General features: G+C 67.9%; 4 protein-coding genes across 6 annotated transcripts; 2 read left to right on the forward strand and 2 right to left on the reverse strand.

The window, feature by feature from the left end:
* The first annotated feature begins 2,447 nt into the window (after positions 1-2,447).
* Positions 2,448-12,921, forward strand: PAIP2B (poly(A) binding protein interacting protein 2B). 2 transcript variants are annotated; one of them, XM_050710426.1, is made up of 4 exons: positions 2,448-2,491; positions 8,682-8,836; positions 11,174-11,350; positions 12,119-12,921. In XM_050710426.1, the coding sequence occupies exons 2-4, from the start codon at positions 8,690-8,692 to the stop codon at positions 12,173-12,175; spliced, it is 381 nt and encodes a 126-aa protein (XP_050566383.1). In that variant the 5' UTR covers positions 2,448-2,491; positions 8,682-8,689; the 3' UTR covers positions 12,176-12,921. The 2 variants fall into 2 exon arrangements, with proteins under 2 accessions (XP_050566383.1, XP_035427668.1); XM_035571775.1 differs by lacking the exon at positions 2,448-2,491 and adding an exon at positions 3,738-3,764.
* Positions 12,922-15,462: 2,541 nt separating this feature from the next.
* Positions 15,463-18,320, reverse strand: NAGK (N-acetylglucosamine kinase). 2 transcript variants are annotated; one of them, XM_035571755.2, is made up of 10 exons: positions 18,271-18,320; positions 17,795-17,879; positions 17,563-17,661; positions 17,336-17,477; positions 17,099-17,209; positions 16,906-17,018; positions 16,711-16,798; positions 16,297-16,394; positions 15,952-16,030; positions 15,463-15,763 (listed from the first exon to the last, which is right to left on the reverse strand). In XM_035571755.2, exons 1-10 carry the CDS (start codon positions 18,297-18,299, stop codon positions 15,576-15,578), a joined length of 1,032 nt encoding a protein of 343 aa, XP_035427648.1. In that variant the 5' UTR covers positions 18,300-18,320; the 3' UTR covers positions 15,463-15,575. The 2 variants fall into 2 exon arrangements, with proteins under 2 accessions (XP_035427648.1, XP_050566382.1); XM_050710425.1 differs by lacking the exon at positions 15,952-16,030.
* A 10,110-nt stretch (positions 18,321-28,430) lies between these two features.
* On the forward strand, positions 28,431-33,538 carry TEX261 (testis expressed 261). The gene is made up of 6 exons (XM_035571752.2): positions 28,431-28,617; positions 29,119-29,198; positions 29,509-29,662; positions 31,602-31,669; positions 32,595-32,697; positions 33,069-33,538. Exons 1-6 carry the CDS (start codon positions 28,548-28,550, stop codon positions 33,182-33,184), a joined length of 591 nt encoding a protein of 196 aa, XP_035427645.1. The 5' UTR covers positions 28,431-28,547; the 3' UTR covers positions 33,185-33,538.
* A 12,310-nt stretch (positions 33,539-45,848) lies between these two features.
* ATP6V1B1 (ATPase H+ transporting V1 subunit B1) lies at positions 45,849-63,593 on the reverse strand. The gene is made up of 15 exons (XM_050710593.1): positions 63,559-63,593; positions 62,409-62,524; positions 54,466-54,521; positions 53,123-53,221; positions 51,225-51,318; positions 49,780-49,857; positions 49,426-49,565; positions 48,308-48,409; positions 48,089-48,186; positions 47,836-47,959; positions 47,567-47,717; positions 46,998-47,080; positions 46,733-46,837; positions 46,090-46,219; positions 45,849-46,015 (listed from the first exon to the last, which is right to left on the reverse strand). The coding sequence occupies exons 1-15, from the start codon at positions 63,591-63,593 to the stop codon at positions 45,849-45,851; spliced, it is 1,578 nt and encodes a 525-aa protein (XP_050566550.1).
* Positions 63,594-65,860: the final 2,267 nt, after the last annotated feature.

The following is a 65,860-nucleotide window of genomic DNA, read 5'->3' on the forward strand; positions in this document are numbered from 1 at the left end:
CGCCGGGATTATCGCCCGCCCAGCAGCTCCAAGGGACGCCCAAATTTCCTCCCAGCGATCCCAAACGGCCTCCGCGCCCCCCTCCCCGCGTGCCCCATAGCCCGGCGCCCCCCGGGAGCGGAGCGGCTGGGGCCGAGGGCCTGATCCTGCTCGGCGCAGTCGGGAGAGGCGCAGGGCAACGTTTGGGGACTAAAAGGGGTATTTTGGAAGGGCCAACAGCTCGGGACCCGCTGCGCACCCAGCGCTGAGCGTGGTGGGGTCCCAACCCAACACGGGGCCCAGGCGGACCCCAAAGCGCCGCAAACCCACCCCAAAACCCCAGCGGGACGGGGAGGAGAGAGGAGCGAGGCGCACCCGAAGCCGGAGCCAGCGGCCCCAAGCGGGAACCGGGAGGAGGTGGCAGGCAGGGGACGGGGCGCGGGGGGCTGCCGGCTGCCACCCCCGCGGGACGGGGCCCCCGGTGTCCCCGTGGCGTCCCCGGGGGCTATATTTAAAATTCCTGCGGCTGCAGCTGGGGCCGGGGCGAGCCGTCCCCGTGTCCCCGTGTCCCCGGCGCATTGGTGACATTCCCGGGCCTCGGCCAGGCACCCGCCGGCCTTCAGTGACCTTGGGGGGCTGCCGGTAACCCCGCGGCGCGGGGACGGGCCCCTCCGGCCCCCTGGGCTCACGCCGGCACCGAGGGGGCTGCGGGGAGAAATTGGGGGGGGGGGGGGGCAGGCGGCAGCAAAGCCCCACCGGTGGCACGGGAAGGGGGGGGGGGGGGGGGACGCCCGGTACCCGCGGACCCCCCGGTGTCAGCGTCCCCGGTGCCGCCCCGGTTGGGGCCCCGCGGTTATTTTTTACCGCCCCGCAGCAGCCGCCCGGCCATAGAAGGAGCCCTCGGGCACCCCGGGCCCGGGACTGCCCCCGGTGCCACCTCGGGGGGTGGCACCTCGGCCCCCCCCCCGGGACCACGCTTACCGGGCACCAGGGGATGATACCGGGGGGGCCGGTACCGGGGGCAGGCACAGCACGGGGCAGGGGGGTCCGGTGCTGCGAGCCCCCCGGGGGGGTGACTCCGTCCCCACGGGGGTCCCCCCCACCCCGGGGTCCCCCTCACCCCCCCGGTAAACCCCATGCCCCCGGTACCCGGGCCCCCCCGGGATACCACCGCGGCACCGGGGGACGATACCGGGGACAAGCACAGCACGGGGCTGGGGGTTCCCGGAGCCGGTGCTGTGAACCCCCACGGTGTTGCGACCCCGTTCCTACGGGGGTCCCCAAGCAACCCCACCAACGCCCCCCTCCCGGTAAACCTCACCTCATCTCCCGGTGGCCCCCGGTATAACCACCAGGAACCCCCCGGTAAACCCACGGGACCCCCGGGGACGTGCAGCGGGGACGGAATTTGCCCCCCTCCCCCTCCGCCCCCCGCTTCCCCCCCCGGGGGGTCGTTCCGGTTCCCCTCCCACTCACCGCCGGAACGGATCGAGGGGCAACGGGAGGGGAAACCGCGCGAGGGGGAACCGGAGGGGTCCCGGGGCCCCCTCCCCCCCCCCCCGCGCAGGGGCGCTGGAGCCCTCCGCGCCGCCCGCCGCCGGCATCTCGGAGGGGAGCAACGGGGGCCCGCGGGCGGCGGCGCGGCCGCCGAGAGGGGCTTGGCTCCGCCTGGGGACGGGGGGGTACCGGGGGGTGGTGTGGGGGGGGGTGGGTTGGTGTGGGGGCGGGGTTACCGGGAGGGCACCGGGGGGGGGTACCGGGGAAGGGGGAGGCCCCACCCCCACGGGTGGTCACCCCGCGGGGGGGGGCGGGGCCGCGGGGACCCGGCCCCGCCCCCATCCACCCGAGGGTGTACCCCCCGGGGAGGGCGGGGGGGAGGTGGGGGGGGGGGGGGGGGGGGCAGGCAGCACCCGGTGCCACGCGCCCGCCACGTGACACGCCGCCGCCACCGGCAGCCCCCGCCCCAGCCCCGCCGTTGTTTACCACTTGCATTACCGCCACAACCGGCGGCCTCGCCTAACAGATACGCCCCCGCGGATATTTTGTAACGGCTCCTGCAATTGGGCGCCGCCGCACGCCCAATCAGGGCGGCGGGGTGGGATTTACCTCGTCCCTGGGTCACGCGCCACGTTGCCTCTGGGCCGGAGCCCCACGTGGGGCGCGCGCGTGCAAGGCAGCCAATCGGGCGCCGCGCGCTCGGCCACATCAGCTGCAGCGCTTCGGCCGCCTCTCCCTCCCATAGGCCAGGACGCGAATGCGCGCGGGCCCAATCGCGCGGCGGCACAGGCGGGAGGCGGGGCGGCTGGCGCGGCGAGCAGGAGTCCCTCCGCCGCCCCGCCCCCCCCTCGGAGCCCCCGCTGACCAATCGCATCGAGCGGCGCCTTGACTCCGCCCCTCGCTCCCTAAGCACCCGCACCCCTCTCCTTACTCTCATTGGCCGGGCGGCGCGGGGGCGGACCAATGAGCGCGCGGCGGGGGGCGGCGGCGGCGGACGGCGGCGGCGGCCCCGCAGGTACGGGGGGGGGGGGGGCGGGGGGCGCCGGGTCCGGGGGGGGCGGGGGCCGGCCCGGCCAGGTCCGATCCCGATCCCGATCCCGATCCGATCCCGATCCCGGTCTCCGGTCCCGGTCTCCGGTCCCGGTTCTCGCTTGCTGTCCCGGTCCCGGTCCCAGTCCCCGTCCCGGTTCCCGGTCCCGGTCCCGGTCCCCGTCCCGGTCCCGGTCCCCGGGCCCTCCCGGTGCTACCGGCGCCGGTAACGGGAGGTCTGTCGGTCCGTCCGTCCAAAAATCCCCCAAAAAAGTCCCGCCCCCCCCCCCCCCCCCCCCCGGTGCCCCCCGGTGCCCCCCCGGTGCCGTCACCTCCCGGGAGCCGTCGTCGGAGGCCGTCCCGGGGCCGGGACCGGTGCCCCCGGGGCGGCAGCGCCCGGTGTTGGGCGTCCCCCCGCCCCCCCCCCGTGCCTGCCCGGGGGATCGGCATCGCGGCCGGGGGGGATAAAGGCCCCCCCCCCCCGGTACGGCCGCACTGTGCGGGGTCGGCTCCGTTCGTCCCCCCGGGAGCACCGGGTTTGGGCTTGGGGACACGGGGGGGCAGCGGGGGCTGAGCGGTGTCCCGGGGGTGTTTGGGGGGCTGGGGGGGTTCTGGGACCCTGGCGGCTCCGTAAAGAACCGGTGCAGAACCGCAAGGGCCCCATAAGGAGCAGGGACCCCCAAGGGCCCCATAGGGAGCAGAGAACCCCCAACAGCCCCATAAGGGGCAGAGAAACCCCAAGGGCCCCATAAGGCGCAGGGAACCCTCAGCGGCCCCATAAGGGGCAGAGGACCCCAAGGACCCCATAAGGGGCAGAGGACCCCAAGGACCCCATAAGGGGCAGAGGATCCCAACAGCCCCATAAGGGGCAGAGGACCCCAAGGACCCCATAAGGGGCAGAGGACCCCCTGCGGCCCCATAAGGGGCAGAGAAACCCCAAGGGCCCCATAGGGAGCAGAGGACCCCCAACAGCCCCATAAGGGGCAGAGGACCCCAAGGACCCCATAAGGAGCAGGGAACCCCCAGCGGCCCCATAAGGGGCAGAGGACCCCAAGGGCCCCATAGGGAGCAGAGAACCCCCAACAGCCCCATAAGGGGCAGAGGACCCCAGCGGCCCCATAAGGGGCAGAGGACCCCGACGGCCCCATAAGCAGCGTCTGTGTGGCACTGGGACGCGGTGCCCCCGCTGCGGGGCGTTGCGGTGTTAATCCCGGGGCCGCCGGCTTTGGGGACTCCTTGCCGGGGAGGAAGCCGTGCGGGTGAGGTTGTCCCCGGGTTGGGGACGGAAACGGGACGTGGTCCCTGTGGGGGAACTGCTGTGGGGCCGGAGCGGCGCCGGGCACCGGGAGCAGCGGCTGGGGGGGACGGGAGCCGCGCGGGACCCCGGCGGGTGGCGGCTCCTGGCGGCTCGGCCAGGGCAGGAGGAAACCCAAAGCGCGGGGGGGAGGCACCGGAGGAGCTCGGGGGAGGCCCCGGGGCGCCGGTGGGCTCGCGGCGTGGCCCCGCCACGGGGCTGCCGGGGTGCTCGGTGTGGGGTGCGTCTTGGTGCCGGGCGAGGGGGAAAACGGGGCTTTGGGTTTTGTGGGGTCCCCGGTCCCGCCGTGCCCCCCGGGGGGGGGGGAGGGGGGGGGGCAGTTGTTTCGCCCTGGGTTTGTTCCTGCCCCTGCGGGATGAGGCGAGGACGCGGCGTGACGGCCGCCGGGACGGAGCGGGCACCCCTGCGTGGGGCTGGGCGCCCCGGGAAGAGCTCCGGCGATAACGGCCCCGTGTGCGCCCCGTGCCCCCGGGGACGGCCCCTTCCAGCACGGCCCCAGCTCCCCATCGCCTCCCCCTCTCCTCGCCCCGCTCCGGCCGGGTTTCGGCTCGGGGTGAGGCTCCCCGGGCCGGGCCGTGCCCAGCCAGCCCCAGCCCCGCGCGTCGGCCCCGGAGCCGTGCCCCGTGCCCCGTCCCGGGCAGGAGTTTCCCCCCTCCTTTAACCACCGGTGAGGTTTTTCTTGTTCCGGGGTAGCCGTCCCGCCTTGGTTCCGCCGAGCTCAGCGCCGTGGCCGAGGCGCGTGTAAAATGCCCCAAAAATGAGGGGCTTTGAGCCAAACTTGGGCGGGGGGGCAGAAAAACGGGGGGGATTGATTGAGTTCTGGGGAGCGTTACGGGGCCGGGCCCCGGCCTGGGCTCTCCCGTGCGCTGCCGCCTCCTGCCTGGGCTCTGCTTTGTTATCCTCAAAAGAAAAAAAAAAACAAAAAAAAAAAACCAAAAAGGAAGAAATCCGTCCCCCGTAGGTGCTGCCGGAGCTGGGGCGGCTGCGTTGAGCGCGCCGGGCGGTCTCCCCCATGCCGGGGGCGAAGCTGCCAGCTCGCGGGGCGGCAGGGACGGGCGCGCCGGCACCTGGACGCCTCGGAGAGCAGCCCGGGGGGCTTCGGCACCCCGCTATTCCTCCTCCGACGCCCCCCTCGCCGCTCAGCCCGGGTACCGAGGCGCCGGGCCGCCGCGAGCCAGCAGAGCTCCGGTTTCCCAGCCCGCGTCGTCCGAGCGCCTTTCCCGACAGAGAAGGAGCTCGCCTGGCCTCCGGCCCGGCCCCGGGCCGCGGGGAGATGAAGGGAGGCGAAGCCGAAGCGGGGCAGGGAGGCACCAGGCGAGCACCCGGCCCTGCTGCGCGGCTCCTGGGCTCGGCGCCCCCCGGCCTGGCGCACGGCCACGGCTCTCCGTGGGTGCCCCGGGTGCTCGGGGTGCGCCTCGGGAGCTCTCAGGGCCCGGCCTCGGGGCCGCGTCTGTGAGATCGACTTCATTTTGCCAAGGGGAAAAAGGAAAAAAAAAAAAAAAAAAAACCTATCCAAGAGCGCAGGTTTTTATTTATTTATTTATTTTTCTCTCTCCCCCCGTAATGGAGGAGCGGCAGGGCTGGGAGCAGCGAGCTGGCGGCGCCGCGCATAACTTGGGCGAGCGTCAACAGAGGATGGCCGCGCTCGGGTAAACAGCTCCGCGGCCCAACGCACGCACCGAGCCTGCCTGGAGAAGCGCCCCGGGACGGCGGCAACGGCGCTGGGCACGGCGCTGCTCAGTGGGAGCCCTTGGTCCTGCCGGAGCCCCGCGGGGGGCAGCGGGACCCCCAGGCCGGACCCCCCCCACCCCCCACCCCGGGGCTCTGCGTGGCCGAGCCCGGGAGCAGCACCACCGAAAAGCTTCGTCCCGCTGCTCGCTGAGCGCCCGCAGTACCTCCGACGGGGCTCTTTGGTGCCCCGGGCAGGCCGCGGGGCGCTCGGCCACGGGGCCGGCGAGCAAATCGCCTCTGCTCGCAGCCCGGAGGAGCCCGGCGCGGGGGCTCCAACGCCGAACGCGTCTGCGGGGACGCCGCCGTCTGCCTGCCCCTCTGCGGAGCGAAGCGGAGCACCTCGGCACGGCTCCGTGCCCCTGGGGGGGTCTCCAAAAGTTCCACGGTGAAGCCCGGGGGGGGGCTTCGGGGCTGGTAGAGGGGCTGGAAACGGGGCTTTCGACCGCATTCGGGTGTCGGTGTGCGAAACCTGCCCCGGGGTGGAAGGGGCTGGAGCGCGCCGGCGCCGTGCAGCTCCTCTGCCGTTAAGATCTGTTTATGCTGCGAGCTGTTTGCTTCGCTTCTCCTCGTCCTCCTGAAAAACCTGTCCTGCTGAGGGCAGCTCTGATGAAAGCCCTCGTGTTTCCCTGCGAGCCCGGGAGGGAAATGAAGCCCAGGTCGCCTCTTCGCGTGGCTGCCCAGCCCTCTGCTCCCCGGGCTGCCCCCGCGGGACGTGACGAGAGGCCGCGCTGCTTCAGTCCCAGCCTCTTTGGGCGCCGTGTGGCACCGTCAGAGGGTCCCAAAAGCGCCGCTTTTTGCACTTCTCCGCTGCTCCGGGCTCTGCCAAGCGCCGTGCCCCTGGTGCCGCCGAGGCAGGGAGCAGCCCTCCTGCAGCCCTCCTCCACCCCGCGTGGCGCAGCCGCGAGCCCTGCCCGGGGCCGGGTCCCTTCCTGCGGCCAGAAATTACAGAGGAGCCTGCGCGTGGGGCTGCTGGGGGGGGGCAGAGGAAGCTTTTTCTTTTTCCTTAGGAAAAAAAAGCCCACGAGCAAAAAAAAAAAAAAAAAAAAAAGCAGCTCGGTTTTTTCCATCCAGCCCTCGCCAGGCCTGGCTGCCCGCTGCCTGTGAGCCTCCCTTGACGAGGCACGGCCATCGCGTCGGCCTCGGCATCGTTTTCCTGCTGGATACGGAGCCCTTCTCCCTTCTCTGAGGGTAAAGGTGGCTCCACGGGGATCCCCCGGGGGCTGAGGGCCCCGCTGCGCCTCCCGTCCTGCCAGGAGCCCCCGCCTTAAAGCTGGGCCCCTCCTGGGCACCGAGGGTTGGTTTAGGGCTGGGCTGGCGGCAGGGTTTGCTCTCCGACGGGAGCGGCACGAGGCGGCCGCGGCACCCACGGTGCTTCGCGCCCCTCCTGGCTGCCTTTGGTGGGCGAGGGGGGGTCGCTGCTCCCAGGGGCTGCGGAGCTGTCGGGGTGCAGACGCGATGTCAGCTGCGATGCGGGTTGAAACAAGGGGGCCGTGTAATTTCAAAGGGGATGCGACCGGTCCGGGACGCTGTGCGGGGACCTTAGTGCGGCGCTCAGCAGCAGGTGCTTAGGTGGGGGCGCGCGAACTGGTGGGTTCGAGCTGGGGACAGGAGCTCGGCATCGAACGGGGGCCCTGACCTGGGCTCCTCCTTGCTCTTCTGCCTCTCCGGCCACGCGGGGAGGCTCAGGGAGGTCGCCTGCTTCGCCCCCACAGTCCTGAACCGGGATGAAGCGTGCCCGGAGCACCCGTGGTGCTCGTCAGAAACCGCTCCTGGCTCTCGGGGGGGAGAAGCACGTCTCCCCTGCCAAGTGTTTGTTCCCACCGCCGCTGGTGGTCTCCGTCGCCCCCCTCCAGACCCGATTTCTGCTGGAAAAAAAAAATAAAAAAAAAAACCAAACCCCTCCGTATCCGCGAGGACAAGAGAGCGGATTTCTGCTGCCCGCCCGCCCTGCCGGGAGGGCGCTGGGTGCTCCCTGCCTGTCCGCAGCCCGGCTCCAGGCACGGCCTTCACCGGGGCAGGGGAAAACACAAACCGGGGAGGAATTCCCTGCTGCCGGGGCGCTTCTCAGCACCGTCGCGCCGGCCTTCCGTCTGGGCTCGCCTGCTGCTCCTGCACGCCCTGCTCTCGGTCTCGGTGCCGCGTTGGCACCCTGCAGACCTCCAGAGGACGAGCTCCTCGCTGGCGCCGAGAGCGGGGATTGCCAGAAGGTTCGGGCGCCTGAAACCCGCCCCTGGTTGGTGCGTCTGACGCCGTCTGCCGTAGGGCAAGGCCGGCCTCGCGTCGCCAACTCGCCAGCTTCTGTGAGATGCCCTCCAAAAATAAAAACCTACGGCACAGGCACAGGGACGCAGACCCTGCGCGGGCGTTCTCCCAAATGATTTGGTGCAGGGGGCGATCTGCTTCGTGGCGTTGGGACCCTGGCCGCGATGACGACCTGCTTCTGGTCTTTTGGGGTGCGCCTCAAATAAACAAGCGAGGGTTGGGTGGCTCGACCTGCTTCCTGCGGGCTGGCGAAGAGGTCAGGCCGTCCGTGCCGAATCCCCAGCTACCTGCGGGCTGCTGTCGCGGCGGGAGGGTGCTGGGGTTGCTCCGACAGCGACGGGTTCCTGCGGGTAACGAGGTGCTCACGGGGAGGGAGCGCGCCGGGCGGCCCCGAGCCGGGGCGTGGGGATCCGTCCGCGCAGGGAGAGCAGCCCGAGTCCCGCAGGGTGCTGGCTGCTGCCTCTCGGTGCTGTGCCCCTGAAAGGATGCCCCCGTTACGTGCCCGCAGCCCCCGTTCGGGACCCTCCGGGTGGATGGGACCTTCGCGCAAAGCCGTGTCCGAGTGCGCTCTGGACCGTCAAACCCCTGAGCTGCTCCCAGCGCTTTCCGGGCGAGGCTCTGGGAACAGCGCCGTGCCTCTCCTGGAAAAACGTGGCCTTGGAGCAGGGGGGTTCACCTTGGAGCAGGGGGGTTCACCTTGGAGCAGGGGGGTTCCTGCTGCGCCTGCCCCATTCGCTCTCGGCCGACGTGGCTCGTGGCAAGCGTGCCACCTGCGAGCCGCTCGGGGCGCGGGACCCGGTGGCAGCGGCGCGCTCACCACCACCACCACCACCACCACCACCACCCCCCCCGGTGCCTTTCCTCCCAGAGGCAGGAATGATGAATGGCTCCGACGTTGCCAGCACCACGACGCCCAGCCCCAAATCCAAGGAGGAGCAGGTCGTGAACGGCCACGGTGAGAAGGAGAACAACCCCTTCGCCGAGTACATGTGGATGGAGAACGAGGAGGACTTCAACAGGCAGGTGAGAGCGGGGGGGCGGCGCCGGCCCCGCGTTTGTGGGGGTGAAGGGGGGGCGAGGGCAGAGCAGAGGAGAAGCTCTCCCCCCAGCTCTCCCCCCAGCTCTCCCCCTTGCTTGGTGTCGGGCAGGGGTCCAGCTGCAGGGCAGAAAACCCCATGACGCCGCCGGCCCCGTTGGCCGTGTCTCGGGGCTGGCAATAGCACCGTGCGCTCCTTTTGTACCTCGCTGTTCACCTTCCACGTGCTCAGAGAGAACCGGTGTTAAAACCGGGGCTCTGAACCTGCAAGCGCTCGTGGCTTTGCTCCCTCGGCACCGAGCTCTTGCAGCCAGTAATGTCACTGCAGGAGGAGCCTCCGTCTCGGTGCGATGGTCCCGATGCTCTGGGGGCGGGCAGCTGGCAGGAGAGCTGCCCACCGGGTGCTTCGGGCAAGCTGGGCAGGCTCTGGGTGCTCTGGTCCGTGGGGGGGGGTCTGACAAGGAGCCACGCTGCGGGCAGAAAGCCTGACCTGGCCCGGAAGCAGAGCCCTCGTCCCCTCCCTGAAGCGTCCCCCCCTTGAAACGTCCCCTCCCTGAAGCGTCCCCCCCCAAAACGTCCCCTCGAGCTCTGGCTGCAGACCCCCGGGTGCGGGGAGGGAAGCCGGAGCCTTGGGGAAACGCAGGCAGGGAGGGAGGGAGGCCCCATCTCGTGGCCCCGCCACACCCCTGGTGACCGAGGCAGGATTTCATCAGCTCTGCCAGCGCTCTCAGCAGAAAATCTCCGCATGGCGAGGCTCCGGCTGCTCCCGCGGCTCTGCCCCGTGCCGGGCTGTGACTCAGGGCCCGGCGTTTGGTGCCGGCCCCCGCCAGCAGCGGCGCTGGTGGAAACGTGCGAGATGCCTTAGTTCGTGTTTGGAAGGCGCTGCCGTGATTGAAAAGTGCTGGAATTAGAAGGCCCAGCGCACCGCTGTCCTCCTGCGGCCCGCGGGACGGCAGGTCCTGGGGGAGCGCAGGGCAGGGGGGTGTGGGCAGGCACCGTGGAGGGGCTGGGGCTGGGGGGGCTTCCTGAGCCGGCACAGGGCTGCAGGCAGCCCCCAGGGCATCGCAAAGAGGGGCAGGGGGGTCACATCGCCAGGCGCTTGCCTCTGCTTCCCCCAGAGCGCCCGGAGGTGCCTCAGAAACGCAGCCCCCGGTGGGAGCAGGGGACGCAGCAGGCACGGTGCTTGCAGCAGCAGAGAGGGGACGTGTACCTGCCGGGGCCACCCGGGGCTGGAGCTGCCTGTCCCCAGAGCCGCCTGTCCCCAGAGCCACTTTCTCATCACCTCACAGCTCTCCACGCTTCGTCCTCGCCTCCTCCGCACGGCTTTCCTCGGGTCAGGCGCTGGGGAAGCGGAGCAGGCAGGTGGCTGCCAAACCCAGGGGCTTCCTGGCACAGCCCTCCCCTATTTACGCTCCCGAGGTTCCCCGTCCCGTGGAGCCGGCGGAGCCCGGAGGGCGAAAAAGGGAGCGGTGGGCTCACGCTGCGAGGAGCGGCTGTGCCGGCAGCGGGCCGCTGCAGCCCAACCCGCAGCAGGAGGCGACAGAGCCGTGGGGTTCGGGGGTTCTCTCTGCTCTGTGAGCTCGTGCCACACCGCGTTCTCCAGGACGGCCGCTGGAAACCCAGCTGCGGGTAGTTATGGGGTGGCTTGGTGGGGGTGTGGGAGGGCGTTCCTGGCCAGAACTGGCTCCTGAGGCTGGTGCGGGGAGGCTCTCCAGTAGTTCGGGCTGGAGGCAGCTTTCGGGGCTTCCCCGCTTGCTCGCGAGAGATTTAACACCTCCCGTGGGGAAATCTGTCCCAGCTCCGAGTGAAGAGTTGAAGAGGTGACTCCACGGCACCGAAATCTGCTCCTGCCCCGGGCTCGGGCTGCGTTCGGTGCGCTCTGTGCGCAGCCCCTGCCCTGCCTCGCTCCGTGTCCGTACCGGGTGTAATTTAAATAATAAAAAGCGCCGGGCCGGGCGCGTCCCGGTCCTGGAGGGCAGAGCTGGGTGGTTTGCTGGGGTTGCCTTCCCAGCCATCCCATAGGGGCAGGCTCTGGCAGGGGCTGGTGGCACGGGCCGGGGCTGCTCCCCATCGTGGCAGGGACGGAGCTCGCCTCTCCCTGCAGGACCTCGGTCGTGGCTTCTGCTGCCTTGGCGCTACGCCGAGAGCTTTCAGCTTTTCGGAGCGTTTTGTCCCCTCGGGACTCGCCTGCTCTGGCTGCCCCCGGGGCACCGCCGGGTCCCCAGGCAGGGGAACACGTCCCGATGCAGTCGGCTTTTGCCAGGTGGGGCTGGCACAGGGGAAATGCCAGGCCCAGTAGTTTGCTGACGGCTCTCTTTGGGCAGGTGGAGGAGGAGCTGCAGGAGCAGGAGTTCCTGGACCGCTGCTTCCAGGAGATGCTGGACGAAGAAGACCAGGACTGGTTCATTCCCTCGCGAGACCTGCCCCAGGGCATGGGGCAGCTGCAGCAGCAGCTGAACGGGCTCTCCGTCGGCGACGGCCACGCTTCGGAGGACATTCTGGTAAGAGGACCTCAGAGGGCTTGCTGCGAGGCCTGGCGACGAGCAGAGCCCTGTCCTGGGCAGGGGACGGACAGGGGGATTTCCTTTGGGGTTTTCCCCACGGGGTGTCTGTGCAGGGGCTGGTGGCGATGTGCTGGCGGCGGTGCTTTTTGGAGCTTACTGCACGGGCACCTGTTTCGGGGCATATCCTGAAGGTACAGACATCCCAGCTCCTCATCCCTTAGCGGTGGGAATGGGGCTGCGGCTTCACACCCGCGGGGTGTTCCCCGGTCCCCGGGCACGCTGGGTCCGTCCCTGCCTTTTGGCCGGAGCTGGGCTCTTTGGGGCGCCCAGAGGGAGCCCAGGCACCGAGCACCCGATGCGTGTACCCGTATTTATGGAACATAAAGCTGCCGTGCAGCTGCTGATGGAGCTGCTTTGCCTCCCTCTGCTGCCGGCGGCGCTCAGTGCAGCTGCTGGCACCTCGCAGCCTGCGCCGGCAGCTCCGTGCTGAGGCTGGAGCAGGGGGTCCCCTGCATCTCCCCCCCCGCAAACCCCGCCTGGGAGCGGACCCGTCGGAGCTGGCGCCCCTTAAACAGCACCTCAAGGGGCGAGGGTGGGCTGGGGAGAACCCGCGGGGTGCTCTGCACCCCTGGAGGCTTCGTCTGCGTGGAAACCCGTGGCAGAGCCCCTGCAAACGGGGTCGGGTCTGCGGGGGGACACAACGCTCGCCAGGGGGGTGCCGCTGTTTGTGGCCGTGGGCGGACCCCCGTCCTGCTTCTCTTGCAGAGCAAAAGCAACTTGAATCCAGACGCCAAGGAGTTCGTGCCCGGTGTGAAGTACTGACGGGGGGCTGCCTTCGGACAGACTGGGTCCCCGTGTCCCCGGCTCCGGTGGGGACAGCGCTGGGGGCCGGGAGGGACGGGGCGCGACCGCGCTCTGCGGCGCCGCGGAGCCGCTGCCCCGTGGCGGGATCTCGCTCCACGCTTCCAGTTCCTTCTTTTCCCTTTTTTTTTTTTTTTTAACTCTTCCTAGCACTTTTTTTGGCGGTTTTTGCTTTCTAGGACTTGCGGCCCTTAGGTCTGTCCTGGAGCCCAGCACCCCTCCTGCTCCAGAGGCCAACTGTGCCGCGTGCTGCGGCCCCGCCGGCGGGGAGCCCGGCCCCTCGCTGGGTACAATTTGGGGGTCCCTGCCCGCCCGAGGCCAGGAGCCACGCGGGCTCCTCGTGTTTCCGTTCGACAGGATTTCTTTAGCTAAAGGACGGGTGAAGCGTTACAAGACCGCACGCCCCAAATCCCTGCGAGCAGCAGGCTGCCCCAGCTCTCGGAGAGGTGCTGAGCGCTCCTTGGTGCGCTGCTGTGCCGAGGTGGCAGCATCCTGCCTGCTTGGAGGGTCCTGGGCGCCCCTGCGGGGGGCAACCTGGTGCCCCGGCCCCCGCCCGCCTTGGGGGGGAAGTGCTTCTGCCATACAACACGTTCTCCTTAACGAATGTTCCCCCCGACCCTTGAGCTTACCCGGCATTACAGGCTGCGGCTCTGAAGCGTCTCTACCTTCGTTTCTCGTTGAAATAAATCCAAAAAGAACTGAACGCAGCCCGTTCTCAGGCGTGTGGCAGAGCGGGCCGGCACTGAGCTGGTCTCAAGCAGCCTCCCTGGGAAAGGGGAGGACCCCCCCTGTAAAGGGGAGGACCCCCTGTAAAGGAGAGGACCCCCCTGTAGAGGAGGACCCCTCCATCACCTGCAGGCTCTGCGGGTGCCAGCCACGGGCTTTTATCTCCCAGGAGCCTTCTTCCTCCCCCCCGCTGCCCCTCGGAGAGCAGATCGCCTCCTCCAGGGGTCAGTTTTGGGGTCGAGGGAGGGCTGAGCCTGCTTTTGGGGCTGGAGGCGAGGACACAGCTCCAGGCAGGGCAGGCCGGGGGTGAGGGCAGCATCCCCCTGCTGTCCGCGGTGCCCGGAGGCTGGCATTCGAGGCAAACGCACCGCGGGGGGCTTGCTCCAGCCCGGCTATCCCAGGTGCAGCTACTTCCAGTATTCCCTTTAATTAAACAGACCGGTTAATTGGTGGGGGGGGGGGGGGTTGGAGCGATTACCGATCCCTCGGGGGCTGCAGAGATGGAAGCTAATGGCCTTAGCTGCAGCGGGCGGCTGGTCCCTCCGGGCAGCTCAGCACCGCTCAGCACACAGCTGGACGGCGGGCGCAGCTCGGGGTGCTCGGCCCCGCCGTCCCCACGCCGGTACGGAGCTGAGCCCCGCTGCCTGGAGCTGAGCCCCGCTGCCTGGAGCTGAGCCCCGCTGCCTGGAGCTGAGCCCCGCTGCAGGAGGCATTGCCCCACTCGCTGCCTTCTGGTGTCTGCAGCGCTGCAGGGCCGGAGCCGCTTGTGGGGGGGGGGGGAGGGGGGTGTCGGAAGGGCGTGCGTGCGCAGCCTCCTGTTGTAGCCGTGGCTCGGTGTTTGCCCCCTACCTTTTTTCTGGTTTCTGTTTGATTTCTTAAAAAAAAAAAAAAAAAAAACGACCTTCCGAGGACGTGCTGTAAATTTCGGACAATGCATCATTAAAAATAAACCGTTTCTGAATCGAGCAGTGCAGAAATCTTCCCTGGAGGCTGGGTAAGCTCGCCGCTCAGCGCCAGCTCCATCACACGCCTCGGCTCAGCGCCGCCTGTCCCCACGAGGATTTGCTTCTCGCCGTGAGCAGATACGAGACCTGCAGCAGCGGTGGATGAGCTCGCCACTTGCAAAGTGCCGCTGGAGCCGGGCTGGAGCCACGCACCCGTGATTACTTTGCTTGCATGGAGCAGCGAGGCGGCTCGACATGCTCAGAGGGTTTTTCTCCTCTCGCTCCTGGCCGCTGCTTCCCCCTCCGCCGGCCCCGCGGCGTTAAATTCCCTCCCCTGGATCCGCTCCGCAGCGCTGGCTTCAGCATCCTCTGCTGGAGGCGGCTCAGGAGCGGAGCAGGACCCGGCTCCAGGCTGCGCCCGGCCAGGAACTGGCACCGGGGGAAACCCAAACCAAACCCAAACCAAACCCAAACCAGGAACCCAGCTGGGGAAGGCAGGGGAGACGATTCCCAGCGTGGAAGCGGGCAGAGGGCAGCCCCCTTGGGCTGTGCCTTCCTCCAGGACTTCTTGCCCGGGGCTCGTCCTGCTGCTGGATGGGGACGTCTGTGCACGGAGCAACCCGACGGGACGGCTGCCGGAGCAGGACGAGCCCCACGGAGAGCGCCTGCACCTCCCGACCAGCCTGGAGGGGCCGATTCCTCCCCGGCCCGTCCGAAATCCACAGCACCCGAGGCACGGACACTGCAGGGCAGCAGCGCCGGGAGGCCTGGGGATTTGTTTCTCCCCTCTTCACCTCGTTTAAGAGCCGGAGAAGTGCTGATCGCAGCTGTTTGTCCTGGAAGGCAGCGGCAGCCTGGTCTGGTGCTGTAAGTTCAGGCACGACCCCGTGCTGCTTACTTCAAACACAAAGAAGCAAAATGGGCAGCCTTTTTTTTTTCTTCTTCCTCCTTTTTTTTTCCCCTCTTTTCTTCCCCCTTTGTCCTCTTTTCTTGCTTCCCCCTTTTCCTCTTATCCCTCTTTTCCCCTTTGCTCTCTCTCCCCCTTTTCTTTCATTTCCTTTAACTTTCATTTGTCCCCTTTATTTTCATTTCCTCCCCTTTTCTCCTTCCTCCCCTCTCTCTCCCCCCTTTTTCTTCTCTCCTTCCTCCTTCAGCCCAAGCCCAGCCCTTACCCCTGCCCCAGCGGACGCCACGTGCCCGGCCACAACCTCCCCGTGCCTGCAGCTCCCTGGGGCCAGGAGCGAGCCCGGGGCTTGTGGGCACCACGGCCGGGTGGCCCCATAGCCCCGTGTCCCCCCCCCCCCCGTACCGAAGGATGGCATCAGACCCTGCCCTGGGGTCTGATGTGGTCCCTTCCTCGCGGGAGCTGACCGCGACCATCCCCATGCACCTGCTGCAGGGCGCTGGGACCAGGACCACGGTGACGAGGGGACCACCCCAGCTCGGAGCTGGTGGCCACCGATGGCACCTTGCGGCCGGAGCACGTTGTGGCCATCGGGAGCCTTCCTCCTCCTCCTCCCCCTCCTCCTTCCTCCTCCCCCTTGGCCCCAGCACCCGAAGCACCGTGCAGCCAGCGGCTCTGCCCCTTCCTTCCTTTTATTGCGGCGCTCCGGAGCGCACTCGTACAAAACCCCGGCTCCTCCGTGCGCAGCAGGCACCGGGCCCCAGCGCGGCGGCGGCGGCTCCCCCGGCTAGAAGCGGTGGCTGTAGAAGACGTCCACGTTGCTGGCGTAGTCCAGGGGCAGCGCCTGGCCGATGCTCTTCGCCCCCAGGCTGGCCGCCCCCAGCGCCGACGAGTGCCTCAGCTTCAGGAGGCTGAAGTGGGTGAAGGGGCCCCCGGGACGCTCCCCCCGGGCCTGTGCCAGCACCCGGACAAATCCTGCGTGGGGGGACGGAGGTGTGGGGGCGGCGGGAGCCACCGGCACCCCCGGGAGGTGAGCAGCGAGATGAGCGTCCCATGGGGAGGGGGCCCATCCCGCCCCACTGTCACCAGGGGGCTCGGGGGGAGCGCAGGAGGACACGCGGAGCTCCCACAGGGCGTGGGGCACCCCCCGTCCCCCCGCTCACCTTCCCTCATCATCTCCCAGCTGTTCCAGACCGAGCCCACGCAGACGATGGGGAGCCCCAGCTCCCCCTGGAACAGGCTCTGCGCGGGGAGCAGGCGGCGGCTGAGCCCCCACCGTGGTGGGAAGCGGGGCCAGGAGACCCCCGGGGCCCAAAAACCCCCAGGGCCAGGAGATCCCAGGACCTAGAGACCCCCCCAGGACCAGGAGACCCCTGCTCCGAGCAGCTTCCTCGGCACCATCCCAGCGGCGCATCGGGAGCAGGGGGTCCCACACCCCTGGGTCAGGACAGCCCCACCAAGGACCCCAGGGACAGGAGCAGGGGACGTCCCCGTCCCCCACCTCTCACCTCATGGATTTTGGGCAGCACGGCGACCACGTGGCGAGCCAGCACCTCCCCGGCCTTGTCGAAGATGTGGCAGCACAGCGGGTCCCCAGCCTGGGCACCTGGTTCCGAGAGGGGCAGCGGGATGGGGACGGGGACGGGGACTGCTCGCGGCGTCCCCGTGCTCACGGGTGCCCGTCCCCACCCCGACGGCCGCTCCCCATCGCTCGAGGGGGCAGAGGGCGTTCGGGTCGAAGGGCGGCGAGAGGAGGGGGAGTTGGGGTGCTGGGGGCTGAGAGGGGCAAAGCGGCCAGAAGCGAGAGACGCGGGGAGGTCCCCGGCGGGCACCCAGCGTGGCAGCCCCGAACGCCCCCCCCCCCCCCCAGGACCGCCACCACCTGCTTCGGGTCCCAACCCCAAACGTGCACGGTGCCCTACCCGCTGCCAGCTTCTGGCAAAACCCCGCAAACTTGGCCTTCTCGAAGGTGCGGTAGAGATGGGTCAGGAGCCCCATCCTGTCCGAGACCTGCGAGAGGGCCCCACGGTGAGCCCTGCGTGATGCTGGGCACCCCCGCCATGAGCCCTGAGCGATGCTGGGCCCCCCCCGAACCCCCCCCCCGCCCCGTTTGGCACCTGGAAGTACTCGAACATGGCCTGCTTGACGTGCCCCACGTCGTGCGGCGGCGCCTCCAGGTTGTCCATGCAGTCGAAGACCACCTTCACCGCCTGGTGCGCGATCCAGTAGGCTGCAGGGCGCAGAACCAACGTGGGACACCCCCCCCCCCCCCCATAACCAAAACCCCTTCCCCACCCTCCTCATCCTCACCGGAGCCTTCGTCGCCCATCATGTGCCCCCACCCGCCGCAGCCCGTCTCCGAGCCGTCGGGGTTGACGAGCTTGCAGTTGGAGCCGGTGCCCGAGATCAGCACGATGCCACCTGCGGGGCGACAGCGTTCGGGGACACCACCGGCAACCCCCACCCCACACAACAACCCCCCCCCCCCTGCCCCGGGTGAACCCCCCGGGGACCTTCCTCGCCCCCCCTCCGGGGCCGTCCCCGTACCGCGGTCGGTGGCGGTGGCCATGGCCCCGACGGCGTCGGAGGTGACGCGGTAACTCTCGCTCAGGCGCGGGAAGCGGCGCCGCAGCTCCTCCAGCAGCAGGGCGACGGCATCCTCCTGGTCCCCCCCGCTCAGGGACAGCCCCTGCCACCGCGGGGGGGACGTCACCCGGGGCGGGGTGGGGGGGGGGGGGCGACGCGCGGGTTGGGGGGCGAGGACGGGGGCTCACCAGCGAGCGAAGGGGCACAGCCGGGTCCGCGCCGGCCTCGCGCTTGGCCTCGCTCACCAGCTCCTGGATCCTCTCCACGCACGTGGCGGCGCCGACCAGCTGGGGCACCCCGGGGAGCGGTGCTGAGCCCCCGCCAGCACCGGCGGTGTCACCTCGGGGTTTGGGGACACCCCCCCCCCCGTGTCCCCAACCCGTGTCCCCGTCCCCCCCCCCCCACCCCCCCGGTGCTTACCCAGTGGTTGGTGCAGGGCCCCTCCGCCTCGGCCAGGATCCGGCCATCCCCGGCCACCAGCACCACCCGGGAGCGGGTGCCCCCCCTGCGGGGACGGGGACGGGGACGGGGGGGGGGGTCACTGCCGGGCCCTGCGCTGCCGGGCCCCCCCCGGACCCCCCCAGGTGCCCCCCCCGGTGGGGATCCCTCGGGTGGGGGCTATGGACCCTGCTTTTACCCCCCACCCCCCGGGACTCTGCACCACGATCCCCCCCCCCCACAAAGGGGCACCGGGGGGTGGGGGGGGACACGGGGGCGCACGGGGGGGTGCAAGCAGCGGGGGGGGAGGCAAACAGCGGGGGGGAGGTCAGGAGAGGTCTGGGGGCGCGGATGCGGCCCCCCCCCGGGCTGGGGGTGCCGGGGGGGGGGGGGCTGCAGGCGCTCCCCCCCCCCGTGTGCTGGGTTCCGCCCCCCCCCCCCCCGGCGCGGCCCCTCACCCCTCCACGCCGCCGAACAGCGCGGCCATGGCGGCGGCCCCCCCCGCCCCCCCCCGCGCCCCGCCCCGGTCCGCCCCGGTCCGCCCCCCCCGCGGGAAGCCGCGCCCGGGAGGCGGGGGGGGGGCGGTGCTGGGACACGGGGACAGGAGGGACGCGGCCCCACGGCCCCCCCCCGCCCCCCCCTCCCCCCGGCAGGGACAGGGGCAGGGGCAGGGGCAGGGGCAGGGGCAGGAGCAGGGACAGGGACAGGGGCAGGGGCAGGGGCAGGGGCAGGGACAGGGACAGGAGCAGGGACAGGGACAGGAGCAGGAGCAGGGACAGGGGCAGGGGCAGGGGCAGGGGCAGGGGCAGGGACAGGGGCAGGGGCAGGGACAGGGGCAGGGGCAGGGGCAGGGACAGGGGCAGGGACAGGGGCAGGGACAGGGACAGGAGCAGGGACAGGGGCAGGGGCAGGGGCAGGGGCAGGGACAGGGACAGGGGCAGGGGCAGGGGCAGGGGCAAGGAACAGGGACAGGAACAGGGACAGGGGCAGGGGCAGGGGCAGGGACAGGGGCAGGGACAGGGGCAGGGGCAGGGGCAGGGGCAGGGGCAAGGAACAGGGACAGGAACAGGGACAGGGGCAGGGGCAGGGGCAGGGGCAGGGGCAAGGAACAGGGACAGGAACAGGGACAGGGGCAGGAGCAGGGGCAGGGGCAGGGGCAGGGGCAGGGACAGGAGCAGGGGCAGGGGCAGGGGCAGGGGCAGGGACAGGAACAGGGGCAGGGGCAGGGGCAGGGGCAGGGGCAGGGACAGGGGCAGGGACAGGGGCAGGGGCAGGGGCAGGGGCAGGGACAGGAGCAGGGGCAGGGGCAGGGAAAGGGGCAGGGAAAGGGACAGGGACAGGGGCAGGGGGCAGGGGCAGGGGGCAGGGGCAGGGGCAGGGGCAGGGCAGGGACAGGGACAGGGACAGGGGCAGGGGCAGGGGCAGGGGCAGGGGCAGGGGCAGGGGCAGGGGCAGGGGCAGGGACAGGGACAGGGACAGGGGCAGGGGCAGGGGCAGGGGCAGGGACAGGGGCAGGGGCAGGGGCAGGGGCAGGGGCAGGGGCAGGGGCAGCCCCCCCCCAGCACCCGGCCCAGCCGTGGGGATGCTGTGGCCACTGCTGGGATGGGGGTGTTGGGATGGAGGGAGGGAGGGAGGGATAACGGGACGCGTGGATGGACGGACGGACAGACGGATGGATGGAGGGAGGGGTGGATGGAGGGAGGGATGGAGGGATGGACATATGGACGGGTGGACGGATGGATGGGGGGGCACATCAGAATGGAAAGAGGATGTGCAAGGAAATGGGGCAGGGAGGAGGAGGTGGAGAAGGCGGCGACTGGCGCACGGGGGCAGTGGCCCAGCGTGGGGAGGGGGCTTGTTGGCTGGAGACCCTCTGCACCTCGCACATGGCCCAGCGGTGCTGCAGCTGGGGGGGGGCCTACGGACACGGGGGGCACCGAGCGGAGCACCCAGCCCAGCACCGGGGCCGGCCGGGCAGTGCCTGGGGTCCCCCCCACCTGGGGGTTCACCTGCAGCACCCGTGGGGCACGCACAGGGGGCGGGAGGCGTCGGGGACCTGGGGGGGGCTCCCAGCGAGGGCGAGCTCCTTCTGGGGGGGCTGGGATGTGCTGCGCCCCCAGCACGGTGCCGTGGGACCGGTGGGATGGGGGCCACGGCCACCCTGCTCTGCACGGGGCTGGAGATGCTGGGGGGGGGCATAGATATTTGGGGGGGTGGAGATGTTTGGGGGGCACTTTGTTAGTCTGGAGTCCCTGCCTGGCTCCTTCCCAAGCACTTTTCCAGGGAGGGGGGACCCGGAGGGGGGACCTGCAGCCAGACCCCCCCAGTACCTGGTGTGGGGAGCTGTGGAGGCGCAGGGGACCCCCCCCCCCCAAACCCTCCCAGCTGCCCCCAAGGAGGGGACAGGTTAAGCAGCAGGGGAAGGGTTAAGCAGCAGTCCCACCAAGGGGGGGTGAGTGCGGGCGAGCGTGCAGCCCCCCGGCCCACCGCCCTCGTGCCCTCATTAAGCCCTGGTGGCACCAGGCTGTCTGCCCTGGCGGGGGCCGGGACGGGGACGGGGACGGGGCTGGGGACAGGGCTGGGGACAGGGCTGGGGACCGCTGCCTTTGTCTGAACTTGTGGCAAAGTTGGAGCCGAGCCGACGGCCGCTGCCGGGGGTCCGGGAGCTGCGGGTGAGTCCGTGGGTGCCCCCCGGGCCCATGGGGACGGAGGGCGCTGGCCCCGCGCGGGCTGGGGGCTGCCCTGGGTGCTGGGAAGGGGATCGGGGCGCCGGGCACGGGCAGCGGGGACGGCAGGAGCAGGGATGGGGATGGCTGGAGCTGTCCCCACGCAGCGCAGCGCGGCCAGGACCTCAAGCCCTGTCCCCAACCCCGTCCCCAACCCCGTCCCCAACCCCAGTTCCCATCCCCGTGCCTTCAGCTCGCCCCGTCTCACACCAGAGCCGGGGGACCGAAGCCTGGGCGCGTGGACGCACATGGCCCCGAATGGCTCGGGGTGAGACGTGGCGGCCTTGGGGTGTCAGCAACCCCCCCGTGCACCCCGTCACCTCCCGGCCCCAAAGCCCTGCGGGTCACCTCGCCAGGCGGGCATGGGGTGGGTGTGGGCACCCAGATGGAGAGGGGACACCTCGCCGAGCACGGGGACCCATCGGTAGCCCGCACCGAGCCCTCGCTTCGTTATTTTTTGGGCACCCACGGGTGCCGGGCTCACCCTCGCCTCCAGGAGAGCCCCCCAGGACCACGCGGGATGCGGCACCGATGCGGAGGGAGGCCTGGCGGCTTCGTTGCACAGGGAAGTGCTGCTCCTGGAGGGGCCGGGGGTCCGGGGGGGGTCGGTGCGCGGGGGCGGCCGCTTCGCCCGCGTGCTTGGAGGGGGCTGGAGCCAGAAGCGGGTCCCGGCTGGGGAAGCCCCGCACGGAGGAGGAGGAGGAGGAGGAGGAGGAAGATTAGCAGAGAAGTGATCCTGCCCCGGCCTTGGGAAGGGCTCGGTGGACCCCAGCTCCTCCGTGTGGGGCACCGGTGGGGCCCCGAAGCGGGGCGCAGAGGGGCCGGATTTGGGCACACGCGTCCGGGGAGCGCCCACCCCGCCGCGGAGCCGATCCCAGCACGGCGGGCAGGGGAGCGGCGGGATGAGGCAGCGGCGGGCCGAGCTCCCCGCAGAGCCACGGGAACGCAGGTGAGCTGGGCCCTGTCTGTCCGTCCGTCCGTCCGTCCGCCCTTCCTTCCGTCCACCAGCAGCCGTCCCCCGCCTGCCCGGCCTCTCTCCGCTCCCAGAGGTCGCGCCTGTGCTGCAGGCACCGCTCCGCTCCCGCTGTGGCACCCACCCAGCCCTCCAGGCTCCCCTCCGTGCACCTGTCCTCCATCCTGCTGCCCCTCCGACACACATCCCTTCATCAGCCACCCCTCCAACACCCGTCTCTCTGTCACCCACCCCTCCATCACCCACCCCTCCATCACCCACCCGTCTATCACCCACCCCTCCATCCCTCCCTCCCTCCCTCCATCCACCCACCCATCCTTCCATCTGTCCTTCTGCCCACCCATCCCTCCCTCCCTCCATCCACCAATCCACCCATCCACCCCCCCTCCATTCCTCCAGCCATGCATTTACCCACCCCCCCGTACCCCCCCCCACCTTTTCCACCCACCCCCCCCTTTTCCCACCCCTCTTTGTCCACGAGCTCGGGCTCAGCGCGGGGCCACCAGGCAGCACAGCACCCCCCAGCCTGGGCTTCCCCTGCCCCGGGCCGGTGACACGGGCTGGTGACACCGGGGGTGCCGACGGGCCCGAGCGGGTATTTGGGGCGGCAGGGGGGTCCCCGGCTTTTTGGGACCCGCCGGAGGGACCTTGGGAGCTTGGGGTGACCGCACGGCCCCGGCACGGTCACGGCACCGCCGGCGGGTGCGGTGGCGTTTGTGCTGGAGACCTGCCCGCCACCGAGACATTTGAGAAGGGGACACGGAGGTGAACGCTGAAAGGGCCCGGGGAGGGGGGGGATATGGGGGGGGGGGACATGGGGAGGTGATGGGGGGCGTGGGGAGGTGATGGGGGGCATGGGGAGGTAGGAGGGTATGGAGAGGTGGGGGACATGGGGAGGTGACAGGGGACATGGGGAGGTAAGGGGGCATGGGGAGGTGTGAGGGGGGGACACAGGGAGGTGGGAGGGGGGCGCAGGGAGGTGTCATGGGGGGGCCAGGCTCACGCAGCTGCTCTGCCTGGGCCGGGCGCTGCTGCCCAAGGCCCCCCGGCTGCGCCCCCGAGCCGTGCGCTCCCCCCCAGCCCAGCCCCAGCCGGCTTCCAGGTGAGGATTTGGCTAAAAAACCCGCCGCCTTCACCCAAACTGGAGAGGAAAACCCCTTCCCAGCCCCGAGCTTTGCCCCGGGCAGTTCCACCCCCCCCCGGCCCTATTGCACCCCGCAGCTGCACGGGGTTCGGCTCGGGGCCGTGCCTCAGTTTCCCCACCTGTGGGAAGGGCACGGGCACACGTGTGTGTGTGTGTGTGTGTGTGTGCGCGCGCGCGTGCACGGAGGGGTGCAGGGAGGTGTGCATGGGGGGGGGGGTACACACGGGGAGGGGGTGCTGGGGCCGGGCAGGGCAGGGGGCAGGGCGCCCACCGTGCCGCATCAGCGCAGCACGCCCGACCTATTTAGCGCCGGCGTCCGCCCGGCTGCCGGGGGCCAGGCTGGAAAGTGAGTTAATGAAGTGGGCAGGGGCTGAGGGGCCGCTTTCCGGCGCACGGGAGGGGATTTCGAGCCGCGCTGGCGTCGCCCGTGGCTGCCCCCCGGCCTCCCCGGTACTTCTGGATGCTCCCCAAAGGCTCCTGGTGGCCGCAGACCCCGCGCCGTACCCGGGGAGCCACCCTGCAGCCGGGGACCCCGACACCCGGCACGGGGAGGGTTTGGGGTCAGCCTGAGCTCTGCTGCTTGTCCCCGTATGTCCCCGCGTCCCCCCCACACCCTGGGGGACCCTGGGACGGCTGCGGTGGCGTCAGGGGCCGCAAAGCCTTGGCAGGCGCCTGGCCGGCGCTAAGAGGATCCAGCACCGCTAATCCCCCGCTGACGCAGCCCCAGCCCATGGCCCCCCAGCCCCCCCCCCCCCCCCCCCCCCCCCCCCGGGTCCCCGGCCACTGCCATGCTGGCACCTGAGGGCTGGGGACACCTGCGGGGATGTGGGGTCGCTGCCGGACCCCTGGGTGGGTGCTGGGTGGGTGCAGCGGGTGCCGTGCGGGTGCCAAGGGGCTCCCAGGGCACCCAGGTCCCCGCCACCCACTGCACCCGGTGCTTCCCCAGGGCTGGGTGCCGGGGGCTCCCCAAGCTCAGGGTGACCCCCAGCCCCCAGGTGCAGCGGGGCAGCGCGGGGATCCCCTCCCCAGCGGGGTCTCTGGGGGGAGCTGGTGGGGCCGGTGCCCCTGCGCCGTGCCCGGGAGCCACAGCGGGCTCGGGGAAGCTGCTCGCACCCTGTGCACGGCATCACGGGGCCGGGGGGGGGGGGGGGTCCTGGGGAAATCCTCCTGCAGCGCTCCCGCTGTGCGCCTGGGTGCGCAGGAGAACCAGGGGGCACTCCAGGCTTGGGAGACAAAGGCCGGGGGGAGCCACGGCTCCGCAACCGGGCTGAGGAGGGGACCCCAGAGACCCCCGGCTGAGGGGGGGTGGCAGGGACCCCCCCCCCCCCATGAGCAGCAGGGAGAGGGGCAGGGGACGGAGCAGAGGGAGGGGGCTGGGGGGCTGGGGAGCGCCCCAGGGGTGGGTGGGCGAGCACCCCAAGATCATTGGGGACACGCTGGGGGGGTGATGGGTGGTGCTGGGACCGGGGGGCAGGTTCCCACATGGGGCGGGGGTACATCGCACCGGTGCCTACATCCCCCACACGTCCCCGTGCGTCCCCCTGCCCGCTGGGGCTGCTGGCCCCGGCACGTGGCGGTTTCGGGGAGCGGGACCGGGGTGCCCCCACCCCGGGGTGCCCCCGCGCTGCCCGGCGAGCGGAGCCGACAGGCTCACGTGTCGCGGTCCCAAACTGCGTTGCATTCACAGTTCGGGGAGCACGTCAAGGCTAAGGGGAGCTGACAGGAAAACCTTTACTGGAACAAACGGGAATATAGTATCAGGCAAGGCTGACCGGAGCGTGAACCGCAGCCCAACACAGAGCAAATTATCGTCAACCAAAATAGCACGCCGCTCGGATCGCTTGTGCGCCGGGCACCGGGCGCAGCCGGGCTGTCAGGCTGCATCAGGGCACGGATGCATAAGGGATGGAGCGGGGGCACGCGTGGGGTGGGGGCGGCACCGCCGGGTGGGGCGCGTGGGGCTGGGTGGCACCATGGCGCGGGTGGGGGCACGGGGCTGGGGGGCAAAATCCCTTCCGTGGGGATGCGCGGGGCTGGGGGGCACAGAAACCCCTCCGTGGGGATGCACGGGGGCTTTGGGGCGGGGGGGGGAGCAAAAATATCCTGCTGGGGGGGACATGCAGGGGGGTGACAAGCCCCGGTCCATGGGGTTCAAGGGGTGGGGAGGAGAAACCCAAATACGTGGGGGTGCACAGGTACATCAGGGGGTGGCAGCCCCCTCTCCATGGGGACAACGAGGCCCAGGGGAGCCAGAATTGGGGCAGCGTTTGGGATGCTGAACCCCCAGCCCCGTAACTCCCCCGCAGCCCCACGCCAGGGGTGCCCAGTGCCGTGGCAGGTGGTGAGCGGGGAGGCGGGGGGGGAGAAGCAGCAAAAAGCTCTGTCAAACACATAAAGAGCTGGCAAAGCGGAGGGGGGAAGCCGGTGGGGCCTCCTCCTCCCCGGGTGAACTTGCACATTACTTTTGCTTGGCTTCCCCGGCAGCGAGAGCGCTGCAAGCCAACTCCCCAGCGAGCGCAGAGGCAGCTTCGCAGCCATTTTGTTGTTGGCTTGAACTGGAAAAAGGGGAGAAAAAAAAAAAAGAGGAGAAAAAAAATAAAAAATAAAAAAACACGAGGAAAAAAACAACCCAGCCCAGCCCCGCAGCCGGTGGAAACACGCTATGGGAACGGAGAGCTTCGTGCCCGCACGCTGCCCCAGCACCTCGCCGAGAGCAGCCGGCACCGGGTGGCTGCGACGTGGGATCTGTCCTGGGCTGGGGAACGCCCTGCTCGGGTGCTTGGGGTGCTCGGGGTGTTTGGGGTGCTTGGGGTGCCTGAGATGCTTGGGGTGCTTGAGGTGCCAGCGGTGCCCAGGACGCACCGGGTGCCCGAGGTGCGGCACGCAGCGGTTGGCGAGCGGTGCTGATGCGCCCGGATGTCGCACAGCCGGGTGCAGTGCCAGCCCCCCCGCAGCCCCCCCGGTGCAGCCCAGTTTGCATCGGCACGGCTGGGGTCGGTGCTCGCCGCCGCGTCCGGCCCCAAACGGCCGCTTTGCGCACCGGGAGCTGCGCAGCGAGGGAGCGAACCCTGCGGCATCGCCCTCCCGGGGGAGAGAAATGGGGGGGGGGGGTGAGGGGGGATTCACGGGGAAAATCCAAACCCTCTGGGAGAGAAAAGGTGGAGAAGGAAAACGGGCTGGTCTGTGCCCAGCTCGTGCCGCTGGGATGTCCATCCGTCCATCCGTCTGTCCGTCTGCCCCCACGGGCTGACCCCGCCGCTTGCTGGGAGCCGCGGCCCCGCGGGACCATGTGCGTTTTTGGTGGAAACACGGAAAAAAAAAAAAGCAACAACAACAGGCTGCTGCTTCTGGATCGCTGGCACAACCCTGCGGTGCCGGGTGGGGTAACCCTACAGAAACAGCTGAGATACACGAGCCTGTGCTTGTGCGGCCCCACACAAACAGCTCGGGGCACACAACCCCCTTACAGCAGAGCGGGTAAATACCCCGCTGCCCACACAGCCCACGACAGCGGCTGGGGCACGGTGCTTGTGCAGCCCCGCGGTGCCCACATGCCACAGGCAGAAGCAGGGGAACTTCCCCCTATGGCCCCCTTCGCCCAGTCTGCCCCCAGCCCCGCTGGGCTCCTGCCTGCCCTGTGCTGGTGCCCCCATGTCCCTGTGTCCCCCTGTCCCCCTGGTCCCATATCCCTGCATCCCCCTGTCTCTGTGTCCCCCTGTCCCTATGTCCCCCTGTCCATATGTCCCCCCGTCCCTGTGTCCCCGTATTTCCCTGTCCCCGGGTCCCCATGTCTCTGTGTCCCCATGTCCCCCTGTCCCTGTGTCCCCATATTCCCCTGTCCCCGTGTCCCTCTGTCCCCATGTCCCTCTGTCCCCATGTCTCTGTGTCCCTATGGCCCCACATCTCTGTGTCCCTTTTTCCCCCTGTCCCGGTGTCCCCATATCCCCCTGTCCCCGTGTCCCTCTGTCCCCATGTCCCTCTGTCCCCATGTCCCTCTGTCCCCATGTCTCTGTGTCCCTATGTCCCCATATCTCTGTGTCCCCTTTTCCCCCTGTCCCAGTGTCCCCATATCCCCCTGTCCCCATGTCCCTCTGTCCCCATGTCCCCATGTTCCTCTGTCCCTGTGTCCCCATGTCCCCCTGTCCCCCTGCCCTTTCGGGTGCTGAGCACCGGGCACTGCTCCCTGCTGGGACACAAAGGGCACCCCCAAGGGGTCCCAGCACCCTGCTCTGGAGGGGGAACCTGTGGGAGGTGGAGAGGGACTCGGTCATGGGGTGTTCCCCACCCTCACCCCAGCTGAGTTGGGGGTACAGGAGGAGTGTAAGAGGCATGGGGGGGATGCAGGGGGACGCGGGGAGTGTGGGGTGAGCACAGCGTGCACTGCTTCACGCACGCGTATGGGGGTGTGTGATGGCCGTCATCGCATCCCAACTGCCCCCTGCCGCTGGCACCAGGCAAGGAGCAGCTGGGGACCCCACGGTGAGGACCCGAGCACCCCACAGCGAAGACTTCCACCTGGGCACCCCACAAACCACCCTGTGGGGCTGCATGGAGCTCCCTGTGCCGGGGGGGGTGAGGTTACCCTGTCTGTCCGTGGGGAAACTGAGGCACGGCCAGGAGGCGGTGCTGGGGGTACCGTGCGACCCCATCCCGTGTGCCCGGTGTAGGGGAAGGAGGGGACGGCTCCAGCCAGAGCCAGGATCTCAACACACCGCCCAGTGCAGACCAGTGCAAACCAGTGACACCCAGTGCAGACCAGTGACACCCAGTGCGGCTGCAAGGGCGGAACGGGGCTGAGGACCCCCCCTCCATGTCCCCAAGCTGTGGGGAGGCCCTGTGCACACCACGGGGCAGGATTCGGCCCAGGAGCTGGGGTGGGTCCCTGCTTTGGGGCTGTGGAATCTGGGGGCTCAGCCTGGGACCACCCCAACCCCACAGTCCCCTCTTTGGGGTCTCTCCCTGGAGTCCACACCTTGGAAGAGGGGTCCCAGCCCAGGGGTGCCGGTTTGGGGTGCAGGGGGTGCCCAGCCTGAGCCCCCATGTGGGTGTCAGGGTCCTATAGGGGCGCTAAGGGTCCCCGTATGGATACAGAGGATTCCCATATAGGCAGAGGGGGCCCTATAGGGGAGATGTAGGCAGACATAGGGGTCCCTGTATGGATGCAGGGGGTCCCTATAGGGGCGCAGGGTTTCTATATGGACACAGGGGCATCTATGTGTTGCCGGCTTGGGGTCCCTATCGGGGTTCTGGGACCCTATATGGGTGCAGGGTTTCCTGCAGAGGAGAAGGGGGCCCCTACAGGGGTGCTGGGGTCCCTGTGTGAGTGTAGGGGTTCCCTATAATGAGTGTAGGGGGTCCCTATATGGGTGCTGGGGGGCTCTTCAGTGACTCCCTGCACAGGTTCAGGGGGTGCCCCTGTGTGGTTTGGGGGAGCCCCGACACCCTTTCGGGGGCTCCCCGTGCCCCCGGGGGCTCCCCATGCCGCCCCGGGGTCCCTGTGTGCTCCCGGTGCCCCCTCTGCGGTTTGGGGTCCCCGTAAATTCCGGGGGACCCCCGCACAATTTGGGGACCCCCGCACGGTTCGGGCTCCCCGCAGGCCTCAGGGGAGCCCCGTAACACTCCGGGGGGCTGTCAGGACCCCCGTGCGGACCGGGGGAGGGGGAGGGGGGCACACCGGGACCCCTGGGGGGCTGCAGGCCCCGCACCCGGTGCCGACCCCCCCCGGGTGAGGCCCTCCGGGCCTGCAGAGGGCGCGGCGGCGGGGCCGGGCCGGGCCGGGCCGCTCGCTGGTTCCGGCGCCGCGTGGGCAGCAGCGGGGCCCGGCCCCGCTCCCGGCCCGGTGCGGTCCCGTTCGGAGCGGCGGGGCCCGGCCCGGTTCGGCTCGGCCCGGCCATGTGGTTCCTGTACGCGCTGAGCTGGCTGTCCCTGCTGCTGCAGGTCGCCTTCGTCACCCTGGCCATCGGTGAGGCTCCGGGACCCGCGGGGAGCGGGGCTGGGGGCGGCCGGGGGGGGGCTGGGGGGCTGCGGTGCCCCGGGGTGGGGGTCCCCGGTTGTCCCCCGGTCCCCTTTTTGTCCCTGGGTGCCGCTGGGTTGGGGTCCCCCGGGGGTCCCCTCGGTGCCCCAGGGGGCGGGGGCCCCCAGGGGGTGGGGGGTCCCCAGGGGGTGGGGGTCCCCATGGGGGTGGGGGTGCCAAGGGGATGGGGGTGCCCGGGGGATTGGGGTCCCCACGGGGTGGGGGTCCCCAGGGTCCCGAGGCCACCCGGTGCCACACAAGCCGGGCACCACCAAAGTCACCAGGGTGCCCCCGAGGTCCTGAGGGTGCCCCAGGGTTGGGGTCCCGCTGGGTGCCCCCGTTTGCGCCGCTCCTGCAGCCTCCCGGGACCCCCCCCCCCCCCCCCCCCCCCCCCGGTGCCCCCATCCTGCCCCCACGGCGGCGGGGCTGAGCCGAGCGTTCCTCCCGCAGCCGCCGGCCTCTACTACCTGGCGGAGCTGATCGAGGAGTACACGGTTGTCACCAGGAGGATCATCAAGTACATGATCTGGGTGAGTGCCGAAATGCCACCGCATCCTGCCTGGGGATGGTGCGGGACGTCATCCTGTCCCCTCCTCGGGGCGCTGGGGACACTGATGCTCCCTGCGAGGGGTGGTCCTGGTGACAGCAGGGTCCCTGCTGTGGCCACAGCTGGGTTTTGCCTCCGTAGCTGAATAAAAGCAGCTCAAGAGCTGTATTTCCTCTGCACACACTGCAGTCCTTCTGTGCAGGAGCCAGGGGAGGCTCAGCCCTGCCTGGTTCCCCCCCAGGATCCCCGTGTCACCCTAGGCAGGGCTGTGACACCCCGCTCCTCTCTTCCAGTTCTCCACGGCGGTGCTCGTCGGCCTCTACCTCTTCGAGCACTTCCCCGGCTTCATGGTGGGCGTGGGGCTCTTCACCAACCTGGTCTACTTCGGTTTGCTGCAGACCTTCCCCTTCATCGTGCTGACCTCCTCCAACTTCATCCTGTCCTGCGGTGAGCACGGGGCGGCATGGGGTGGCACGGGGCGGCATGGGGTGGCGCAGGGCAGCAGGAGCCTGAGCCTGGCTGGGTGTTGGTGAGGGTTTGGGCGTTGCACTGCAGCTGCCAGGGCATTAGGGAGGCCCCAGGACTTCGAGCTTTGTACCGTGCGCCTTAATCTTGCTTTATGGTGTGCATGGGACAGCTGCAGCCTCTGTGCTTGTTTGTCCTGGGCCGCCGGGAGCCGGTGTGAAGTGTGGCAGGGCTGGGTTCCTGTCCTGGGTTCCTGCCCCGGGTTTCTGAGCCAGGTTCCTGCCCCAGGTTGTGTGGAGGCTGCCACCAGCGTTCGTTGTGTCTTGGTACAGAGCAGGGAGGGATCTGAAGTGAGCTACAAAACCCCACGTGGATAATTGCAGCCTGATGTGGCGTTGCGCTGCGAGAGGCACTGCGTGTGTATCGTTATGAGGAGCTGCTTAGAGAAAGGAAAGCTTTAAAATAAACGTCTGTGGTTATCCATAGATGGAAATCCATCATGGTTACCGCAAAAAGTGCAGGTGGAAAAGAGCTTTGATGCTTTTAGACGGGGGATTTTGTTTCCCATGCTGACCCCTTTCCTGCGGTGCTCCCAAGCCCCATCGCTGTGGCCGTCTCGGTTCCATCCCCGGCGCCTGCAGGCTCCCGGCCTCCTGGGCCAAGTCCTGGCAGGACGGTGGCACCGAGACGCTCCTGTCCTGCCGAGGGGCTGCCGTGGGCTCGTGCTGCAGGCAAGCAGAGGTTTCTGCCCCAAACAGCGGCCTCTCACGGCCTCCAGACACTGCCAGCAGTGCCTGCATGGGGCGCCGCGAGACCGCGGTGCCCGTGGGGCAGCGCTGGGCCAGCTGGTGCAGGTGCCTCCCCAGCTGTGTGGGTGTCCTTCCGTCCTGTCTGTCTGTCCTGCTCAGGTGGTGGATGTACAGGGGAGCACGGCAGGGACGAGGCACGCCATGGGCGGTGGGCTGGGAGCGCCGTCAGGATGGCTCGTGGTAGCTCGGAGTCGGTGGAACGGCTTTATTTCGGTTCTTGCTCTGAGTCTCCTGCGTGCTGAAGCGTCCTGTGCGTGGATGTGACTTCAGGTCTCTGCTCTGAGTGATTCGGAGTGACACCTTAAGTACTGAGCGGGCAGAACTTCTCTGGCGTGGAGTTCTGGAGTTGTTATGCGTATTTTCTGGAGTTGCTGTGCATATTTTAGGGTGCTCGCCGCGTGTGACTGATGTACCTTCGCTCCTCAACGGATTCCAGTAGGCAGGATTTCGTCTGCTGCCTGAAAATGAGTGCAGCTCTCCTGTGGCGTGTAGGTCAGGGGCTGTGTTTTCTGGCAGAGCGGGCTCTCATCTTGCAGAGTTCCGTGGGTTTTGGTGGCGTTCTTCAGCTGGCGGAGCTGAGGGGCAGCGCAGGACGAAGCACTTCGCCTCGGGGCTGCCGCGTGCCCACGGCTGTGCTGACCCCGAGCTGGGCTGGAGGAGCTGTCCTAGCGCCTCGGATAAAAGGCACCAGCGAGCTCCCTGGGGGCCGAGTGGTGTTTTTCTCTGCTGAGGGCAGCGTTAGCCCGTTTCAGCTTGAGTCGCTCTACGTCTGGCCGCAGAGCCCCTCGGCAGCTGCTGTGCGCGCGGGGTTTTTCACATCCCCTCGGGGCTGTGCTGCGCTCACAGGCTGGGCTGCGGGCGCCCTCTGGCACGGGACGAGAAGGGGCTCGGGCTCCTCGGAGGCTGCGCGGGGAGACAAACGGGGCTGGGATCTGGGGACCCAGACAGTTTCTCACCGGGTTCACGCACGATCCGAAATTCCTTGGGCGACAGCGAGGCTGCAGGTGGGGACGGGCTGCGGGGACGGGCGGTCGGAGGGGGGTTTGTCCTGGGGGGAGCCGTGGTGCTGTCCTCAGGCTGGTGGCTGACCCTGCTGTGTGTTCCCTCGGCAGTGCTGGTCGTCCTGAACCACTACCTGGCCTTCCAGTACTTCGCGGAGGAGTACTACCTCTTCTCCGAGGTGAGGGGCCGCGGGGGCACGGCGGGAGGGGGCAGAGGGCAGCGCTCCTCGGGCCCCTGGGGGACCTGCTCAGTCCCCGAAGGCACCAGGAAAGCCCCAGCTTCCCTTCCAGACCCCTCCGGCACGGCCTTGGGGCTTTCTTAGGCAGTGAAGGGCAGGAAGAAATGCTGTATCCTCAGCGCAGATGGTGGATTTTTTTTTCTTCAGTGCTAAAAACTGGGAAAAGTAGAAAAAATACTACTTCTTAATTTTTTTTTTGCAAGCTAAACACAAACCACCTCCTTCTTGGAATAGTTGCTCCTTGTTTTATGCCTCAGACATGCTGATTCTTCTGTCCTGCCGCCCTCACAACTGCTGGGGAGGTGGAGGCCCAGATTCACAACGGTGGCTCCTTAAACCCCGCAGAAAACTTATTGCGAAACTGAAAAACCAAGCAAACAAAGAAACTTGGTGAAATGTAACACTCCTGCAGTGCTGCGGAGCTGGTCAGCACTGCAGCCCGCGGGGTGGGGGCACCCCTGGGGGCTCTGGCTCCAAGCCTCAGGGCAGGAGCAGCAAACCCTGGCGTGCCGGTTCCTCTTCGTCCCTGCAAGGTACCGGGAGGATTTAGTTAGTCGCAGCAGCATGGCCGATTTCCTGGTTGGTTAATCGTGCCCTTTAAAATTCTGGGAGCAGCGAAGGTTTTCAGGAGTAAGGGCGTCCTCTGCCCTGCCCTTCTCTGGAGGTAGCTGGGGGATTCCTCGTCCCCGTGTTGGCTTTGCAGTCTCAGCATCTGAGGGTAATGAGTTGCAGGATCTCTCCTCTCAGTGCCCTTTCCCTCAGGGGGTTCAGACAGAAACCCAGCGCCACGCTGGAGCGAGGAGGGGCCGTTGTGTTGCAGAGGACGTGCCCTGACCCGGCTCTCACCGCTTTGCTCTGCCCGCAGGTTCTCGCCTACTTCACCTTCTGCCTGTGGTTGATCCCCTTTGCTTTTTTCGTCTCCTTGTCGGCTGGAGAGAACGTCCTGCCGTCCACCGTGCAGCCTGGAGGTGAGCGCTCCTCGTTCCCTCTTGTGGGGGGGAAATCCTTCCCAAATCCTTCCCAAATCCTCCCAAAGCCAGGGCGGAAGGGAACGATCCAGCAACGCCTGCCGTGGCGAGGAGCAGAGCGAGGCTGCTCTGGCCTTGTGTCAGGTCCTGGGCTCATGGGGCTGCTTCGCTCCTGTCCTGGCACCCTGGAGCTCTCGGTGGGCTCTCCCCTCATGCTTCAGCCCCAGAATCAGAGGATCTGGGCTGCCTGTAGGACGGGAACAGCCCAGATGTGAGCAAACCAGGAAATGTCCTGCTTGTGTGCTGCCCTGAAATCAGAGGATCTGTCCCAGCAATCGCTGATTTTGATTCTTCTTCCCTTCTCTGCGCAGATGACGTCGTCTCCAACTACTTCACCAAGGGAAAGAGGGGCAAGCGCTCTGGCATCCTCCTCATCTTCTCCTTCATCAAGGAGGCCATCCTGCCCAGCCGGCAGAAGATTTACTGAGCCCCGCAGGCAGCCGGTGCCGGGCAGACCCAAACTGTGCCGAGGGCTGCGGGGCAGCGCGGTCGCCACGCCTCGCTGGAGCCCTCCTCGATGTCTGCGGCCGGGATCCTGCTGGGAACGTGTGGATACGTGGGGGCTGGACAGGCTCCGCTGACGTCCTGGGACTGTCTGCGAGGAGGAGGAGGGTGAGGAGGGTCCGGCCGCAGCCGCGCGCTCCACGCAGAGACCTGCCGGGCACCGTCACCCGCTCTCGTTGGAAGTCTGGAGTTCGTGTGATGTAGTTTGGCTGCGGACACGCGTTCCCTCGGCGTAGCAGCAGACCGTTGACGTCTAACTGAGGTTTATGCAGAGCCATTAATTAAAAAAAAAAAAAAAAAGCAACCAACCTCTTGATGAGCCCCGTGTCCCCGCCTGCTGGCGCTGGAGGATGCTGGCGTCGCGGCGCGCATCGGCACGGGGAGCACCCCGAGACAGCAGGGGGTGGCCCGGAAGGAGCGCGTTTATTTTTGTTTGATTTAATGTTGGAGATCACTTTTCTCTGGTTTTGCTGGAAGCCTCCCTGAGGGGCCTGGAAGCTCCTGGCCGTGGGAGCGAGGCCCCGGGAGCCGCGTTTGCTCCGTGCCGGGCAGCAGGGGTCTGGGCGAGGTGCTCAGCCTCCGCGGGTCTCTGCTCGGCATCTTCTGTGCTACTAAACCCGCCAGGCCTCCCTAATTTCCAATTTAAAAAAAAAACAACCTGTAGATGATCCTGCTGAGAAGGAGGTGCGAACCCTTTGTTCCTTCCTACGATCATTAAAAAAATCTTTTTTTCCCTTTTGTGCTTTGTTCTTGGTCAGCTTCGGCCCGCGGCAGAGCTGAGTTTCCCCAGGCTCACCAGGAACGCAGGGTCTTGCAGTTCTGGGATGCTTTTTGAGGAGTTTCTGAGAAAACGGCTCATTGTGTCTCGTGGCCGGTTCTGGCTGAAGCCCTGTCACTCACAGCCTTGGTCTGCGTCGAGCTGCTCGTCCCTGGGGCTGCTCGGTCCCACTAACACTGCTGTGCTTTTACACCGAGTGGAGCAGAAGCGTGGTTTCTGTTCAAGAGCTGCTCGTCAGCTCAACAGCGGTGACGTTTGCCTCATTACCTGAGAAGTTGGGTGCAGCGGTGCCCCTGCAGCCCCCATCTCGGATGGCATCCCCTGAGGACATCGCCTGTGCGTGCTGATTGTTGGTTTTTATTTCTAGAGAAGCAGCGGGGAGAAGAAGGGGCACGTCCCCGGGCGACCTGGCGCTGCTGAGCCCGGCAGCCCGCGCGCTGCGAGGGCGCGGTGAGGAAGGCAGGTTCGGTCAGGGAGGCTCTGGGGGATGCCCTGGGCCTTTTCTGGGGCACGAGGGGTGGAAGTGAAAGCACCAAGAGCAAAGCAGAGCGGTCGGCAGCGAAAAGCACGCCGGGTGATGGCACGGGGGTGTGTGGCGAGGAGGGGGGATGGGACGGGAGGCGAGCGGTTGCTGCCCGTGCTGCGGGAAGCTCCTGGGGGTGCTCTCAGGATCCTGCTGTGGTTTCGTCCCAAGGCTGCGGCGTACGGGCCCGTGCAGGCGTCAGGACGGGCTGGGCAGCGATGGGTGCCCGCGGTGCACCCTTTGTGCGGTTACAGCACCACCGGCGCTCGGTTCCAGTGACCGGAGCCCAGCGGGGCTCCAAATCCCTCGCTGCAGCTCCGGGTGCTCCTCCTCGAGGCAGGGGGTGAGGCTCGCTGAGATTCGTGCTGAAAACAAGATTTTCTGCAGGAGGCGGGAGAGCCTCGTGGCAGGAGGAGGGAGGGGAAGCCGGCTGCTGCGGTGGTGGCACCTCGGGGACAGGGACAGCGGGAGGGGACACGCGGGGGGACGGCTCCTTCCAGCCACGTCTTCACAGCTCTGCTCCGAAGTGTCTCTAACAGTTTCCACCGCCTCAGGCACCGTCAGATGGGCTGGAGCGGGCGCTGCGTGGTGGCAGCAGGGACGGGGACAGGGACAGGGACAGGCGAGGCCCTCGGGTTGAGGCTGGGCACAGCAGGGCAGCTCGGCACCCTCAGGTTCAGATTTTTAATTCAAATTCCTCTGACCGTGCTGCGGGGGAAGGAGGAGTCGGCCAGGAGCCCTTTGGGGGCCATCGCTGCTGTGACAGGGACCGACAGGAAAGGTCGGTGGCTTTTATACCCCTTCCAGGGCGCCTTTTGGATGCCCCTTGTCCTGTCGCCGAGCCAGGGCAGGGTGCTGTGCCTTCTCAGGATGCTTTCCCCAGCTCCTCGTGATGCTTCCCGGGTATTTAGGATGTTCACGACCCGTTGGGCTGAGCCGAGGCGGATTCCGAGGAGTCACACAGCGGGATGATAGCGAGCACAGCCCTGTCAATGTTTCAAAGGCGAGCGTCAGACAAAGCCACGCGGGCGGCTGTGGAGGCGGAAACGCTGCAGGGCTGCGAGCGCACGGTGCTGCACGTGCAGGGCGAGCGCGGCACCGGGCCCTGCGTGGGCTCCCAGCTCCTGCCGTGGGCAGGGAGAAAACCAGTGTACCCGGGGGGCTGCAGCTGGAAAATGCTGTGCTCGCTCGGTGCTGCCCCGGCCAGCCCCCTGGTGAGGAAGGCAGCGCGCCCTCATCCTCCCCGGCCGAGCAGCGACATGCCAGAGTCCTCCCGCAGAGCTTCTGCCTGCCCACGTCAAACCCAGGAGCGAATTACTGCTTTGGGTAAGGATTTAAGGGTCGTGCGTGCACACGCAGCCGAGTGCCCAAGCATCTCTGCTCTCGCTGCCACAGCCTGGCCGGCCGGCCGGCGCCGCGGCGCGCGGGGGCTCTCCCGTCCCCCGGGAGCAGAGCCGGGAAGCGGGCATCGATTTTCATGGGTGGTTGGAGGGTGCGCTCAGGGGAGAGGAATCGGCTCGCCGGAGCGCGGCGGCGGGCGGAAAGGGCAGGCTGCTGAGTCACCCGCGGGGCTGGGATGTCCCCGGGGGCCGGGGTCCCTGTGGCTGTCACCTCCTGCCCCAGAGGAGCTGCTCAGCTCCCCAAGCTGCCGTCCTGCCCCTCGGGCTGAGCTCCTGCGTCCCACGGGCAGCGCGGCCCTGCCTGGTTTCCGCATGGCGCCCTCCAGGTGCCTGAGAGCCGAAGGAGCGGGACAAGAAGCGCCCGGTAATCAGAAAAGTGAGCTGCTCGCCTAAATATTTACTTAAATCTGTCTCTGTCTTCCACGATGTGAAAGAAAATGCACAGAGGTGGGGCAGTGCTGGAAGTGGTGCTGGCTGTCCCCAGGCCCCATGTCCCCTCGCTGTGCCACCACCCGCACCGCGTGGCACGGCCGCGTCCCCGCGGGCCCCTCGCCCTGCTGCCAGCCGGCTCCCTAATTAGCACAACGAGGCATCATCAGATTCGCTGGCAGTCAAGGGGAAGCTACATCAATCCGGACTATGAAAAAGGCGTAAATTTTTAACGGGGAGAATAATTAACTCCCGCACTGAGGCGCGTGGCTCCCCGCCAGCTGGAGAGGGAAGCTCGGGCGCAGCGACAGCCCTGCCCTGCCCGTCCCATGGCTCTGACACGCAGTTTTCCCTCCTTTGCCTTCACCAGCAGAGCTGTTTGGAAAAGGAGACGTGCACAAGGAGCCACCCTGGGGGTTGAGCAGCCCCCGACATGATGCTCCCAGCCCTAGTTAAGCGTTTTTTTTTTTTCCCTGCAGGCGTAGAAGCAAGCCTGGGGTGGGTTTGCAGCATTGGGGCTGGACAGCCCTGGCTGGCCCAGCTGGGGACCCTGCCCCTTTTCTGTCACTCAGAGTCTGCTGGGGGAGCTCTGGCCCCAAAACTTCGCAGCTGATGCCCCGGGTGCAGCACAGCTGGTGCTCCGAGCGGCTGGAGAGCGCTGCCGTCCTCCGGCTGTTCGGGGGGAACAGCAGTGGCTGATGGAGACCGAAGTCCCCCCCGTGCTGTGCCCATCCCTGGCCACCTCCAGCTTCTCCGGCAGCCAGAACTGAGCCCCTACGTCCCTGCCCCGTGCTGCTTGGATGCGCTGGAGCATCCGGGGGGGGCCGCAGCCCCTGCGCTGTGCCATGGCCAAGGGCGAGCCCCCACGGTGCCGCCGTGCTGGGGACTTCGCTCTGCACCCGAGCCCCCAGCAGGAGAGGGTCTGCAAAGGAGCCTGGGGGAACCCGGTGCCACCTCGCCTTTAATTAAAGCACAGGAGGATACAGGCTGCTAGGAAATGAGCACAAAGCTAGCGATGAATGGCCTTGTCCGCCGGGTCTGTGTCTGTCACTTCTCGCCCGGAGTGGTCCTGCAGTGACCTTGGACCCTGCCCCTTCTCATCCCCCCCCCAGCATCGCCCCCAGCCCAGCGGTGTTTCCCCAGTTTGGGGCAGACTTCTGCTCCCGTGCTGCCATGCCCCAGCCAGCAGCTGCGCGCTGGTGGCCCTGGGGACACGGTCGGTGGCTGGCTCTTCCCCCTAAGCGGGACGGACGGATGACTGGACAGACGGACAGCTCTGCTCCCCTCCGGCCACCCCGCTCTGGGCAGGGCTGAGCTGGGTTTCAGGCTGCCCCCTCTCCGCCGTCTCTCCCCCTCCGGCCAGCCAGGCGCAGGGCCGGCTCCGGGAGATGCCTCCCACCGCCCGCGGTCGGAACTGGACCGGGTCCCCGTCCCCGTGCCAGCGGCCGGGGGAGGCAGCCCTGCCAGCGTCCTCGTGCCCTGGGGAGAGAGACAGACAGACAGACGGGCAGAGGGGGTCATCAGAGTCACAACGGGATGCTGCGGGCACGGGGACAGCGAGAGCAGGCCCTGTATGACGGACCTGTGCCACCATGCAGGCGGCACAGCCCAACCCGAGCCCCTAAACCAAGCCCCGCAGCCCCTCTGCGCCCGGCCCCAGCCCCTACCAGGCTCCGTCCTGCCCCCAGCCCCGGGGCCGGTGCTGTCCAGCTGCGGGGGGGGCGCGGGGGCATCGATCGCCCGGCGGCGCCGCTGCAGGATGGCCTCCAGCTGGCTGTCCTGGCCCCGCACGCTGCTCCTGCGCCCGCTCGCCCTCCTGCTCGCCCTGCGCATGGCGCCCTAGGAGAGAGCGCGCCGAGCCGGGGAGCTATGGGAACAGCCCCGGGGGGGGGGACCCACGGGGTGCTCCCCAGCTCCAGCTGGGTCACCCCATGCTGCCACCTCCCTGCACCCCGGGAAGGGGCACCCCCCCCCGCTGGGGACAGAGCTGCTCACCAGGATGCTCCGCAGCTCCAGCGCCGCGCTCCTCCGCTTGCTGGCTGACTGCGGGAGGACGGGAGGAGATGTGGCCACGTCCCACTGTCCCCTCGGCCCCGCAGCCCCCCCCGTGCCCATGGTCCCCAGGGTGACGCAGGCACTGGGGCTGGGGAGCCCAGGGTTTCTCGGGAAGGGACAGGCCGGGACAGGCAGGTGTCCTCGGGGTAAGGCTCCAGCTCCCCTGCCTGTCCCCATCAGTGCCGCCCTGGCTCGGGAGCAGCGGTCCTACAGACCTGGCACAGGGGGCCCTGGCCCCCTTTCACGTTCCCTTTTGTGTGCACCCAGCAGAGGTGCGCAGGAGCTGGTGCTCCCCAAAGGCACCCCGAGTCCCAGCCCCGGGGCCATTCCCCCATGGGACAGGGTCTGGAGGCGACCAGCCCCACCTCTCCTACCTGGCCCAGGGGCACCCGCTCCTTCGCGGGCCTCAGCACCACCCCGTTCTTTATCCTCTCCATCATCTCCTGCACGGCTTGGGCTTTGGCATCACTGGCTCCTGGCTTGCCTGCGTGGGGAGCACCCTGCTGGGACCTCACGCACTGCGGCAGCGGGGAGCTGCCCCCTCCAGCCCCGCCACAGGATGTCCTGTGCCTGGCTGAGGGGTGCTCGCCCCCCACGCAGGGCAGGCACTCCATCCGCATCTGGAGCATCGCCGGCACTCCCCTGGGAACTCGGGGGGTGCCACGGTGCCCCCGCACAGGGGGAGGTGCAGGAGGGGAGGGCAGGAGTTTGGGGCCACGCTCTCGGACTTACGGTGCTGCGGCTTTGCCTGCCCCTTCCTCTGCCTGAGCGCCAAGAGGGGGCTGCAGGGGGGGGGGGGAGCAGGGCTGAGAGCCTGCCGGAGCTGCTCCCCGCTCCTCGCTCCCTGCTGCGAACACAGCAAAAAGCAGCAAGCAGCCAAACACACAGCCCGGCCTGCCCGCGTCCCCTGCTCCACCCACGGCACTGGTAAGGACCCGGCCAGACCCCCCCCCCAAGTCCCTGCTCAGATCCGTCCCCACCTCACCCACCCCAGTGCCCAGCCAGAGCCCCCCCGGCACCGTGCCCCGTCTGCTCCCTGCCCTCCTGGCACCCACAGCGCCCCGGGGACAGCCCGGGGACAAGGCACAGCCCCACGGGACAAGCAGCCTGTGTGGGGTGGAGAAGGGTTCGTGTCCCCACGGCCCAGACGGGCCTGAAGCCCCCTGGTGCCGCGCCACTTACTCCACGGGGACAGTGGGCGCAGGCGGTGGCAGCGGCGGCGGCGGCGGCGGCGGCGCGGGCTCGCTCCGTGCCAGGTCCCCGTCCCGCTTCTCCTGCTGCGGCCGCGCTGCGGTGGGGCCACATTTAGGGCTCGGGGGGGGGCCGTGCTGGGGCTGGTTCCCCCCAGTGAGCCGAAGCCCCCAGCCCGGGGGTCGGGGCGAAGCACCCACCGGCCGCCTCCAGCTCCGCCAGCCGCCCGCGCGCCTCCTGCAGCTGCGCCCTCAGCTCCTGCCTCCCCTCCTCGGCCGCAGCCAGCGCAGCCCGGGCCAGGTCCAGCTCCTCCTGCCGCAGCCTCGCGCCCAGCTGCTCCTCCAGCTCCTTCACCTGCGGGCAGACACGCATGGGGCAGGGCGGGGGGGGGTCCTTCCCAGCCACCACCACCCCCCCCCAGCCCCGTGCCAGCCCGCAGCGGGGGTCCCACCAAGCGCCAGCCCAGCCCTGGGAGCCCTCCCCGGGCTTTCACAGCGTGGCGGTGGAAATCCACGGAGGGAAACCCTCTCCGGGCGATGGCAGGCAGTGCGTGGTGAGGGATGCAGAGGTCTGGTGCCACCCAGTGCCGTACCCCGCGGTGCCCCCCCCCCCCCCCCCAGGGCCGGGGCCGGCTCTCACCTGCTGCTGGTGCTGCTGCCGCGCCTCCTCCAGCGCCCGGGTGAGGCTCCCCACCTCCTGCAGCGCCCGCAGCAGCTGGGCGCTGGGCCCCGCGCTCTGCAGCAGGATGCTGCTCTGCCTGCTCGCCTCCTTCTTTGCCACCAGCATCTGCCCGAGGGGCCGGGGTCGGAGAGGGACGGAGGCTGGCGCTCAGCCCCTCGCCGTGCCGCGGCCGAAAGCCCCAAAAACCAAACCGTGCCCTGCGGGGCAGCATCCCCGGGCGCTGCGATGGGCACCCGGGAGCCTCCGCTTCCCCTTGGGATTTGGGGCGAAGCCAGCAGTGCACCAGGTGTCTGCACTGAGGGGCGCTGACGCGCTTGCCCTCCAATGTCCCGTAGGGCACCTGCCCCCCCCCCCCCCCAGCACCCCGGGGTGCCCCCCCCAGCCCGCCCGCACCTTGTGGGCGAAGGCCTCGGCGTGCAGGCGCAGGTCCTGCTCCAGCTCCAGCTTCTGCAGCGCCTCGCAGTAGTCCTGGGTGACGACCTGGGACACTGCCACGGCGGGGGCTCAGCTCGGGGGTGGGCACAAACCCCTCGGGATGCCCAAATCCCCGCGCTGGGGCTGCGGCATCGCCTCTGGTTTCCACTGGCTCCCCTCAGCTGGGTCACCGGGCTGGTGGCGCTGGGGGCACTGGTGGCACTGGGGAGCCATCCGGCACCTCCCTGGTGGGGTGCAGCGGGGCCGGGAGCGGTGCCGGGGGGACCCAGCACCCCCCTCACCTCTCTTGAAGGATTTGAGCGTCCGCTGGGATGAATCCAGGGCCGCCCGCAGGCTCTGCCTCTCCATCTTCTCCTTCTCCAGCTGCAGCAGGACGAGCCCCTCGTTGGCACCCCGGGCTTGGGTCCTGCTGCCCCCAGCCCTGCCCCCCCTGCCAGCATCAGGGAGAGGGGCTGCACATGGAGGGGTCCTTCACCCCCCCCCCCCAAAGCCCATCCCAGCTCAGCAAGGGGCTGCAAGGACAAGCAGGAGCTGGGGAAGGAGGGGAAAAGGGAAGGTGCTGAGGGGGCTCTGAGCACATCGGGGGGGCAGAGGGGCTCCTGGGGAGGGGGCACGGCCGGGTGGGAGGGGGGCTGCCCCCGTACCTGCTCCTGCAGGTCCCGGTTCTGCCTCTGCAGCTCCTGGACCCGGATGCTGAGCTCCTTCTTCTCCACCAGCAGCCAGGAGAGCTTCTCCTGCAGACCTGGAGCAAAAAGGGGGGGGGCACGGGGTGGCCAAGGGGACAGCAGCCCCCTCCCCAGGTGGCACCCGTCCTGGCTGCGTCACCAACGACCCCGCTGGAGGCTGGAGCGCAGCACCCCTGAGCACAGCATCCCCGCCCCCCCCCCCCCCCCCAGCACAGGCAGGCGAAACAAGCTCCAGGCCACAAACACAACCGAAATCTCGAGCATGGGAAAACAGAACAGAGGAGGAGGAAGCGGGGCTGCAGCGTTTTCGTTTTGCCTCTTTCACTTGTCCCAGCAGCACTCCCTTGTTGTTTCCCGGAATGAGGCACGAGGGAGAGCCGCAGGACAAACGCTGTGTGGGTGGCACCGAGGGACGCAGCCGGGCAGGGGACAGGGACCCGTGGGCTCAGCACCAATTAATGCGAATTTGGGGTATGACGTGCTTGCCACTAATTAGCTAATTTTGAGAACACCACTACGGGAACGGCCGGGGTCTGTGGCTCGCACCAGGAGCGAGCGCAGCCGGGGCAAAATTCACCCTTGGGTGCCGTGGGAGCCATGCGGGGAGAGGCAAAAATAGAGGGGCCCGGCTCACCCTTGAGCTCCTGCCCGTGGCGCTGGGCAGGGTCGGGGCTGGCGTCCCCCTCCTCGGGCAGGTCCCCGTCCCCTGCGCCCACACCGGGCGGCAGGGCCAGGCTGAGCCGCTTCAGCTTCGTGTTCTCCTTCTGCACCTGGGGAGAGGCCGGGGCCGGGGCTGGGGGTCGCTGCTGGAGCCCTGCCCGGGGCTGCTCCGTGGGTCCCCAGGGCAGGCAGGGTGCCAGCAGGGTCCTGTCCCCGCTGGTAAATCCTGACCCCCCCGCCAGGTGCAGCCGGCCGGGGGCACAGAGCAGAGAGGGCTCCTCCCGTTGCAGGAAACATCATTGGAAACGGTGGAAATTTGCCCCGTTTTCCTATTCGCTTCCATGCACAGCAAAAATGCCAACTCCAGCCCCATTCGGGGGGGGGGGGGGGCCAGAAATTGAAGTCTTTCTGCACGGAACTGCTGCTGACGTCCCCGGGGGGCACGGCAGCCCTGTCCCTGCTCCTGCTGTGACCCGTGTCCCCTCTGCTGCCACCCCTCCGTGACGCCACCTCGCAGCGCCTGGCTTTGGGCAGTGGCAGGGGACACAGCCCGGGAGGGAGCTGTGCCCACAGCGCTGCCCGTTTCCCTGAAACCAGCCCACAAATGAAGCCAGAGGGATGGCAGAGGGGTGCACAGCACCGCCCCGCTCCCGCGGGCGCGGGGTCCCTACCTGTGCTGCGTACACCTCGGCTTGCTGGCGACACGTCCTCTCGATCTCACACTCCGCCTCCAGCGCTGAGAGCTCGGCCAGCAGCGCCTGCGAGGCTGCCGGGACAGGGAGCGGGGCTCAGCACCAGCATGGCCACATCTGCCCGCGGTCCCTGCCCTCCTCCTGGCACCCTGCGCCCACCCCAGTGCTCGGGGCGCTGCGGAGAAAGCTGGGCCAGGGTCCGCACCGGGACATGCCTTTGGGCTGCCCTTCCCGGGCCGATCCCACCTCCTCCATCCCCATCGAGGTGCTTGGAGACGGAGGCGAGCAGCCCCCGGCCCCCAGCCCCAGCGCGGGGTGATGTCGCGGTACCAGTGATGCTCGGCAGGATGCGGCCACCGCACTCACCCTGCTGGAAGTCGTCCAGCCACGCTCTCGCTTCGTCTTCCTCGGCGAGGGTCTGGGGGCGAGGCAGCGCTCAGCGCCGTGCTCGCCCCGCGTGAGCCCCAAGCCCCCAATTCCATGGGGTCACTGGGACGGGAACAGCCCGGCGGCAGCGTCCCGGGGTCCCCGGGGCACAGCAGGGCCAGCGGGCAGGGGACCCGGCTGGAGGGGTGGGTACAGAGGTCCTCTCTTGTCCCCTCTGGATTGAATGGGGAAGATGGAAATAAAGCAGAGAATGAGCCCATGAGTGATACCTGGACCATGGCTGCCTCTTCTTCCTCCTCGTCTTCGTCCTCCTCTTCCTCCTCTTCCTCCTCCTCCTCTTTCTCCTCCTCCTCCTCATTGCTGTCTGACTCCACGATGGCTGCAGGGGAAGCGAAACAGGGCCGGAGGTTACCAGCGCCGGTGGGAAAGTGTTTGCACTGCCACTCCTGTGGCTCGGTGCTCAGCAGCCCCCCCAGGCACCAGGAGCAGGGCTGCGGGTGCTCAGCCCCGGGGGACCGGGGTGGTCGGGCTGGGGACAGGGACCCGCAGCAGGGCCGGCGGCGGAGCCAAATTTTGCTGCTGAAAATCAGTGAAGGAGCCGGCACCCCGCGCTCACCCGTCCTGATTTCAGCATGGCCGGTTTCCCACTGGTCCCCAGTTTCCTCCCTGCTCACCAAACCTCGCACAGGGGCAGCCCGGGGACCCCCTGAGAAACGCGCTGCCCTCCCTGCCCCATAAAACAATGGGATACGGGTGGACCACGGCTGCCAGGTGCTGCTGCAGCATGCTGCCTCATGACGAAGGCAGTGAGGTGACAAAAAAAGGACCGAGGAACAGGTTGCAAAAGCCAGAGCCAACAACAGCAAGTTTCTTAGGGGAGGCAGCTCGGCCACGGGACCAGAGAGACCCTGGAGCAAAGGGGGTGCTCGGGGAGGGGTCCCCGGGGAAAGCAGGAGCACGGCAGGAGGCCGACACCGACCGCAGCTCCAGGGACGGAGCCGCTGCCGTCCCCGGCTGGCTGGGCACTGTGGGGGTCCTGGGGGGGACCCCTCGAGGCAGCAAGTGGCAGGGGGGCGAGCTGGGCTCCTGGGGAACCCAGGACCCCCGTGCACCCCCATTCTCCTGCATCAGCCCCTCCCCGGAGCAGCTCCCAAAGCAGGCAGGGGCCGCGGTGCATCACGGGCTGCGGGGCAGGAATCCGGCACCTGCCTCTGACCCTTTTCATAACAGCCCTAATCTGGTGGGGAATGCGCTCCGGAATCCAAATCCCCCCTTTCTAATCCAGCCTCCGCCACCAGGACCCGCAGCCACCTGCAGGGGCCGGTGGTCCCACAGGACCCGCGCCAGCTGTGCTTGCAAGCCACCCCGCTGCACCTCATCGCTCCCGGTTTTGTTCTTTGGCCCACCCCACGCCGTCGGAACATAAAGATTTGGGCAGATTTTGAGGTGTGCCTCCCACGGCCCGGACGGACGGACGGACGGACAGAGAGACAAGCGGACAGACACACAGACACCCCCCATCTCTGGGGTCTGGCGGACGCATCTAAAGGCAGCCCCACATCATCCCTCCCTCCCCTACACAGGGCTGTGCTGCACAGGACCCCCCCCCCCCCCCCCCGCATCCACAGGGGCTGGCTCTGCCCTGCAGAGAACCTCGGGGAGCCCAGGGCACCCAGAAACCACGGGGACGGCCACGGGCACGGCCCCACCACCCTTCCCTCGGGACGTGCCGGCACTCCCGGCTACCCCTGAGCCTCCGGGAAGGGAAGGGACCGGGACCCCAGACCCCCCCCCGAGCCTCACCTGCCAGCTGCCCGGCGCCTTCCCCAGCCCAGTCCATGGTTGCAGCGGTGCCGGTGCCCCCCGGTCCCCCGGGTGCTGGGGCCGCCTGCTCCCAACGCCCCGGCGCTCGCCCGCCCGCCGCAGGGAAGTGAAACCCCGGTGCAGGCTCAGCGGCTGCCCCTCGGTGTGCAGCGGCAGCAGCTCGGGGCCGAGCACCCGCATCCCGGCAGGGATTTTCCTGCTGCAGCCAGCCCTGGGGGTGCTGGTTCGGGGGGGACGTGGCGGGGAGCACGGCGGGACCCCCGGCAGCAGGGCTTTTTGCAGCGGGAACGTGCCGGGGAGACGCGCTGCTGCAAAAAGGCAGTGGGAACTGAAACTCGCTCTGCCCCAGCTGCAAGTCCCATTTCCCTCACGGTTGCGCCTTTTCTGTGCAGATTTGCAACAAAGACACCTTCTCGGGGGCTTTAAGCCTCCTGGGTCCTCTCAAAAAAGAAAAGGAGCTGTAGTTTAACGAGACGCCAGCTGTGCGCAGCCCGGGCAGCTTTCCGCAGCCGAGCATGGAGCACAGAGCCGGGCTGGGCTGGCTGCTGGGGCCCGTGGGGCTGGATGCGGGGCAGCTGCAGCATGGGGCAGGGCCTGGCCCACGTTCCCGGGGGGGGGACAAGGTGGGACAGCGGCGCCAGGCTGCCACGGGGCAGTGCCGTGGGGAGGCACGGGGCAGGAGGAGCTCAGAGCCGGGGTGGGAAGCACGAGCGCACAGCCCGGGTTTAGAGATCGCAGTGCTTTATTGAGCGAGGGTCGGAGGTTTCTTGCACTTTCCTTTTCATTTGGGTTGGAAGCGGAGGTTTCTGGGCAGCAGCAGCCCGGCGCCGACCCCCCCTGGGGTGCTCACAGTGCCGTGCTGGCTGTCTGCTGGCCCGCAGCCTTGGCCTCGCGCGGGTAGTACTCGGCCAGGATGGTCTCGGGGATGCGCTTCAGCAGCTGCTTGGGGAAGATGCGCAGCAGCTGCCAGCCGATGTCCAGCGACTCGAAGATGCTCCGGTTCTCGTAGGGCCCTGGGGGAGATGCAGGCGAGGGCAGTGCAGGGGCTGGGTGGCGCCGGGCTCTGCCCCGTCCCACGCAGCCCTACCCTGGGTGATGAACTGCTTCTCGAACTTCTGCAGGAACTCCAGGTACAGCAGGTCGTCGGCCGACAGCGCCTCCTCCCCGACCACCGCCTTCATCGCCTGCACGTCCTTGCCGATGGCGTAGCAGGCGTACTGCGGGGCAGGGGGTGCCCTCAGGACAGACGGACCCTCCGTGCAGCCCCGGCAGGAGCAGCGCAGCTGGCGGCTGCCTGGCTCGGGAAAACGCCAGCCTGGGCTTGGCTGCTTGCCCCCTGCTCGTGGCACGCCTGGGGACACCCCGAGCAGGGTCTGTGCACCTGCGTTGGGGCTGGGCAGCTGGACTTTGTGGGCATTTTTTGACCCTCCACACCCTGCAGCACCAACAACCACCAATTTGTGCTGTGTGACCAACACCCCCTTGGCTGCATCTCACTCCTGCAGCAGGACAAGCCACAGCCGTGCATCCCCTGTGCCCCGGTGGGACTTTGCGCCCTTGGGACTTCCAGCTTCCCAGGCCAGACACCCCAGCTCCTCCTCACCTCCAGGAGAGGCTGGGTGCTGAAACTAAGGGCTCCAGCCCATGATGAGCAAGATCTCAGCCCACAGACAGGGGAGGAGGGGGCTGCAGCGACAAACGGTGCCGCTTCCCTCCCGCCCAGCCCTTACCAGCTGGTTGGAGACATCGCCGTGGTCCTTCCTGGTCATGCCCTCCCCGATGGCCGACTTCATCAGGCGGGAGAGGGAGGGCAGCACGTTGATGGGGGGGTAGATCTGCGGGGAGACAGGCACGGTCCCACACTGCCAGCCCCAGTGACTGCCCTTGGCCCCCCCCAGTTCCCCCCCACGAGCCCCGGTGCACTCGGCATCGCTGCGCTCCCCAGCCCACGGGCATGGATCCGGATCCATCCCCGTCGCGGTGCCGGGAACAAACCTGCCGGTTGTGGAGCTGCCGGTCCACGTAGATCTGCCCCTCGGTGATGAAGCCCGTCAGGTCGGGGATGGGGTGGGTGATGTCTGGGGAAAGCAGGCGGCGTGAGCACGGCTGCTCCGTGGGCACGGGCACAGCACCGGCCACCAGCCCAGGGCAGATGGAGCGGTGCCACTGGAGGATGCAGCTGGGAGCGAGAGCGGGTCCCGCACCACGGGGCAAGCAAGCACCAGGTGTAGACCTATGTGTGTGCGCACACCCCTGGGGGGTGCCTGTGTGCCCCCCATGCACACCTGCACCCCAGTCCCGTGCCCACCCCAACCACGCTCTGGCCGGAGTGTAACGCCGTGCGCCTCCGTACTGCTCCGCCTGGGGAGGCGCAGGGGGACACCGTGGGGAAAAAAGGAGAACGAAATTGAAACCGAGGAAGTTTTGCTACAAAGCGCCTTGAACAAAGCCATGGCAGATCCTACAAGCTCCCCCACACCCGTTTGAATAAAAGAGTTTGGCGTTCCCCAGCCCTGTGGTTTTCCGTGCCCTGGTGTCCCCGCGCACCCCAGGGCGACGCTCACCGTCGTTGGGCATGGTGAGGATGGGGATCTGCGTGATGGAGCCGTTCCTGCCTTCCACGCGCCCGGCGCGCTCGTAGATGGTGGCCAGGTCGGTGTACATGTAGCCGGGGAAGCCGCGGCGCCCGGGCACCTCCTCCCTGGCTGCCGACACCTGCGGGACAGGGGGGCTGCAGTCGGTGCTGGAGGGGGCAGCGGAGAGAGCAAAGGGGGCCTGGGGACGTGGGGGCATGGGGATGGGGAGCTGGGTGGGGGCTGCGGGCGGCACCGACCTCCCGCAGGGCCTCGGCATAGGAGCTCATGTCCGTCAGGATGACCAGCACGTGCTTCTCGCACTGGTACGCCAGGAACTCGGCCGTGGTCAGTGCCAGGCGCGGGGTGATGATGCGCTCGATCCTGCGGGGAGAGGGGCTGGCGCTGCCGGGGGGCTGCAGCGTGAAGCGCCCAGCGCCTGCAGAGCCTCCCAGGAGGAGGAGGAGGAGGAGGAGAATAAGAGCTGTGTGCCGGAGCCCCCGGCTGACTCACGTGGGGTCGTTGGCCAGGTTGAGGAAGAGGCAGACGTTCTCCATGGAGCCGTTCTCCTCGAAGTCCGACTTGAAGAAGCGAGCGGTCTCCATGTTCACCTGCGGGGTGAGGCCGCTCAGCGGGCACGTGGCGGCTCCGTGCACAGGGAGGCAGAGGCAGGAGAGTGGCGTGCCCCATGCAATTTGGCTTTGCCGAGGTCCCCTCCCGGGCCCGACTCACCCCCATGGCCGCAAAGACAATGGCGAAGTTGTCCTCGTGGTAGTCCATCACGTCCTTGGACTTCTTCACCAGGCCGGCCTGCCGGCAGATCTGCGCGGCGATCTGCAGCGGGACGGGGCAGGCGTGCAATGCGGGGCCGTGCCGAAGGGGCCACAACCATGCCGGGACCGCACCACGGCCCCACGGCACGGCCAGACCCCAGCGAGGGGCAGGGGGTGCCTCCAGGGCACAGACAGCGAAGGAGGAAGCATCCCCAGGCACCAGCATCCCCAGCCGCCCACCTCGCGGCCGTCCCTGCTGTCCCCAGGTGCCCCGCAGGGGTTGGGACCCGAGGGGCTGGGGGGGGACAGGCAGCTGTGCCCCACGGCCGTGCCACCGTGCCCTTCGCACTGAGCCCCGGCTCGGCCGTGTGAACTCTCCCCTGTCACTCCCGATCCATCAGGGACGTTTTTCTGTCCCACTGCATCACCGTCTGGCGCTGCGCCGTGCCGCTGCTGCCGGGGGAGCGAGGGGCTGCGCTCCCCGACCCTGTCCCCGTCCCTGTCCCCATCCCTGTCCCCAGCCACCCGAGCTTGGTGGTTTTGGTGCAGCGCCCATGACTCAGGGGATGCTGGGGGGGCACTGCAGCCCCCACCCCATGCTCGGGGCACCCCACATTTGGGGCACCCCTCATCGGAAAACCCCACATCTCATCTTATAGAGAATCATAGAATATCCCGAGTTGGAAGGGACCCACAAGGCTCATCGAGTCCAACTCCTGGCACCACACAGGTCAACCCAAAAATTCAGACCATGTGACTACGTGCACAGTCCAAACGCCTCTTAAACTCCAAAATCTCTGCCCCCAGTTCGGCTCTTGGCATAATGGGGTAGCAGAGGGGGAACTGCAGATGGGGAAACTGAGGCACGAGGGAACGCCTTCCCCGCGTGCACCCCAGCGGTGCGCCTGGTACCCACCCTGCACGGCGTGGATGTGGCAGAGCCCAGCACCACGCAGAGCCGGAGCAGGGGGTGAGGAGCAGACGCTGGTGGGAGCCAGGATCCTAAACCACCCCCCCGGTGTCCTCGTGCCGGGAGCTCGTGGCCCCGCTCTGCCCCATGGGGACAAAGGCACCCACCTCGTTGTGGGGGAGGCCGGCGGCGGAGAAGATGGGGATCTTCTGGCCGCGGGCGATGCTGTTCATCACGTCGATGGGCGAGATGCCGGTCTGGATCATCTCCTCGGGGTAGATGCGCCCGTGGGGGTTGATGGGCTGGCCTGGAGGAGGAAAGGCCGAGGGGGCACCCCGAAGTGGTGGGGATGGCCCGGATGACACAAAACACATTAACAGAATAATAACCATAATAATTAATATAGTACAGAATAACTAATAAGTAGCCTTCTTCGGACCCGTGCAGCCACCCAGCCCCACAGTGGGTGGGGGGCCTGGGCTCAGCAGCCCCACCCCGGCCCTGGTGCCCGCGCCCGTTACCGTTGATGTCCAGAAAGTCCTCGGCCATCACCGGGGGGCCGCTGTCGATGGGCTTGGCGGAGCCGTTGAAGACACGACCTGCAAGGAGAGGGCTGCTGGTGCCCACGGGCAGCTGCACGGCCCCGGGGACAGGAGGGGACGGGTCTGGCTGCGCCCCCCGGCAGCGCTGCCGGGTGCATTTGGGCACTGGGGTGAGAGGCGGCTGAGGCCGAGCTGTGTTCATGGAAAAGCAGCGCTTTGGGTGCCCAGAGGGTGCACCCAGCCCCAACCCCTGCTGGGCCATTCCCAGCGTGAAGCATTGAAACGTCTGCCCCAGGCAGCAGCTGAAGGGTCTGCGACGCTGCTGGGCGTGGAAATGGAAATGGGGAGCACCCAAGGGTGCCACGGGGCGTGGGCAGGGAGCAAGGCACGCGGGGGCTGGGTGACATGCACAACCCCACGGCACCCCGGCAGCAAGACTGCCAGGACACGAGGCCAGGTCCCCGCAGCCCTCCTGACGCCACCCACGCCACCTTCTCCATGGGGTCCCCGGGCTGGGGTGACACCCAGCACCCCACGTCCCCAGACTGGCTCCGGGGGGTGCCAGAGAGCTCCCGAACAGCTCCTGCACTGCAGCTCATGCTCAGTGTCTCCTCATCGAGCGGCTCCGCTGGGGATCGATAGATCCAAAGCCAGCGTGTCTCCGGTCCCCCCCACCTGCCTGCCCCTATAGGACTATAGGGGTCGGGGCAGCATTGCGGGTGTCAGAGCACATAAAGATCACGGTGGGGATGGGAACGGGGCGAGGGAGCGCGGAGCATGAAAGGTCAGCAGCCTTGGTGCTGGCTGGGCACGCAGGCAGCGGTGGCACGGGGCCGTCTGATTCATTGCTGGAGCACGAGCAGAGGCGGGGGAGCTTTGCTTTATTGACCATTTTTCCCTTTGCTTTGCTTTATTGACCGGTTTTCCCTTTGTTTTGCTTTATTGACCATTTCCCTCACCGCCGCCGGTCCCGGTGGCACCAAGGTCAATAAAGCAAAGCACCTGAAGAGCACCACGGCGGGGGACAGACCCTGCACCCCCCCTGCCCACACCCTGCAGGGGATGGGGAGACCCCGGCCGGGACCCGTGCGGCCAGCACCGCACGCAGCCGTGGCGCTCAGCACCGCGCCCCCTGCCCTTTACCGCTGCCCTTTGCAGGCAGGGCGCTGGCCCCGCTCCCCGCGAGCTGGGAAGGAGATAGCAGGAGACAGGCAGCCACGAGCGGGGAGCGGTGCCCTGCGTCCAGCAGCCCCCTTCACCCCGTGCAACCCTGGTTGGGGTCAGGAGATTGTGCTGACAACAATAGGACCTGGGGCTGGAGCTGGGCTGTCCTGGTGGGAAAACCCTTCTGGTCCGTGCCAAGCTCCGTGTCCTGGGCCAGCCGGGCACCGAGACGAGCCAGGGCTCGGCCGAGCCGGGCTTACCGAGCATGTCCTCAGACACCGGTGTCCGCAGGATGTCCCCGGTAAACTCGCAGGAGGTTTTCTTGGCATCGATGCCCGATGTTCCTTCAAACACCTGCAGGGAGCGGGGCAAGAGTCCAGCTAGCGGCAATTAGCGGGCAGAGAGGGGCAGGGGGGCTCAAGCGCACCGTGGGGCTGGGTTTCATCAGCAAGGTTACTCGATTTGCCCTCATGGGAAAAATGCACCAGGGAGAGGTGATAAAAGAGAGGGAGAAATCCCGGGGTTAAGAGGTCTGCCCTGAGAGGCGCTGGCTCAGAGCGCAGCAGCGGCGATGCTCCGGGTCATCGCTCCCGCTGGCAGCCCCAGCTGCGCCTTCCCTCGGGGAGCACGGGCTCGGGACACACGAGGTGCCCTTAAAGGCATCCCTGGGGACGCAGGGAGGTGCAGGAGGGGTGCTGGCACCCAGCACTGGCTCTGGGCATCCCCTGGGTCACACTGCATGGAAGCCGTCCCTAAGCTGGCACGCATGAAGGCGTGCACGGCTGCACTCACGTTGGTGCGCCTGGGTAAATATTTCCCAACCTGTAAAGCATCGCTGCAACAAATTCCCAAACTGGTGGCACCAGCTCCTGCTCACACGCAATAAATAAGTGCTAGGGGCCTGCAGAGGCACCCTGTGCTTTCAGGCCCCCAGGTGGCTGCCGAAGCACCCCCGGGGCGGACGAGGTGCTCGTTACGGCAGGGAGCGCAGCAGCCCCGCAGCGAGACCCCATCGCGGCGCTGCCCCTAGCAGGGAAGGGAAACCCAAGGCACTTTCATCCGTATAATATTTGACACCATTCGTATTAATTAACCTCCAGGCCGCTCCTTTAATTAGAGCCGGAGGGCCCCCCGGAGAAGGGCTGCCTTGGGAAAGCCGGGGCACGCAGCCGGGTGACGGCGCAGTGCCTGCGGGTGCGTGCCCGCGGGTCTGCCTGCCAAAGCACTGAGCTGCTCCTGCCAAAGGAGCCTTTTTTTTTCTTTTTTCCATTTTTTTTCTTTTTTTTTTTCCCTTTTGAGGCTGACTCCCTAATAGGATTAAGAGGGCGCTGCAAAGGTCTGGGCAGCATTAGAGGGGCGAAGTTCGGCAGCTCGCCAGCGAGGTCCCGCACAGGTCGCCCCCGCAGCCGCCTCGGTTCACCAAACCAAGCCACAGACTGCGCTGGCTTGGTGACGATGATGATGGTGGTGGCGGTGAGCAAGGACTGGGGCCACCTGGGCAGGATGGTCCCTTTGCCTACAGAGGGCCCCCATGCTCATGGAGAACCCCCCCCACCGGCTCTTGGGAGCCCCCAGTCCCAACCACCTGCCCGTGGGGTGGATCAGGGCAGAGGGCTGGTGGCCGTGGGGTGACAGCGGGGGGGTCACAACGTTCCTGCCAGGATGCGCAGGAAGGCAGAGCAGGGAGGGAACAGGAGGACATGGGGACAAGGGACAGGGGTCCTGAGGTGGCTGTGGCATCACTCGGCCAGCTTGCCCCAGCGGGGACAGCGGGTGACGGCTGGGAGAGGGGACAGGGGGACACACGAGGACCAGAGGCCAATTGTGGGGCTGTGCCCACGTCTGCCCCCTGCATCCTACTGAACTTCTGCAGATTTTGCTGTTTGGAATTTGGCACCCAGACGCTGCTGCTGTGAGCCAGCTGGGTGCCGGCCCCGTCCCCACACGTGCCACAACGCGACCCCACGCTCGAGCTGCTGGGCCGAGGGCCAGCACCGCAGCTGCTGCGTGTCCCGGGACACGGAGCGGGGGCCACCAGCGCCCTGTGGGCTGGGACAGCCACCACTGGAGGGGAACAGAGCCCCAGGACAGAGCCCCGGGCCATGCCTTGCGGTGCCGTGCGGTGCCGTGCAGCCCCTGCCCGCCGCGCCGCGCTCACCTGGACGATGGCTTTGGAGCCCACCACCTCCAGCACCTGCCCGCTGCGGCTGGTGCCGTTGGGCAGCGTGAAGTTCACGATCTCGGCATACTGGGCAAACTGGGGGGGACAAGCAGAGGTGGGAGGTCAGGGTGGGACGGCAGGGAACGCAGCCCCCCACTGCCTCCCCACGCAGCCCCCTCCTGCCCAGGGGCCCAGGGAGGAGGAGGAGGAGGAGGAGGAAGAGCGAGGGGAAGGTGCTGCCTCGCCAGCCCCATCCTAGAGCGTGCCCAGGTGCAGCACAGCCCTCTGCTTCTCCAGGCTGTGCCGCATCCCCCGTGCCCCCCGGGAGGGGAAGCCAAGCCATGTCCTGCTCTGGGGACAACGTCCGAGGGGGTTCACTCCACGAGAGCCTGCCCAGCCCCGCTCTCTCCTCTCCCCTTTTTCCTCCTCCTCTTCCTCCTCCTCCTCCTCCTCCCCATGAGTCCCCAGCTCGCGCTCAGCCGCCGGGGCTGGCTCCGCCGCTGCGAACTTTGGACTTTAATTCTCCTGCAAAGACCTTTGCATAAAGGACAACAAAGCGAAGGAAACACTCGCCGCAGCCTAGCTCCTTAATTGAGCTTATTAACTTTCCGTCCTGCCGGGATCGGCGTGAAAGGGGCCATAGAAAGGAGCCAACAAAGCCCCGACCGTGCATCGCGGCCCCACAGGACCCTCGCGGGCTCCCAGCTGGGGGACGCTGCGACACCCGGCTGCGCCCACCCAAACCCAGCCACAGGAGCAGGGACACCACCGGGGTGCCCCCGGCCCGGTGCTGGGGACGGGGTGCGTGGTGCCGTCGGGGCAGGCGGCTGGTGCAGGACTTGGGGCGCCTGCAGAGAGCACGTGCTGCGCGCACACACTCATACGTGTGCACACACACTCACACGTGTGCACGCTCACACACCCAGCCACGGCTGCTCGCCGGGCTCTGCTGCTGGCTGCGTCCAGAGGAGGGAGCTCAGGGACGGCTCACAGACCCCCAGAGTAGGGGACAGCCCCGGGGACAGGGGGCAGCCCAGGGGACGGGGGTCGCACTGCCCCATTGCCCACTCCCTGCCCCAAGAGGGGGCTGGCAGCCAGGCCCATGCAGGGACAGCACGGTGGTCCCCCCCAGCCCCAAGTGACACGGCCGAGGGGGTCCCCCCTTGGCAAAGGAGGCTCTCTCCCACCACTGGCACGGCCAGCACGTGAGCTGGTGGCCAAAGGCGTGCCGGGGCCGTGTGTCCCCATGAAAGGTGACACCTCTGGTGGGGACATCCATGCCACGGTGGGACGATGCTGTCCCCCTTCCAGCCCCGTGGGACCGAGGAGGGGGCTCTTACCTTCACGTTGTCCAGCACCACGAGGGGCCCGTTGACGCCGCACACCGTGCGGTAGGCTGTGGGACAAGGACATGGTCAGTACCCGGGGACCACGGGGATGTTCCCAGCCCGCTCCCCACATCGCCACCCCCAGCCCACGGGAGGGGGTGCCAGAGAGGGGTCCCGGGACACAGACACGGCCCTGCCGTGCCCTGGGTGCCAGCTTTGACCTCGGCTGCTGGAAACAGCCCATAGGAAACATCCCTTTTCACCCAATGAGTTCCATCTCAGTTCGCATTAAAATATTTAAATAAAATACAATTTGCAGAAGGAGAGGAAATCGGCAGCCTCCAAATACGCTGCGTGTGCAGCCAAACAAACGCCGAAGCTGTCCCTGGAGCACTTCTGCAGCAGGCTGCTCGCGGTGCGCCTCGGCACGCAGCAGAGAATGGAAACAAAACGACATTTAGAGCCCGAAGTGAGTCAGTGCCGACAGCCTGCCCCGACCCGGCCGGGAGCTTTCGCTCCAGCACCTCTTGCCAGAAAACGGAAAGCTTTTGTGCGAGTCGATGTTTTCCAAGGGCAGGTTTGCATTACACCGAGTCCGGGGTTTGAGAGAAGGCAATACGGAACCTGCTAGCGGAAATAAACACAGAAACAAGTCACAGGAGCTCCTTGGACCAGGGAAGGGTGATGCGGGCAGGATGGGGCCCATGCCCCCCAAGGGATGGCGGTGGCTCCGCGGTGGCTTCACTGCCATCACGCACGGTGACAGCCCCACCACCCCGAGGTGCCCCCGCACCCCAGCATCGCGGGGTCCTGCAATGGGGGGGCCCTGAGGCAAGCCCGAGTCCCCAGCTCCATTTGGGGACGCAGCCCCCTCCAAGCACGCAGCTCTGAGCCCGTTTTTGGGCCTTGCTGCAGGCGGGACCCCGGCGGGACCTGGCTCCCAGCGGGTCCTCTGCTGCCCGAGCCCCTGCCACAACCCGGGGGTCACAGCTTGCCCCAGCAAATCCCCCGGGATGGGCAGCGGGAGCTGGACCCCACCAAGCACGGGACCTGGCTCCGGGGGCCACCGGAGGTGCCAGCACCCTGTGGGGCTGGGGCTCTGCACCCCTTGGCTCCAGGAGGTGCAGGGTGAGGAGAGGACCCGGGGCACGGCCAGCACGGGGTGGCTCGGGACGAGGCAGGGCTCCCAGGGGACGGGACCTCTCCAAAGTGACCCAAAGGCAGGGAGCACCCGTGGGGCTGAGCGCAGGGACCCCAGTGGGTACACACGGGGTTCACAAACCCCGCAAGAGGGGGACGGTGCCCGGGGAAGGGGCAGCGGGGCTGGGAGCGGCTCCCAGGCGGGTGCAGGTGCTGGGGAACTGATCCGGCTCTAAGCTGCTCCTTGATCATTTCCCCAATGTGTCAAACGCCGGAACGCCTGCCATGGCGGGGCCTGGCTTTGCTGACCCCGCAGGGCCCTTTCAGCCCCCTGCCCTCTCCTCTCACACCGGGCTCTCTGATTTACTCATGATCCTAATAGGATTGGAGAGGCCGGGCCAGCTGGCGAGCTCGCGGCCCCCTCCCTCCAGCTGCGGGGATGGGTGGTCTGCCGGGGACGGGGGACCCTCGCCGCAGCGTCCCTGCAGCCAGGGCTGCCCGGTGCCGGCGTCACCGCGGCACGTGCATGGGCAGGATCCGGCCCCAGAGCCGAGCGGGACACGGGGAGCTACCCCGTCCCTCCTGGGCCCTCTCCGTGCGCCCACCCTCGCGCCCCGGTGTTAATCCCGGCCACTTTTGCAATTAGCCGTCTCCTCGTTACCCAATTACGCCCCGCTCCTGCCCAGCAGCCCCGCCGCCCATTCAGCAGCCTGGGGGGCTGGTGCGCCAGGGGGACCCAGCCGCCAATCTCCCCGCTTTTGTCTCCTTTATTCCCAAAGTGACCATTCTGCCTTTTATTTCCCCTTCCAGCCCCTTCACAAATACCCGCCCGCTTCCCTTCCCTTGGGAGGCTTTGTTGGGCTCTTTTCTTCTCTCCCACTTCCCTCCGCCACCGGAGCCACCCACGTGGGGCACCCCACGGGCTCGGCCTTCTCCCCACCCCACGGTGGTCTGCGGGCACCCCCCTGCCCACCGGCCCACTCCAGGACATCCTCGCCCACCGAGGGCATCAGAGCCGCCGGCTGCACCACTCGGTCCCCCCTTACCCGCCAAGCTCCCCGCCTGCCCGCCACCTTTACACAACCCAAATATCTCCATGCCCTCCGGAGGGCGCAGGCAGGAGGCTGATGGAGGTGTTCCCGAGGGACACGGGGCAGATGGAGACATCCATCCCCAGGGCTCGGCCACACAGAGCCCCACAGCATCACCCCGGGCTCGCTCTCACCATCACGGCACCACCGATGCGGGCAGGGACCGCTGGGGCCACCAGGTCACCTGGAGCTGGGGTGGGGAGCCCATGGGGAGCCTCCCCGGGCAGCTTCTGCAGTGCCCAGGAGGAGATCGGGGGGACTGGGCCCCCAGAGATGGGTGGGCAGGAGGACGGATGGACAGAAGACCCAACCTTGGGTCTGGAGAAAGGCGCAGGGGTGCTTCGTGCGGGTGAAGGCCTCGCTCACGCATCGCTGCTCTTCACCGGTTCCGCTGAAAAGCCCGGCACAAAACCCTCCCAGGGAGCTCGCCTCGTCCTGGGGGGGTTTCTGGGGGTTCACCCGGCCTGCCCCTGGTGGGGCCGACGTTACCGAAACCTTAATCACACGCGAGGGATTCTCCTGCAAAATTTCTCATTTCCTACGACGCGAGGAGTGAATGACAGCGGGAACGCTCCTGGGAGCGCAGCTCAGCTTGCTGCAAGCCAAGAGGCACCCGAGAGTCACCACGCGGTGACGTTCCCCCCAGAATTCAGGGACACCCCCAGCTGGGGCACCTGCCCCTACATATGTCACACCAGGGGACGGGGGCAGCTCCCACCTGGTGCTCTCTGGGCCCTACCTCGACGTAAGAGCATATCGCGACATATCGCGACAGCACCGACGGCCGCTCGGCAGGCGCGGGGCGATGTCGTGACGGGGTTAGGGGCGAGCAGGGAGGAAGGGAAACTGCCGAGAGCAGGGGGAGGAGGAAGGTGGGGGAGTGCCGGGGCAGGAGGTGGGGGGGGAGAGCCCCCGCTACCGGAAAGCACTAATTCAGATAATTAAGACGTTGAGCTGTTATGAAAAACCCAGCCCCGGAGCGGCGGGGTGGGTGGGCTGGGAGGGGGGGGAGAGGGGCCAGGGGGGGCCCAACCTGCAGGCAGAGCGGGACTGGGAAAGCAAAGTCTGGCAACCTGGCCCTTGCACGCCCCCTCCCCAAATTCACAGCTGCTGTCAGATGCCATCTCCGTTAGCCGGCCGCTCACGCACTATTAACTCCAGCGGCAGAGGGCGGCCGGGGCAGGGGGGGGCGCAGGCACGGCCCGCTGACAAAGCGGCCCCCACCCCGCTAATTGGTGCCGCTCAGCCGCCCTGCCCTCCGGCCCTCTGCCCCTGCCCCGGCAGCGCTGGGTGGCTGCTCGGCCGGACGGCTTAGGGCTCTGCTCCAAAGAGCCTCGCTGCCTGGCCCTCCTCTTCCTCATCCTCATCCTCATCCTGCTGCCGGGGGGGCCGCATCCTGCGCCTCGGCTGAGCCTGGCGCTGGAGGTGACGGAGGCGTCCCCGTGCCGCCGCTCGTCCCGCTCCACGGGGCCCTGGACACGGGGCAGAGGCTGGCACAGACACCCCTGGGTGACGGGCTCACCGGAGGCTGGGTCGAGGCCGGGTTCAGGTCGATTTGGGTGACAAAGCTGCGAAGGGCTGCCGCAACCAGCTCCACAACAGCTGCCTTGGTGCCCAGGACTCGTGTGAGGCTCAGCGCTGCCCGGGGGGGGTCCCGCGGCCCCCAGCCACCTCCCCAAGCACCGACTGCAGCTCTCGGTGCCCCTCGAGCCTCCGAACATCTCCGGCCCCAGGCGTGAACCGAAGCACTGGGGCAGGAAAAGCGAGCAGGAGCTGGCACAGACTGGGAACGTGCCCAGCAAACAGCCCTGCAGTGCTCCCAGCCCTTCTCCCGGCCCCAAGCACAAGGAGCGAGGGGACAGAGCCGGGGTCACCCCGCACGGAGCCGAGGGCACCCACCCAGCCCCATGCTGACCTCCCCACCCGAATTTTAACCAAAACTCTTAGCGAGGCCGATGCTTGGCACGGCACAGGTCCCAAGACGGGGCACGGATCCGTGCTGGTGCCCCAACGGCGGCTTTCGGCACCAACCCCGGCCCTGCCCGTGCCTTGGCCGCCCCGAGCCGCGCGTGCCGAGCCCCGTGGCCGCTCCTCAAACTTTTCCGACAGTCCCTAAGTGACCGCTCTCCCCCTCGCAACCTGCCCATTGTGCGATGTGTCAGTTTGTGCAGCGCTGTCAAACGCGCGGGGCTGCCCAAGCCCAGCGGAGCCCGTGAAAAGCCCGGCGGGGGGTCACACACTATGCCACTAATTAGGGCCGCCGGCCGAGGGTTCCCATACACACCTGCACGGTCATGTGAGGGAGGGCAAAGAATGGCAGCACCAGCCAAGCGTGAACCAAACAACCAGCCCGGAGAGAAAGAAAAAAAAAAAAAAGAAGGAAAAAAAAAAAAAAGAAAAAAAAAAGCACTGGGCTTGCTGTCACATTTCTATCAGACTAAACAGGGCTGGGGGTGGAGGCAGGAGCGGGGCTGCAGGACCCCGTCCCGGGGGGGCAGAGCAGGCGCCAGCTGGGCCAAGTGCCCTCGAAGGACTGCGGGGCTGAGATGCAAGAGGCATCTCTGCCTGCCTGCAAGCTGCTGGTAACCCCTCCGGAGGTGCTGGTGCCCGCTCGTGGGCGCAGAGTGGGTGCTCCGGGCATGGCAGAGGGGCTCGGGATGGGCTCTGCACCCAGGCAGCTTTCCTTACCCCCCCCCAAATCCTTTTCTCACCACTCTGAAACAAAACCCCTTTGTGGGCTTCCCCTTTCTGGGCTCAGCCCTGCTGCTCCGGCACCCTCTCCAGGCCCCCAAGCACCACCCGCGCCCCCCCCGGCCTGCAGCAGCAAAGGCACCCCTAGGGCCGGGCAGGCAGGAGCTGGGCAGCGGCAGCAGGAGCCTCACGCCTGCTCCCCGTCACCAGCAGCCCCCCAGTGCCCAGGGACAGACAGCCTGGCCCCGTGGAGGCACGGTGCAGCGGTGCCCACATCGAGCACCGGGTCCCCTCCCAGGCAGCACCTGGTGCTTTGGGCTTTCTGCTTGCCCCCACCCTGAGGTGGCCGTTTCGGAAAGCCGGCGTTGCCCTCGCCAGGCACCCATCACACACCTCTGGTGGCTCTGGGGGGGGGGCTTTTATTCCTTGTCCGGACGGACAGGGGTGTTCTGCCGAGCCAGCTCCGCACACAGCACAGCCGGAGGACGTCGTGCTGGCACAGAGCTGCCACGGCTGCCTCGGGGAGCGGCACGGAGCAGCCACCCCCCTGCCCGAGAGGTCACACCGACACCGAGCTCCCGCAGAGCCGTGGGCACAGCACGGGCTGGGACTCCGAGGAGCCGCCCTGCGCCCGCCAGCACCAGGCTGCTTCGGTGCAGCCTCGGTAGCCATGACCCAAACCCATCCAGCACAAACCACCCGTCCTGCACGGCACACACCAGTCGGGGATGTCACGTCTTAGCCTCTCAGACCTCCCCAGCGAGCAGGGGAGGTCCCACCACGTGCTGATGGCTGCCCAAATTCGTGTAGGAAGGGGCGCCAGGGGCTCGCACGCCCGCAGCTCTGACGTGGCCGCCGTCACCGCACGGCCACAGCTCCCGGGAATTCTCCGCGAGGCTTTCAGGTAGCTAAATTTGGATTCCTGCTCCGTGCCTCTGGCTGGCTGTGACTCAGTGTCACGCTCCCAGCGAGCTCTCTCAGGTCTTACGCTGACTGCAAGTCGCTGGGCACGGCAGCGAATAGTCAGGGCGGTGTAAACCAGAGACCAGGCAAGGCAACGTGCCTCCTCCCTGCTCCGAGCAGAGCCCCCCGAGCTCCTTGCTTCTCCCCCCGACTCTCCTGCACGACCCCAGCCGCTGCCCAGGCTGGGGGGGACGAGGACTGGTGCTCGGGGTGCGCGGGGCAGCCTGCACCTCCCCGGCTGCATCCCGTGGGACAGAGCCCCGGCCCCAGCTCTGCGTCTCCCTGGCACCAAGCAGGGGGACAGGGACAACCCAATGCCGCCACAGAACCCAGCCACCAGGCTCGCTGCCTTCCCCCCCTGCACCCCCCACCTCCTTGCAGCCCTCGGGCCCCCTCCAGGCAGCGTTTGCGGGGCAGGGCTGGGCGCTGCGCGTTGCACGGGCAGCCCCGGGTCCACGTGCGGGCGGTGGCATCGCTCGCCGGGTTGTTTTTCATAAAGATGGGTCAAGCCAAAGGCCAGGAGGTGATAAGTGCTTCTGCCACTCGCTTGTGCTAATGGATTCGCAGCGCTCGCCAGCAGCTGCTAATACCTCCTGGCTCTCAGGAGAGCCGGCCCCAGCAGAGCCGCGCGGGCAGGGCAGGCTCAGTCCTCTCCGCCAGCCAGCGCCGGGGACGTGTCCCTGAGGGGGACGGCTCCGGGTGACAGCCCAGTGCCAGGCTGAAGCTGAGGCCGTGCGGCTGCTCCCACAGGCAGCACCCCGTGGGGACCCCACACCGCTGGGCACCCCGTGCCGCTGCCACCCAGCCGTGGGGCTGGCAGCTGATGGGGTCACACGTGTTGGAGACCCCGTGCACAAACCCGGAGCTGCCAGGCAGCGCCCGCAGGACCGTCCAGAAGCGGCACTCAGCTGTGCTCAGCCTCGCATGCAGGGGACCCTCATAAAAGTCCCCCCAACCCTTCCAAATGCCACTCTCAGGTGCGCCCTACAGGGACAGCACCAGCCTCCCGCCCTGCTCCCACCCTCCCCTTCCTACCACCCCCATTCTGGGAGTCCCAAGGGCTCCCCCCAGCTCCAGGACCCTCCTCTCCGAGTCCTCCACCTCCCCACAGCAGTGGGGGAAGGCACAAGGCTCGCTCATGCCCATGCGAGGCTGGGAACATTCCCTGACACACGGCCCCCAGAGCCAACGCAGCCCCCCAGGGCAACGTGTCCCTTGTTCCTACAAGCATCGCCACCACCCCGCTGCACCCCTGCACTCCTCGCCTCGTGCATCACGGGGAACGCTGGTGGGGGCACTGCTTGAGCCTGGCACGGGGGTGGCTGCTGCCCCGCTCCATCAAACCGTCACCCATGGGTGCACAACGCCACGGCAGCGAGAGCCGGTGCCTGCAGGACCGGTCTGGGGCTCTCCGGGGAGGGCAGGAGCCGCCTCCAGCGGGAGGAGGCACAGCCTCAGCCCCTCGCACTGCCCTCGCTGCCCTCCCTGCCCCTCCTGAGGCCAAAGGCTGCCCTCGCCCAGCACCAACCGGGGAGAAGCCGCCCGCAGCCGGGCCCCGGCGGGTGCTGCTCCTGCCCGGTGTTGACAGCAAACACCGGGCAGAGCCGGCGGCACGCAGCCCTCCCGGCCTCCCGCGGGCCTCCAACGGCCTCCAACGCCCTTGACACCTCCGACCCCACCGAGCCCGGGCAGGTGGAGGCACGGTGACGGCCCCGGCTGCCCCTGGCCCCCCGGGGGTGTGCGGGGTCTTCCTGCCCGGCTCATGGACCCCCGGCAGGGCTGTGCCCGCACCCAGCACTTTTGGGGCCGGGAGGGGCTGGGAGCAGTGACACGAGTGGGTGCCATGCTCCGGCACGTTGTCCTGGGGGGGGCAGAGCCGTCCCCATTACGGTGGGCTACCCCGGCTCCATCCCCTGGAGGAGCCCCCGCGCCCCCCAGCACGGCTGGACCTGACCTTGGCAGGGAGGTGGCCGTGACACCGGCCCCTGCAGGCACCCCGCAGGGTGGCGGAGCCCCCCCAGCCCCAGCCCCAGCCCCCGGAGCCCCCCCCGAGCCCTGCCCCGCACTCACTCAGCCGGGGGCTGCTGCTGAAGTCGCGGGTGACGGCGAGGGCGTGCTCCCGGGCTGCTGCCTGCACCTGGACCGCCATGGACCGGGACTTGGACCCTCGGCACGGCTCGGCACGGCTCGGCACGGCACGGCACGGCTCGGCACGGCACGGCACGGCACGGCACGGCTCGGAACGGCACGGCACGGCTCGGCTCGGCACGGCACGGCACGGCTCGGCACGGCACGGCTCGGCACGGCACGGCACGGCTCGGCACGGCTCGGCACGGCACGGCACGGCACGGCACGGCTCGGCACGGCACGGCTCGGCTCGGCTCGGCTGGGCTGCCCCGCCTGCAGCAGCACTGCCCTGTGTTGGCTGTAAACAGAGGGGAGGTAGGGGCGGGGAGTGGGGTGGGGAAACCCAGGGGCAGTGGGGCAAGGGCAGGGGCAGGGGCAGGGGGGGTGATAGGTAAGGGTGGGGTTTGGGTCGGGGGAGGCTTGGGCTAAAAGTGGATTTAGGGTTTGGAGCGAAGGCCAGGTAAATTAGGAGCGTTAGGGTCGTGGGGAGGGCTGAGGACAGCGCTGGGGTCAGGTGGGGGGCATTTTGGCAGGGGGCTGGGGTAACCAGGGGGCTTTGGGTGGGGGTAGGGGTAAGGGTAAGGGAAGGGAGAGGGTCAGGGTCAGGGTAAGGACAGGGTGGTGTAGGGGAAGGGTAGCGTAGCCGGGAGGGCAGCTTGGCCACCGAGGGCGAAGGAGGAGGCGGCAGGCAGGAGGCAGGACGTAACTTTTATTAACCATTAGAAACCATAAGAAACCACGTTATTCATTAAAGTTTTACATACAGTACATTTTTCTTTTTCTTTTGTTCCAACTTCACAGGTCAGGGCGAGCGGCTGGCGGCGGTGCTGGCGGCGAGCAGGGCTGGGGCGAGCGCCCCGTGAGCGGGACCCTCCTGAGCCCCCCGGGTCGGTTTTGGGGCAGCAGCAGCTTGGGGCGGGTTTGTGGAAGCTTTACCTGGGTTTAGCTTGCCGAAGGTGCTCGCTGTTACACTGCGGAGCAGCCTCCGCCTTCCCTGCTGCCCTCGCCGCCGAGCAGCGGGAGCAGGGGCGCAGGGGTCCCGCGGGGCATCCTTGGAGCATCCCAGGCTTCGGGGACTCTTTGGGAAACAAACCTGGGCCTGGCTCTCTCCGAAGTGAGCCCAAACATCCCCGACCACGTCAGGGCGAGGGGGTCACTTCTGTACCAAGCTGCCCCGAGTTTCCTCCCGGTTCAACCAGGAGGGGAGGAACCAGGCTGAAACCCTCGGGAAATGCTGGTGGCACAGCTCCCCCGGGGAGGTGGCTGCTTGGGGAAGAGGGAGAAGCAAAACCGGGCAAGCCCCGGATCTGTCAGCAGGTCCTGCCTGCGGGACCCAGCGCCAGCCCGCTGCCAGCCTGCCGCACGCTGCTCGCCCCCGCTCGCTCTGAAATACCGAGTCTGCAGACCGGGGAGGATGAAGAACGGCGATATAAATATAAATTAAGTGACGTGGGGAGGGGGGAAGGTCCTCGTCCTGCCGACATCCAAAACCTCAGTCAAACACAGCATCGCGACGTCGATGTTTGGAGCGCGGCAGCCGGTGCTGGTGCGGACGGGAGGGGAGGGAGGACGGGGAGCAGGAGCGGGCACCGGGGCCACCGCGAGCACGTGCCACACTTGGGGACAAGGACATCTGCCTGCAGCCCCGGCGGGGCAGTGAGCTGTGGTCTGAGCCGAGCAGGAGGAGGGAACATCCACCATGCCCCCGACTCTGTCCCTGCCTCCTGCCAGCCCCCTGTCCTGCCTCAGTTTCCCCACCTACGCTCTGGGCGCGGACCCCTCCTGGGCAGCTCCCATAAAGTGCTCCAGGCGTGAGTGATCGACAACTGCTGTGCCATAGAAACGCTTGATTTAAAGGAAAAATAGTCACTGGGACCTTTCCATAAAATCATTTATTTTAAATATTTCCCCGCACTGTGACTGGGGCCGCGTCCTCCCGCAGCAGGGGCAGGCTCGGGCGCTGCTGCCTGGGGTTCCTGCACCCGGCACCGAGCTGCACGGGCAGCGGAGGACGCGGGGTCCCACGTCTGCCTGCAGTGCACACCCTCAGGGATTTGCTTTACCCCGGGCAGGGACCTTTGCTAGGAGGTTTCTGGTGTTATTCTGAACTTCTTTCTGCCTCTCTTCCCCAAACACTTCAGTTCTGTTGAAAAAAAGAGAATGTGAGAATCTTCCCCCACCCGCAGCAGACGTTGGGTGTGAGTGGTTTGGTCACTGCAACCCCTGCAGAGCAGAGCAGCCCGCGGGGTTTTGCCATGGGCTCCCCAGGAAGCCTCTGCACCCAAACGCACAGCCCCGTCCACGGGGTGAGCCGGGAGCACTCTGCAGGGCGTCCTGCTGGGAATAATGCCACTGCAGGGCGTCCTGCTGGGAATAATGCCACTGCAGGGCATCCTGATGGGGAATAATGCCACTGCAGGGCGTCCTGCTGGGAATAATGCCACTGCAGGGCATCCTGATGGGGAATAATGCCACTGCAGGGCGTCCTGCTGGGAATAATGTCACTGCAGGGCGTCCTGATGGGGAATAATGCCACTGCAGGGCATCCTGCTGGGAATAATGCCACTGCAGGGCGTCCTGCTGGGAATAATGTCACTGCAGGGCGTCCTGCTGGGAATAATGCCACTGCAGGGCATCCTGCTGGGAATAATGCCACTGCAGGGCATTCTGCCAGGGAATAATGTCACTGCAGGGCATTCTGCCAGGGAATAATGTCACTGCAGGGCGTCCTGCTGGGAATAATGCCACTGCAGGGCATTCTGCCAGGGAATAATGTCACTGCAGGGCATTCTGCCAGGGAATAATGCCACTGCAGGGCGTCCTGCTGGGAATAATGCCACTGCAGGGCATCCTGATGGGGAATAATGCCACTGCAGGGCGTCCTGCTGGGAATAATGCCACTGCAGGGCGTCCTGCTGGGAATAATGTCACTGCAGGGCGTCCTGCTGGGAATAATGCCACTGCAGGGCGTCCTGCTGGGAATAATGTCACTGCAGGGCATCCTGCTGGGAATAATGCCACTGCAGGGCGTCCTGCTGGGAATAATGCCACTGCAGGGCATCCTGATGGGGAATAATGCCACTGCAGGGCGTCCTGCTGGGAATAATGCCACTGCAGGGCGTCCTGATGGGGAATAATGCCACTGCAGGGCGTCCTGATGGGGAATAATGCCACTGCAGGGCATCCTGCTGGGAATAATGCCACTGCAGGGCGTCCTGCTGGGAATAATGTCACTGCAGGGCGTCCTGCTGGGAATAATGCCACTGCAGGGCATCCTGATGGGGAATAATGCCACTGCAGGGCGTCCTGCTGGGAATAATGCCACTGCAGGGCATCCTGCTGGGAATAATGCCACTGCAGGGCGTCCTGCTGGGAATAATGTCACTGCAGGGCAT

Source organism: Cygnus atratus, chromosome 4 (assembly GCF_013377495.2).
Source record: "Cygnus atratus isolate AKBS03 ecotype Queensland, Australia chromosome 4, CAtr_DNAZoo_HiC_assembly, whole genome shotgun sequence".
NCBI lineage: Eukaryota > Metazoa > Chordata > Aves > Anseriformes > Anatidae > Cygnus > Cygnus atratus.

Coding starts and splice junctions, on each gene's coding strand:
- PAIP2B (XM_050710426.1), top strand. CDS start 8,690: ATGATGAATGGCTCCGACGTTGCCAGCACCACGACGCCCAGCCCCAAA. Junction 8,837..11,173: donor AGGAGGACTTCAACAGGCAG/GTGAGAGCGGGG, acceptor CTCTTTGGGCAG/GTGGAGGAGGAGCTGCAGGA. Junction 11,351..12,118: donor ACGCTTCGGAGGACATTCTG/GTAAGAGGACCT, acceptor CTTCTCTTGCAG/AGCAAAAGCAACTTGAATCC.
- NAGK (XM_035571755.2), bottom strand. CDS start 18,299: ATGGCCGCGCTGTTCGGCGGCGTGGAGGG. Junction 17,210..17,335: donor GGCCACCGCCACCGACCGCG/GTACGGGGACGG, acceptor GTCGCCCCGCAG/GTGGCATCGTGCTGATCTCG. Junction 16,799..16,905: donor CCATGTTCGAGTACTTCCAG/GTGCCAAACGGG, acceptor GCCCTCTCGCAG/GTCTCGGACAGGATGGGGCT.
- TEX261 (XM_035571752.2), top strand. CDS start 28,548: ATGTGGTTCCTGTACGCGCTGAGCTGGCTGTCCCTGCTGCTGCAGGTC. Junction 31,670..32,594: donor AGTACTACCTCTTCTCCGAG/GTGAGGGGCCGC, acceptor CTCTGCCCGCAG/GTTCTCGCCTACTTCACCTT. Junction 32,698..33,068: donor GTCCACCGTGCAGCCTGGAG/GTGAGCGCTCCT, acceptor TTCTCTGCGCAG/ATGACGTCGTCTCCAACTAC.
- ATP6V1B1 (XM_050710593.1), bottom strand. CDS start 63,593: ATGTTTGGGCTCACTTCGGAGAGAGCCAGGCCCAG. Junction 53,222..54,465: donor TGGTGCTGGACAACGTGAAG/GTAAGAGCCCCC, acceptor TGTCCCCCCCAG/TTTGCCCAGTATGCCGAGAT. Junction 48,410..49,425: donor CCGGCCTCCCCCACAACGAG/GTGGGTGCCTTT, acceptor GTCCCGCTGCAG/ATCGCCGCGCAGATCTGCCG.